General features: G+C 41.6%; 7 protein-coding genes across 13 annotated transcripts in view; 4 read left to right on the top strand and 3 right to left on the bottom strand.

Moving 5' to 3' along the window:
- Positions 1-2,673, top strand: part of tmem131 (transmembrane protein 131) — a 36,609-nt gene extending 33,936 nt beyond the window's left edge. The window contains exons 38-41 of the mRNA XM_061780120.1: positions 152-233; positions 300-403; positions 1,722-1,873; positions 1,963-2,673. Coding sequence (XP_061636104.1) covers positions 152-233; positions 300-403; positions 1,722-1,873; positions 1,963-2,220 — 596 coding nt within the window. The 3' untranslated portion in view covers positions 2,221-2,673. The remainder of the gene's footprint in view (positions 1-151; positions 234-299; positions 404-1,721; positions 1,874-1,962) is intronic.
- Positions 2,674-2,944: 271 nt separating this feature from the next.
- On the bottom strand, positions 2,945-6,057 carry si:ch211-201h21.5 (uncharacterized protein LOC555526 homolog). The gene is made up of 5 exons (XM_061780221.1): positions 5,729-6,057; positions 4,702-4,887; positions 4,520-4,631; positions 3,817-3,953; positions 2,945-3,430 (listed from the first exon to the last, which is right to left on the bottom strand). Exons 1-5 carry the CDS (start codon positions 5,909-5,911, stop codon positions 3,077-3,079), a joined length of 972 nt encoding a protein of 323 aa, XP_061636205.1. The 5' UTR covers positions 5,912-6,057; the 3' UTR covers positions 2,945-3,076.
- Positions 6,058-6,275: 218 nt separating this feature from the next.
- LOC133481146 (basic immunoglobulin-like variable motif-containing protein) lies at positions 6,276-12,800 on the top strand. Of its 4 annotated transcripts, none has more exons than XM_061780181.1 (9): positions 6,276-6,462; positions 7,162-7,610; positions 8,921-9,047; positions 9,900-9,995; positions 10,064-10,168; positions 10,820-11,047; positions 11,222-11,377; positions 11,441-11,537; positions 12,255-12,800. In XM_061780181.1, the coding sequence occupies exons 1-9, from the start codon at positions 6,311-6,313 to the stop codon at positions 12,519-12,521; spliced, it is 1,677 nt and encodes a 558-aa protein (XP_061636165.1). In that variant the 5' UTR covers positions 6,276-6,310; the 3' UTR covers positions 12,522-12,800. The 4 variants fall into 4 exon arrangements, with proteins under 4 accessions (XP_061636165.1, XP_061636162.1, XP_061636166.1 ...); XM_061780178.1 differs by having other exon boundaries at positions 10,727-11,047; XM_061780182.1 differs by having other exon boundaries at positions 6,277-6,462; positions 11,294-11,377.
- On the bottom strand, positions 12,690-15,962 carry zgc:172121 (uncharacterized protein LOC337599 homolog). Of its 2 annotated transcripts, XM_061780230.1 has the most exons (8): positions 15,909-15,962; positions 15,724-15,823; positions 14,832-14,899; positions 14,481-14,751; positions 13,950-14,111; positions 13,678-13,883; positions 13,346-13,425; positions 12,690-12,956 (listed from the first exon to the last, which is right to left on the bottom strand). In XM_061780230.1, exons 2-8 carry the CDS (start codon positions 15,796-15,798, stop codon positions 12,874-12,876), a joined length of 945 nt encoding a protein of 314 aa, XP_061636214.1. In that variant the 5' UTR covers positions 15,799-15,823; positions 15,909-15,962; the 3' UTR covers positions 12,690-12,873. The 2 variants fall into 2 exon arrangements, with proteins under 2 accessions (XP_061636214.1, XP_061636213.1); XM_061780229.1 differs by having other exon boundaries at positions 15,724-15,949.
- A 459-nt stretch (positions 15,963-16,421) lies between these two features.
- nme7 (NME/NM23 family member 7) lies at positions 16,422-33,040 on the top strand. 3 transcript variants are annotated; one of them, XR_009789467.1, is made up of 13 exons: positions 16,423-16,676; positions 18,168-18,275; positions 19,434-19,600; positions 19,855-19,965; positions 20,417-20,467; positions 21,673-21,889; positions 23,336-23,441; positions 25,827-25,891; positions 26,638-26,706; positions 26,791-26,892; positions 26,964-27,062; positions 31,354-31,461; positions 32,971-33,040. XR_009789467.1 is itself a non-coding variant. In XM_061780218.1 (12 exons), the coding sequence occupies exons 1-12, from the start codon at positions 16,674-16,676 to the stop codon at positions 33,001-33,003; spliced, it is 1,140 nt and encodes a 379-aa protein (XP_061636202.1). In that variant the 5' UTR covers positions 16,425-16,673; the 3' UTR covers positions 33,004-33,040. The 3 variants fall into 3 exon arrangements, 2 of the variants coding, with proteins under 2 accessions (XP_061636204.1, XP_061636202.1); XM_061780218.1 differs by lacking the exon at positions 26,964-27,062 and having other exon boundaries at positions 16,425-16,676; XM_061780220.1 differs by lacking the exons at positions 20,417-20,467; positions 26,964-27,062 and having other exon boundaries at positions 16,422-16,676.
- A 1,928-nt stretch (positions 33,041-34,968) lies between these two features.
- On the bottom strand, positions 34,969-54,232 carry atp1b1a (ATPase Na+/K+ transporting subunit beta 1a). Its single transcript, XM_061780231.1, has 6 exons — positions 54,098-54,232; positions 41,990-42,118; positions 40,315-40,470; positions 39,044-39,228; positions 38,631-38,714; positions 34,969-37,488 (listed from the first exon to the last, which is right to left on the bottom strand). Exons 1-6 carry the CDS (start codon positions 54,189-54,191, stop codon positions 37,231-37,233), a joined length of 906 nt encoding a protein of 301 aa, XP_061636215.1. The 5' UTR covers positions 54,192-54,232; the 3' UTR covers positions 34,969-37,230.
- dpt (dermatopontin) lies at positions 54,086-68,688 on the top strand. The gene is made up of 5 exons (XM_061780238.1): positions 54,086-54,220; positions 64,879-65,352; positions 67,697-67,822; positions 68,202-68,309; positions 68,392-68,688. Exons 2-5 carry the CDS (start codon positions 65,072-65,074, stop codon positions 68,456-68,458), a joined length of 582 nt encoding a protein of 193 aa, XP_061636222.1. The 5' UTR covers positions 54,086-54,220; positions 64,879-65,071; the 3' UTR covers positions 68,459-68,688.
- Positions 68,689-69,363: the final 675 nt, after the last annotated feature.

Below are 69,363 nucleotides of genomic sequence, written 5' to 3'. Positions count from 1 at the left end.
CCTGACTTTCACATTCACGTTGACTGCCCCCCCTCCCGACCCCCCTTTTTTTTTTTTTTTTTGCCGTTGCGGCCCACAAATGTCTGTCCCGTGGGCACCCGTGGTGTACTTTGTAATGATACGTTTGTCTCAAGGTATTTGTCACCACCAGGTGGTTCTGGACTGGGCAGGGTCGAGGGCCAATCAAGGAGTCTGGCACACAAGACGTCAGTGGAGAGTGACAGCTCAGATGGGTACTGAAGACAATAATAAGCATCCCGTCATCCAGAAATCCCAACGTGTCTTTGTTTGTGTTTCAGCTCAGGGTTTTGGAGTCCCGTCGACACAGTCGGCAGGCCAGGCTTCCACTCGGCCAACTCCTTCTCCGCTTTTGGGCCCAACAACTCCTTCAACCTGACCGGAGGTAAGCCAACAGCTTCATGTATGTGGTCCGAACACGCATAGTTTTTTTTTTTTCTTCCTAAATACAACCTTATTCTTGGAAGATTACAATTTTCTCTTGTTGACTTATTTTTCTAGAATAAAATAAAACTTACCTCAAAAAGTGGTAAGAATACAGATTTAATCCTGTAAGATTCACAATCTTTTGTTGTATATAAATACAACTTTATCCTCAAAAGAATCAAGACTTTTATTGCAAAAGAAATTTATGAGATTACAGCAATTTTTATTGGGGGAAAAAAATTGTCAGAAGAGTAACTGTTTTTTCTGGAAAAATGTACGATTGAATGATTACTATTTTATGTTTATAAAAAAAACAATAGAAAAAAACTCGACTAACTTTATTCTCCTTCAAATATTTTCTTGTAATAATATGTTTCATGTAGGATTATGACATCTCTTGAATAAAGGGACCCTCCCCACAATTCTCCAATAACCCCAAAGGTAGTCTCGTGAGGTTACAATTGTATTCTCATTTTAAAAATTTGGTGGCATCTTGGTGTCAGGAAGTGTGTTTGTGAGTTGAGGAGTTTCAATTCGACAAAGTGCCTTGTGGCCATTTTGTGGCTTCTATAGACCCTGAGAAACCTTTTGGGTGGAGGGCGGGCGTCAATTATTTGCTGACTTGCACAATACTGCAACTCAAAGCAAAAGAAAATGGAGCAAGTGATGGCGTAGCTTGATGAACTTGTCATTTGGGGCACTCTATTTTAAAAATAATGCTGTGACTAATCTGTTCTCATGTGGACAGATTTTATTTTCATTTTTCGTGTGTGTGTGTGTGTGTGTGTGTGTGTGCGTGAATGGATTTTTTTTTTAACAAGCCGGTCAGACTCTGTCCACTGTTAAAGTAGAGTTGCGAGATTTAAACGGATTGATCGACAACTCATCGATGATCAAAATCTATTTTGAATCATTTAACTTAAAATTGTCGAAATCCTTGAAATTTTCAGCCTCAACAATAAATATTCTGGTTTCTGTAGTCCTCCATGCAAACAAGATTATCATGTTTATTTATTGAAAATACATTTGCAAACATCTGCTTTTACTTTGGAAAAGAATGACTAACATTTTTACCTTTTTTTTTTTTTTTGGTGTACGGCCCAAACAGTAACTGAATTATAATCAATTCATATTTTGTATAAGGGGGTGAAATCAAATTTTTTAATGCAATTTCATCAATAAATAAATTAAAAAAAAAAAAAAGAATCGATTAATAAAATAATCATAAGTTGCAGCCCTAGTTTAAAGGTCTTTTTCCTGAAACCCTTGTTGATTAGTGTTCAGCGGAATGAGCCTCCCGAAGCCGTCGGAGCCTCAGTCGAGCTGGCCCAACTACACCGCGGTGCCGTCGTCCATCTGGGACATCCCCAGCGCGGACACCCTGCACTCCTGGCCCAGCAGCTCCAACTCGCCCACTGCGCCCACCTCAGTAAGATGCTTCCTGTCCACTGCCGCTTTGCAGTAAGTCAAGCGTTTAAAAAAAAAAAAATGTCCCTGTTTTTGCATGTTGTGTCGCAGTCACTCCTGGGGAGCAGCCACAACCCGTGGTCCACCATCGCCACTTTCGGCAACTCCATTTGGTCGGCGAGCACAGAGTCATCGCTGCGCCCCTACTCCCCCGCCGCCAATTCGTCCACGCTGACGGACCACCTGGTCTCCGCCCCCGCCCCCTCGCCCGACATGAGCCGCACGTACAACCCGTGGAGCATGTGGCGGCCCACGCTCAGCCGGCGGAGCTCGGAGCCCTGGCCCAGTTCCTCAGAGGACGCCATTTAAAACGGCACCCGTGGCACTTTGAGGCGGCGATCCGAGCCGATATTTTTCGCAAGCGTGACGCGAAGAATTTCGATCACTCGCCATCCTCTTTGTTAGTTTTTCCCCGATGCTTTTTATTCACGGGGGCCAACACTTTTATTTGTTTTAACAGAGGTGCTCGCCCTCCAAAATGAGACGTTACGGCTGGTTAGGCTGGAAGTTTGGTTCGCCACGCAGAATCTCAGTTCAGTATTAAAAAGTAAAAACGTTTTTCATAGTTTTATTGCAACGATTGGTTCATTGGACATTCAGCCAGTTGCACAGCAGCCTTTGAGTGGACAGCAACCTTGGCTGTGCTTTGCATCTAAAGAAAAGGCTCCCCGTTTTAAAAGTCCAAAAAGTACTTAAGTTTGAGGTTTGTATTGTACCGGGCCTCCATTTGTCAGCAAATTACAATAAAAGATTTCAGCACAGCTCCTCCTGGGTCTCGGTATTTACTAATTCACATTGATATCTCTTTATTATTTGCTTTCAATCTTCGTGAGCACAAATGCTGAATATGTATTTACTGTATTTTCTCAAATATTGACCACTTGAGATAAATATAAACGCCTCTCTCAAATGCATACCTCCCATCAATAGCTTTATTCTCTTAAATATGATTCCCCCCCCCCCCCCCCCCCCCAAGATTGCTACTACCAACTATTAGATTACATTTTCATGACTTTAAAAAAATGAGAATAAGCCTTTTTTACCTTCTGAGAAGGTAAACAAATTCCTTTATTTTTGTTATTGAAAAGATACTCATTTGTTCTCGAAAAATGCATTTTCTTAGAATAAAGGACTGGGTGTTTATTTTCCAGCACCGGCCGGGTTCCTAACGCCTTAGCGACTCGACCAGCAGCCGTGCCAACCTGTCCTTGTGGCATTTGGTGAACACCGTCACGCTGTGCTGCTTGTTCAGGCTGCCCACGCGGTCCAGCGCCATCATGCCGCGGCACATGGCGCCCTGCAGCTCCACGCGCACCGGACATCGCACGCTCTCGGCCACCACGCCGGCATCCACGCACGCCGCCACCGCGTACGAGTCGAACGAGACGAAGCCCGGCCCGAAGTGAACGTCGCGCTTCTTGCTTAGGGCCTCCCGGGAGTAGGCCCAGCAGCGAGATGTGATGGTCTTCATGAAACGGGACGCCACCGTGTCCTGGCTTGTCAGCTCCTCGAAGAATTCCTACACAGGAGTGAAAAGGACAGCAACGCTTGAGGGAACTGACATCCTTTGGAATACAGTGGATGATGAATTTAAATTGTTCTGTGACCCCGTTCTCAAACTGAACATTCGCAAATCAAGGTAATGCTTCCCATTGAAACTAATGGAAATTTGATTGAATCCATTCCAGCTGCATAATGACGTTATAGTTACCTTTTGATCGTTGTGTGGTTAAAGATACTGTTGAGATTAAAAGACTGTTTAAGCATGGAAAATAGAACTCCCTCTGCCCCCACAAACACAGATGAGTGCTGTTTTTAAAAAGTGCATAAACGGCGAAAAGGCGCTTCAGAGTCAACAAATAAGGGAATTTGTTTAGTAGGGTTGATTGTGTGCTGACATCTTACCCACGACAGCGCGTTTCTGCAGGCGTATTCCCACGTCGCCAAATAAGTCGGGCATAAAAACTCCTCCAGAACCACGTAAGCGGCCTCCGGATCCATAGCGAAGTTGAACTCTGAGCATGGTGTCAAGTTTCCTGCCCCTGGAATCACGCGCGCATGGGGGGAAAAAAAGAAAAACACACAAAATGCACAGATACACAGAACACCCACACAACACAAAATACAAAAAAATGCAACACAGACACACAAAAACAACCTTAAGCATGAAGACACAAGAAATAATGCGTGTGCACAAAATTACACACACAAATCATGTACGTATATTAAATATAACTATTTCCCTGAAAGTAAAATTACTTTTTTGCATAATCTATTTTATTGTACACGTACGTATATTAATTTTATACATAAACTGAGCCACTTAACAACTAGAATGGGTTAACGCCATTGCTGTCTAAGTTAAATGAATGCAGGCGTATCATATCAATATTTAGTTCCAATTTTGACGAATCTGGAGCAGTCCATTATTGCTCTCAGCGTTTTTCTTCATTTGTCAGTGTAACACTGGGCCAACGTCCCATTTCCAGTAAGCTGCTGCACCTATGAAACCAGCTTCACTTCCCGCAAAAACTTCTAGTCCATTTTTTTTTTTTTCGGTTAGTCCAAAAAAAATACAAAAAATAAACTCATTTGAGGGTTTGGTTACCTTCCATGTTGCCACCCATGATGTAAAGTTCTTTGAGGTTTCCAGGGAAGCTTGGGTCCATCTTGACGGCCAGCGCCAGGTTGGTGAGGGGCCCCAGGGCCACCAGTGTCACCTATGCCCATCAAGCCACACTTTGAATGCCACGAACGGACCGCCAAGGTGGGAGGGGCGTGCATGCTTACCTGCTTTGGGTTCTCCGCCACCAGGCGCACCATGGCGGTCACCGCGTGTTCCGCCTGGATTTTCTCCTCCCACTGGGGGTACCTTTCCTCCAAAACGTCGCCGAGGCCGTCCGTGCCAAAGTGGTCGCAGAGGATGTCGGTGGCGGTCCCGAGAAGAGGCCCTGCGGAACCTCGGAACACCGGGATCTGCCAAGGGGAAAACCGCACGTAGCGCTTGTAAGGTGTTCAAAGACATCATTCCTAAAAAAAATATATATATAAATAAAAAGTCGTTTGCCTAAAAATATGATTTTTGTTCTTGAATAAAATGTAACTTCATTTTCATAAAATGAAGCCTTAACGACCTTTTTCGGCTTGAATTAAAACATTTGCTTTATTGTAAACAAAAAAAAAAGTTTTTTGCCACCCTGCTAGAATTTTGACTTTTTCAAAAAAAATAAAAAATAATTCTCTGAATTATTTTTTCAAATCTCTAATAACGTTTAACTCACAGAAATAAGACTTTTGCCACCCGTTTCTCACAAAGAAGTATGATTTTTTTTTTTTCTGTGTGTTTTTCTCTTAAAATGACTAAAATAACACAAAAATAGACCTTTTAAAAAATGCCTTTTTGTTAAAAAAAAAAAAGGATTTCTCATAAATAATCCTCTTTTTCTCACAACACATGACTGGTTACAATTTTGTTGGAACATTTTTGTTTTCTTGGGGAAAAATGTAACTTAAAGAAATAAATGTGATTTATTGGAAAAAAAGAAATTATGCATCTTTGTGTTTTTTTGGTCTTCCTTTCTTCAAGGAATATATTTTCTTCTTTTCTAAATGACTTTTTTTTCAAAAAGATTTTTTTTTTTCCCAATTTCCCCAAAGAAAAGAAAAAGAAAAATTGACTTTCTTGCAAAGAAATTCACATTTTACCCCCCCCAAAAATGTGGATTTCTATCTTCTTTTTTTTTTTAAATCCCCTCCGGAAAAAAAACCAAATCCAAAATGACAGCGTTAGTATAGTATTTCCATATATGCAACCAACTTGTCCTCGCTCCCCCACTGCAAGCACTTTGAACACATTCTGGCACACGTTGTCCACAGAGGAGTTCCCGAACACGCAGGTGACCGCCACGACGCGGACGTTCGGCGCCGCCAGGGCCACCAGGATGGCCTGGGCGTCGTCGATGCCGCAGTCCGTGTCGATAACGAGCAGCTTCTCGGACATCTTTTCTATCCTTTCGCAGTCGGTGTGAAACAGAAGCGCCACTTTTCCAAGAGGAGAAAATGAACTTTGACTTTTCCGCAGCGTACGAGGGTACTTTGAATCTCTCTTCAGATGCGAGACGCAGAATTCTCTCGTTTGATTGGCTCCAAGGGGCGGAATCATTCCAGGAGGGGGAGAATACGGCGTAGATTTTAAATGGTTGTGATTAAAATGTCACTCAATATACTTTAATGCAAGCAACTTAATACCAATTAATAAATCGTCATATTTAGTATCCACTTGAGTAAATTTGTATTAAATTCCTTATTTGTGTAGTGAGACTTTTAAGTGACCCCTTTACTTAAGAATGGTTCAGTCTGGTCCAGCTAATCCGGAAGCGTCCGTTTCTAGCGTTGATTGATGTCCAAGCAAGCTAATGTTGCTAATGTGTTATCACTACCGCTCGAATTTAACATTTTTACACTGAATAATAATAATAATAACCTCACACGAGTCCGTTTTAGAACGAAAATAACGGAACATTCAGCCTGGAGCCATCTCCGGGACTTCAGGTAAAATATGTTTTTTTTTTTCCTCTCATTTATTGATCTATTTATTTATTAAACGATGCAATTATTTTTCATATGAATATGGCTTGGGTGAAAGCTTATATAGTAAAGTCCAGTATGTTGCTTCTATTAGCACTACGCTTATATATACAAGAAGAAGAAGAAGAAAAAACCTAGTACTTTAAATATTGATGACATTAAAATGTGTTTCATCTAAAAGTTGAATAGAAATGTTCCCTAAGTGTTTAAAAACAAACAGTTCGTTTAAGAACAAACACTTGTTTAAGATTAAGTGCCAGTGTTTTGAACTTCAAAGTTAAATACAACTGAACTGTACCTGGGCAGTAATTCTTTTGCGTCACAGTAGTACCACATTTTGAGAATCACTCCTGCGGTACAGGATCATATTAGGATTAAACACCCACCAAAGAAGACAAAAAATTGTACTGTAAGTTTGATACACCACACATGTGTTTTTAAAAAGCCTGCTAAATTTAAATGAATTAAAAAAAAATTATAATCACCACGAAAAATTAAAATTAGGCTTTGAAATCATGAAAAATAAGGGCGGGACTGTGGGCGTGTCAGCTGAAGGCGCTGCATGCATCGGTCATGGCCGATTAGTACAGTATAGCGAAAGCATGAATACGAATAATCTTTGTGTCAATAAGCAACCATTTCTGTCTTTTGACATTTTCTCAGGTTAAGTGATTCGTCCATGCTAAACACATCAGAAGGTCCCGTTGGTCCGCCGGAAGCGTCAAATATGCAAAGGCAGACCGTCGGGAGGGAGGGAGAGGACCGCCGTCTGATCGGTTCCCTGGCCCACGACGCCTCCGCCGCCGTAAGCCGGCGAGCGTCCAGCGGCGAGCTCCAGCTGCCCCGAGCCTTCCCGGTCACGCACTCCCGGGAGAAGTTCTACACCGTGTGCTCCGATTTCGCGCTGCTCAACCGGGCGGTGAGAAAGCAGGACGACGGCGACAAATCCGCCCGAGACTTCCGGCCCGGTCAGTCGGCGGGAGCCTGCGTGGTTTCCCACGGCGACTGCGATATGGACGACCTGACGGTCGGCGGGGACGGCAAGACCACCCTGGCGTGGGAGATCGACACCACCGATTTCAAGGCGGTGCTCACTCGCAAAATTAGGACGGGTAAGATTACAGAAAAAATTGCCCCAAGATTTCTGGAAAAATATGGAAGTTATTCTTCTGTAAGAATCTGATTTGTTCCATAAATCATTTGAATTTTTGCTTTTTTGAAAAATTATAACTTTATTAAAAATTCAATTACAATTTATTTTTCTTGAACATTTTTGAATTTTTACTTCAAAAGTAGGACTTTTTACACCCCCCCCCCCAAAAAAATACAAAATTTGCATGGTATTAGGACTTTTTTCTTGATAGAGTACAATTGTTTTCTTGAGTAAAATGAAACTTTTTTTTTTTTTTTCTTACTTGAAAAGCTACACATTATTTTCCCGAAAGAAAAAATCTCTATCTTGAAGATTATGACAGCTTTTTCGGTTCCTCGAAAAAGGATGACTCTTATGTAAGAAACTTCGAAAAATATTTCGACTTTACTCATTTATTCGGATGAAATTAAAACTTTCCTATTGAAAATGTATTCTCACATTGCAACTTTTTTCTTGATTGTTTTTGCCCATGAAAATCAAACTTTATTTTCTTAAGATTACAACTTTTTTTTCTCTGAAAAAAAAATAAAATTCCTATAAAGTATTCATTCTCATTACATTATGACTTTTTCTTGAAAAGCGACACATTTTCCCCTGAAATGTTCTTTTCATGAAAAATTCTGATTGTTTGTTTGTTTTGTTTTTTTCTTGAAACATTATAAATATATTTTGATGAAATTATAACTTTTTCATGAAAATTTTGACTTTCTTGAAACATTACAAATATATTTTGATGAAATTTTTACCTGAAAAAAAATCTTTTTTTCATTACAGAATATGATTTTTTTTTAAATACAGCTTTTGCATTCATATTTATAGAATTTCATAATTTGTTTATTGATAATTAAGAAATACAAAATGTTATTAAATTAAAAAAATAATCATTATAATTGCATTAATTTTAATAAGAAATTAGCATTATTTTATTGATTGAATTGATTCACGTAAAACACGAAAGTATTTTTTGCTTTTATAAAGTTTTATCATGTTAATTCATAAATAATACAATATAAAACTGAGCATGACTATTGTTATTATTCAAACAATTTAATATTTTTATTTGATCTCATTTACAACCGCCTGATCCGTTTTACCAATCAAATTGCCTGTACAGCGTAAAGGCAATTTGTTTGGTGGCAGTCGACACTTAATAAAGGTTTTACAATGCTGACAGTTTGGACCAGAAAATTGCTCTTTCCATTGTTGCCTATGGACATTTTTATGAAGAATCTGAGCTAACGGGCGAATCATTTTTTGTTCCCCCTTAAGGCAGCGTGAAGAAGTGCGGCAGCAAGAAAATGAAGCCGGACCGAGCCAGCAGGAACCTCCAGGACGTCCCGCCTCGCCCTTCGCTGGAGGACATCCAACAGAGGAAAGTTCTCGACCTCCGGCGATGGTAACTCTTCTTCTTCATGGATATACGGTGATATGAAGTATTTCTTGTACATGCATTTGAATGTACTTATTGTACAGCACATGCAGCGGTACCTTGACTTGCGAGTAACCCAACTCACCTCATTTCATAGCGAGCAGTGGTTTGGCAGACAGCGAACAATTTTTCCCAAAAGACGCTGCCAGCTGTTTTGTATTGCACACTCCCAGTTGACCATTTCCAGGAAACTAAACGTAAATCAAAGAGAGTTGCACACATATACAACCAAACACCACATGACTTTTACTGATGAAAGTCTGCTAACTTAATGGTAACTAACAATGCAGTACGCCATAGATGGGCTAACGGAGCTAGCATCAACGTTGCCGTGTTATAACCCTTTAAGCAATGGCTATTTGAACACAAACGAAGGTAACATTACGACTTCTTACTGAGAGGTTATGGCTGGCGCCATGTAAATTCGTATGTACTACACTGCCCCCGGGTGGTGAATGTGAGCACACAAGAAGGAGCAGCACAATGTCCGTTGAATTGAAGCAATAAATATGACAAAAACTGTTCTTTTACATTCTAGTTAATTGTCATTACATTGTGCAAGTTTTTATAAAGTACAATATTATAGATGGCTGTTTTTCTTAGGCTGGAACTGATTCAAATAAGTATATTAAACGTAAAAGTTAAGTACAATTGAGCTGTACTTAGGCAGTGCCAAAGATACACGTACACGTTCCCACGACACAATATTTTCTTTGTTGCCATTCTCAAATGCCTTATAGTTTAATTTGAATCCCATTGCAAAATCTCAAGTCAAATTCCGCATTTTCAACAGAAGCGATTATTGCGGTTTGTCGCCAGGTACTGCATCAGCCGGCCGCAGTACAAGACGTCGTGCGGGATCTCGTCGCTGGTGTCCTGCTGGAACTTCCTGTACAGCACGCTGGGCGCAGGAAGGTGAACGCCGTCGCCGCCGTCTTGGCGCCGTCGCGCACACATTGTTGACCTTTGCGTTTTCTCGCCAGTCTGCCGCCCGTCTCCCAGGAGGAGACGCTGCACATCCTGGGCTACCGGCCACCCTTTGACGACATCAAGTTCGGGCCCTTCACGGGCAACGCCACCCTCATGCGGTAAGACATTTTTAAAAATAAGGCTGCTCGAGGAAAAAGTTCAAGTGAACTTGACTCAATCAAGCTCCTCCCCTCAGTTCAACATCGGTTGCCACCGGATGGCGCCAAAACAATACAGCGGTGCCTTGAGATACGAGTTTAGCACACTCAGAATACTTGTATTTCAAATCAACTTTCCCCATTGAAATGCCCTTAATCTGTTTCAACCTCCCCCCTAAAAAAAAAACAACAACAATTTTGTTTTTTGAATAAGAAAAACAGTACTCTGTAACATTGTACTTTATACAATATACAATAATGACATCACTAAATAGAATGCAAAGAATTACGAGTTTTGGACACATTTTGTACTCCAATTCAATAGACATTGTGCTGCTCCCTCTGGTGTGTGATCCTTGGCAGACATACACATACATATAGGCATCATAAGTTTCTCCTCTATAATATTACGCATTCTTTGCAGAGGATAAAGAATATATGCCTGTTTGTACTATGATATTAGTACCTACATAAAGTAGTAGTACTGTACGTGCGCCTTTGTATTCTCTGCCGACAAAGAAATCGAGCTACAGCTAGGAGGTCACTAGTTCCAGTTAGTCCTGTTGCGTCTCGTTCTGGCGCTAGTCGTGGTCTTCCTCGCCCTCTCCCGAGATGGTTCCGGCAAATCAACGACCACTTCCGCGTGCGAGGCCGCTCGTACATCCTGTACAAGCCGCACGGGAAACACAAGACGGCGGGAGAGACGGCGGAGGGAGCCTTGGCCAAGCTGACGCTGGGCCTGAGGGACGAGTCCATGGCCTACGTCTACCACTGCCAGAACCACTACTGCTGCCCCCTCGGTTTCGAGGCCACGCCCCTCAAAGCGGCCAAGGCGTACAGGTAATTAAGTAACACGCTACATTTACTCGAGCCACTTTTTGGGACAAAATTGAGCTTGTAAGAGTATTTTTGTTAAGAAGGAATGCTACTTTGACTTTGCTACATTGAGCTACATTTTGCTCGCGACTTTTATTTTGATCTCCATAATTGCTCGCATGATTTCTTCCGTTTGAGACTTTCTGTCACAGGACTCTTTGACCACTCCAGCGAAAGGCAAAGTTATGGCCCTCATGATGTACTTTCCAGGGGTCCTCTGCCCACCAGCGAGATGGAACACTGGATCCTGATCGGAGAACCCAGCAGGAAGCACGCAGCCATCCACTGTAAAAAGTAAGCTTTGTGGTCCTCCTCGCTTCCGTTCAGCTCTCCTCTGAGTCGGTTGCTCTCGCACAGGTGGACGGACATCGTCGCCGACCTCAACACACAGAATCCGGAATACCTGGACATCCGCCACACAGAGAAGGGCATCCAGAGGCGCACCACTAAAAAAGTACACATTTCCCAGTTACTCGTCAAATGATTCTTTAGTCACCGTGTGAGGATAGAGTCACAGCATGGTTACATATCTGGAAAGCCCTGACCGAGACGTTTCATTTGAGGTACGATTATTAGTACTTTGTTGCAAATGGATTTATGACCCTTCAACTAGTCAAATTTGACATGGCGCTGCTTGTTTTTTTTTTTTTTTGGGGGGGGGGGGGGGGGGGGGTCATTACATCATCGTACAACGGCATATTGACAAGATCATCACATATCTGTAGTGCACTTCTCAAGACCTTTAATTTGAGGTATGACTCTCACTACTTTGTTCCAAATTGATTTATGACCCTCCGTTACCTGTCAAAACTTGGAAACAGTGATGCATATTTTTGTTATGACGTCATATGAAGGTTTAATGAGAACACATTAACATGTCTGGAAACCTCTCATCAAGACCTTTAAATTGAGGTATGACTCCTACTACTTTGTTGCAAATTGCTTTATGACCCCGCTACATTAAATTCGATACGCAGCGGCTTGTTCTTTTTGTTTTCTTTTTGTAATTAAATCATCATATTAGGGTAGATATTGACCAAAGAGTGACAAATCAGACAAGCTCACGATGAGACCATTAATTTGATATATGTCTCCACATGGGTTGTTGCAAATCGATTTATGACGCCATTGCTCGTCAAATTTGGTGAAACATTACGTCGCGGGTTCTCAGGTGGGTGGCAACCTGCACTGCATCATGGCCTTTCAGCGGGTCAACTGGCAAAAGCTGGGCCCCTGGGCCCTCAACCTGGAGAACCTGCGTCACGCCGGCTGTGAGGCGGAGGAGACCAAGCGCCTCGCCCAGCTGGAACGTTCGCACAGCACGGGCAGCCAGAAGGACGCCCCCTGGAGGCACCTGTCCAACACTGCAGACAACCGACAGAAGAGCTCGCCCGACAGTGACATCGACGACGACGACGACGACGACGACTCCGACTGAACACAACGTTACCAAACGACGTGAGAGAGAACGAACTGATCGCGGGACGACGAAATAGCGTGGGGACTGTTTCCTCTGGCGGATTAATACACATTTTGGAACTTCATAAAGCTCATCAATACATGAATTGTATACACATACACATTATTACACTTACTGCTGTTCCATGCTGATGCATTGTGATGTTTATTGTACAAAACACGGCTTTCATGTTACCTTTTTTCATCTTTTGTTTTTGTAGCTCAAAAGAGGTATTAAATTTTACAATATTTAAATCCATGTTCAGTTCTCATTTATTTTCACGATGAAAAAAAAAAAAAAAAAGATTTTGATGAAAGCTTCCTTTTTAGTGTCACGCTTCCTCCGTTGGGCGACGTCCTTGTAAGTGGCGTCTCAGCTCGCCGATTTGATGTGGAGCAACGCGGCAGCAACCCCCTGACGAGAGAAGTGAAGTGTTTCAAAGTTTTGCATTGTCAACCAGCAGATGGTGCTGTGGTGCAAAACAAAAAAACGTTTTCTTACGTAGTGATTGGATGGTGCATTTAGCGTTTAAATAAACTTAAATCCTTGTACAATGTTCTCGTTATCCAGTGTCTGACTTCATATGAGAAATGACTTGGTCCTCGCATATTTCAAAAGCCCTCATAAAGACCTTTCATTTGAGGTCTCTTAGTTACTACATTGTTGCCAAACGATTTATGACCCTTCTACCAGTCAATGATGAAATAACGACATACCTGGAAAGCCCTCATGAAGACCTTCAATCTACGCTACGACCTCATGTCATTTGTTCAGATGTAAAGATCAGCAATGTGTCATCGTACCGATTAAAGCCGCCCCTTGCTTGATCCACGTGTCACTTAGAGCTGGCATCGTCGCTGACGTTTTCCCTGATGTTTGCCACCTTCAACAAAATGTACAAACCGAAAGACTTGATTCAAATTCTAAAACATAAAAATAAAACAAAGCTACCTGAAACTATGAAGCAAGGTTGAAAAAAAAAAAACAAATTGACATTTCGACAATATTTGCGGTTAGATTTTTAGATATGATGTTTTGGGGTTATTGCAAAATAAGTAAACTTTATAACTATTAATAATTCAAAGTGACTCCTGTACAAATTACGCTGGATTGAAGAAAAGGTCTCTTGACTCACCCCCGTCGGGTGTCCCACTCCTCTCCGCTGTTGGGGTACACCACCCATCTCCTATCAGGGCTCCTCAGGGCCACGACCGACTTCAGCAGAGGCTCCACCCACTCTGGAGGACAACAGTTGATGCCCACTGCCAGGACCTGCGAGGACCTGCCCGCCGCACGGACGGCGTCTTGGAACGGCGTGCCGTCCGACAAACGCGTCCCGTCCTGACACGGTGGCAGGAAAGTAGGTTAATTCAGTTGGACGTGTCATGGTGATTGATCTGGCGTTACCTTGCAAGAGAAGGAGATCCAGGCGTCGCAGTTTGGGAATTCCCGGAGCAGCTCTGCCAATGCTCCTGCCTCCTTGACGCTCGGGATGGTCTCCAAGGCGAAGACGTCCGCTCCTGACGCTGCCAAACACTCCAGCTGAGGCCGATGCCAAGCTTTCAACTCCTTGGAACGTAGAGCTGAGGTTTAAAGGACTGATCTGTCTGTGCCTCTAACACAGAAATCCAGTGAAACTAAAAGCCAAGGTTGGCTAAATTACTAAGGTAGATTTATTCAATAGCAATCAATTGTACTTTGTAATTGTAGATTTATGACCCACATTGACAAGAAGGTTAGTTATTTGGTAAACCCCTCATAAAGACCTTTGTTTTGAGGTATGAATCAAGAGGGTTTGTTGTTACTAGTCAAATCTGTGTGATTTTCCACCTACGCATGGGTGTAATTAGACTTTAAACCGAAAATAATATAGGCCCTACAACGGAGCCTTGAGGGACACCTGCAGCTTGTTTTAGTTTTTTTTGCTTGGCATCTCACCTCTATGCTCATTTTGTCAGCATACGCGCCACTGTACTCTGAGCCGTCATGCAGAAAGGCTCCGTAGGGCCCCACGGACGCCGCCACCACCACAGGACGGGCCGCCGGCTGACGAGAACCGAACGTCGTCGCAGACTCTTGGGCCAGACGAAACCCGGACGCCAGCAATTCCCTGCTGGCGTCCGAACCGACGCCCAAGTGTTGGATGAAGCCTTGGACGGTGGCCTGGTAGGTGGCGCTGGTGATGACGTCAGCACCACTCAGAAGGAAGCTGACGACGTGTCACATAATTAGAACCAGCAGTTAAACCGACAGTAACGCGTTTTTATTTAGCGCTTGGACACACAGTACCTCTGATGAGCAGCTGTGATAGCTTGGGGGTTGGTGTGCAACAGCCTGGCGCTCCACAGTGGATCTCCCTGCGCATATATAGTAAGAAAGTGGTACCATGACTTACAAGTTGAATTTGCACAACTCAAATCACGGTGATGTTCGCCGCCGCCATCTAGTGGCAGAGTGGCTGAAGCTCATTTGAAAGTCACATTTTTGCTCACAACACAGAGCCAAAAACAAAAAAAGAAATCGACCAACCGACTGCTCGTAACTCGAAAAACTCGTATGCTGGTCAATGGTGATGGTAATGTAAAATAAACAAAATCAACTGAATTAATATATTAATATTGACAATATTATCATTTGGCATAATGGCAAAAGTCCAGTTTTAATGTTTATTGTCACAATGAGCACTTAAAATATTATACAGCCAAGGCCCAACGGTTAAGATCATCGCCTACCACTGTGGGGCACCTACGTACACGACCCCGACCGGACCATCCGCCAACATAACTCGGACTCACGGCTGTGGTGTCCTTGAGCAAGACACTGATACCCCGAACTGCTTCAGCTGCCCCCTGCTCCAGCGTGTTCCACTAACAAGTGTGTGTGTTCAATGTGATGGGTAAAATGCAGAGAACAAATTTCGTGTGCATCCATGCATGTTCATGACAAAGGTGATTCTTCTTCTTCTTATTATTTATAAATCGTCATCTAAATCAATATACTTACATAATTATCATTTTTGTATGTGATAATCCAATGTTTTAAATCAGGAAATTATATCAAATTTGGTTATTTTAAAATACATGTAAAATAATTTTGTTTAGCAAATATTTATTGATTAGTTGTAGAATGCAGTCATAAATAACGTGACATTTTACTACTACAGTATTTTGGTCTATTTTACCTGGAAATGTGCACCTTTAGCCTCCAATTCGGTTGCTAATCCGCCGTCCAAGAGCAGAGCTTCCTCATCGTCCATGACATTTCTCAGTCGAGCGCGTAAACTCATGATAAAGCAACAAGAAAGTGGACTAAAGTCAATAAAGTGACATTTATCCACTTTTTTTTTCAATAAACGTAACTATTTACCACCACGCCGCTTTGCGTCAATGTTGTGCTTCCGGGTTCGACAGCAGGTTCAAGTGTTGCCTTTAGAGTCACTCGAATCTTTAAAACCCAAGATCGTTACGACTTCCTCACGACCACAATATCTCCGTTAAATGTCATTTAAGACATTCATTTACACTGGAGTGCTTAAACACTGGTTCAGTCGTTTTGCTTTGAGTTGCAAAAAGAAGGTAATTCTTATTCTTACCCCTCTCACCGTTCCTACTCTACAAACCTGACAATAAAACTCATTCACTGACGTTTTTACTGATTTATCTATAAGATTTCATGTTTAATTATTTCATATTAATTTATTTATCAACCCATTGTGTTACAATTCTTAAATGAGCTATTCATTGTTTAAATATTGAACAAACATTGAACGCATCTCTACTTGTAGTTCAGTTACTATAGGAACAAATGCCCCATTCAAAAATCCTCGTTGATTTTAACTTCAGCTTTCATCTACGTGTCAGCCCACGAGTAATAAAGACATAAACGTCTCAAGTGGTTTCAAAAAATAATATTGTTTTTAAAAATGCAAAATATAGTTTCAATTAAGAAAGATTATGCATAAAATGCATTCAGAAACATTGTGAAGTTCACGCATTGAAAATATCAAGGGATTTGGTGACAACTCGGACTGTAAAGCTGGAACGTCAACGCACCACGAGCACAGCCGGGGCTAACTTGCTAATGCTTGCCGAGCTCAGCATTTGGGAAATGATAACTGTTAACGCGTAGAAAATGGTAAGTTGAGGAAAATGTGTCTTTTATACATAAAAGACAACGCGGACACGCTGTTAGCTTTACATTCGCCTTCGGTTAATAAAAAGAGAAGTCGTCGAAAGTTGTCAATTGTGCTTCGCGTTCGTATGCACGAGCGCGGTGAGGACTACAGATAAAGTGAATAAACGATTAATCGTACATTTTCACGTAATATGAGTAACTGGAGTAAATAAAAAATCGTCGTTATAAATGTTCGTTAGATGTCGGTCTAGCACATTAGCAAGTACATTTGAGTCGTTAATGTGTGCATTTGTGTTCATTTTCCGTTGCTATGGGGATTGTTGCTACAATAAAAACCGCAGCATCATTAGCTACACATGTACAAAATATCAATAATTTCATAAATTCATGACTTTTTGTGTGTGTCAAAGATGGCAGATAAATCTGTAACGTGTCGGTTTCGCCAATAGGGAGCGCTATAATGCTACCTTTGCGCTTTGGTGTTTAGTTTCAACAAGCGTTTTTCAACCTTTATTGAGACTCGGCACATTTTACAAAAAAGACAAAAAAAATCTCGCCGCATACAAACAAAAATGTCACAAAAGGTAGATATACTGAAATTATGATCACTTCGTCTCTATTTACTCATTTGATTTGCTCTGTGTGAAATGTTTCTCTCGTATGAATGACAACAGGTAGAGTACTTGCACCTTCTGCCATCTAGTGCAAAAGCATTTAATTGCGCTGCCTGTCACAATACGTCGTTGGCACAGATAGATGAACAAAGATGCATTCATAGTAACATTAGTTAGTGTGGAAAAATTAGCGTTGTGAAGTTTTGAGGCAGAGCTTTTCGGTCAACCCTTTTTTTTTTTTTTATTTTTTTTTATTTCATTTATTTTTTTGTAAAATTATTTGAGTTATTTGATTAGTCGTTTCAGCCCTGCATTATAATAATAGCTTGACAGCGAATGACAGAAAATTTCAGTAGAGGCTTCCAGTGTGGTACAGTAAGTGACCAACTAAAGATAAGGAGTTCAGAATAGAATCGATTTTTTAAATTTTTATTACTGTCCAGCAGGGTGGAAAATTGTTTTTGTCTCACTAAAGACAATTATATCGAGCGTGTCTATGTATCACTGACTAAGAAACGTAATGCAATTGCTAATTAGCGAAAGTAGTGCCTGGTATGTTTAAGGGTTGCGAAGCGTGTATTGTAGCTGCAGCTATCGAATCGGAATCGGATCAATATTGATTTTGCGTTGGCAGTTGATTGCAAAATCAATTTTCATCTAACGATTGCTTATTGAACGATTAAACTATACCAAATAAAAAGCAATCAAGCAATATCACAGTACGTCCTGTATATTTTTCCCGTACTTATGTTGTAAACTTTGAATAAGTAACTGTACCGCTCTCTGCTTCCTTAATTGCCCCATGGCTATAAATAGTTTTCTGAATCTGAATTAAACAGTGCTGGTGTAGCTAATATTAATGTGTTTTGTTTTCAAGGAGGAGAAGGACCGCTTTGCCTTCCTGGCCGATTGGTACGACCCGACGGCGGCTCTCCTGCGGCGCTACCAACTCTTTTACTACCCCCATGACAGCTCCGTGGAGATGGTACAATTGAATAAATTAATTGGTTATTAAATCAAAACTATTACCAACAGGGCATTAGACAAAATAATAATAAGGGAAACAATTGGACAGTAAATGAATGCATCAATGGTTAAGTAAAGGCTTGATTTAATGTATAAAAGGTTGTTAAAAAGTTATTCGAGCTAAACATTATTCGTGAAGCAATACAACAGTGAGTAAAATCAATTAATAAACAAATTTTTAAAAAAAACAAGTGGTCATGAAAAAAATTTGTCTTGAAATAAATGAGTTGGTCATTAAATAAAGAAAATTTGTTATTAGTAAAAAAAAAAAATTAATAATTAGATTTTTTTTTTTTGAAACGAAAAAAGTACATTGGACACAAAATAAAACAATTGTTAAATAAAATAATACTCAATTGAATAGAAAGGTTATCAAAAATATAAATGTGGTGATAAATAAATCAGTCATAAAACAAATCAGTCGTAAAAAAGTGAACACATTCAATAACAACATAAACAACACGTCATGAAATACAAATACATTGCCTTGAAATAAATAAATCGTGATTAAATAAATGCATCAATGAATATAAAGGTCAAATACAGAAGGGCATTAAATAGAGGAAATAAAAGCACAATAAATAAATATATAATAAAAACGGTCCTGAAATATATGTCATTGCATTAATTATGAGTTCATTAATAAGTAGAAGTCATGAAATAAATGCCTACTTTAATGTATTAAACGGTCACGAAATGAACCAACTGTTTGTGAAATGAAAAGACGAATACACAGGTTTGAGACAATTATTTCACATTGAATTGAACATTATGATTAATAGGGACTTTGAATTGAACAATTTATTTAACATTTGAATCATTTAAATTTCACTCACTTTATATATATCGTTATAATTGGCACAGAAAAAAACCTCCATACATATCGGCAAAGCATTACATCATTATAAATTCAAAGTAAATAAACACCTCGGGCCACTATTTGAGAATATGCTGCGATTTATTGTCATTTATTTATTTTTTGCTATGCTGACAGCGTGTTGTCGTGATTAGAAGTGCTGCTTTATGACAGCTTTTGATGCCTCCTTAGCAAAGCAAACGCTGTAGCTATTATCTCCGTTAATCCACGTCGATGGACCTTTTGGTGTTTTCACGGCAGTTTGACGTAAAGAACCAGCGCATCTTCCTGCGGCGGACCAAATACGGCGACCTGCGCCCGGGCGATCTGTTTGTGGGCGGCCGTGTCAACGTCTTCTCGCGGCAGCTCAACATCGTTGACTACGGCGACAAATACACGGCCACCAAGCTGGGCAGCAAAAAAGAACGGTAACGGCCTCACCTCATCTACCAAAGCTGCCTGGAGATTATTTTTAGAAGCTTCTTAAGAAGAAGGCCGGATGCGAATGCGGCGTCAGATCAGAATAATCACGCGAGACGAGGTCAGATAATGACATGAGTGATTTTTTCGAAGCAAATCTCATCCGGTTTCACGTTTAGCGCACATTTGTCAATCTTTACAAAGTCACACGAGAGCCCCGATGCTCCTAATGAGTGCAATAAAATGCTGTGATGTCATCCAGAACCCTCGCGCTGCTCAAGCCGGACGGCGTGAACAAGGTCGGCGATGTCCTGGAAATGGCCAACCAGGCCAACCTGATGGTCACCAACGCCAAGATGACGCACTTGACATGGTAATTCGCTCTTGAAATCAGTGAGTCTCAAAGTGTGCGACGAGTACCACTCGTGTGTTTTTTTTTTTATTGTTTTTTTCTTTTTTTTTTTTTTAACGATCATATAGCTAAAAAAAAGCACAGTCATGAACAATCTTGGAAATGAAATGGAATTGCTGCCAGTGATCTTCCACGCACATATGGACTGCCCCCGACATACATAAAAGAAGCATATTGTACGATTAGGAATCAGTTAGCACCAGTTAATGAGCCATGAACAGACTTTTTCAGTAGCCATTACTGAGATGTAGTTCACATTCCCCACAAAGGCTCACTTTGTTTTATTCATTCCGGTTGCTCGACTCCTCTCATTGGTTTCCCCACATAAACAACAAACGAGAGTAGAGTTCTATCGCGGCAACACAGCAGTTTGTTCATTTTATACGGGAATTACAGTGCGTTTCGTTTACAGGAGCCAAGCGGCAGACTTTTATGTGGAGCATCAGTCGAAGCCCTTCTTCAAGTGAGTGGAAATGTTGACGGCAGGTGACGCGTGTCACGATAGCGCCTCACAACGGACGTCAAATCTTAACCTGCCAGCACGGGCGGCAACGTAGCGCAATCGCGTTGCTCAGATTCCTAATAGGCCAATAAAAATAAGCAGAATGTGGTTGCTAGGCAGATTAGGTAGATCAATCACTACAATGCTATAGGCCACTGAAGAGAGAGCGGGCATTTATTGTTAGGGAGATTAAAATAGGGCAACTGCCCAGTAGACCAATGAAAAGAAAGCAGACAGCGGTTGCTAGGCTGAGTCACAACTTCCTAATAGTTCCGGTGAAAAGAGAGAATGCGGTTGCTCGGCGGAATAATATAAGGCTGAATTACAATTGGTCAATGAAAGAAAGCAGATCCTGCAGTGGTTGCTAGGCAGAATAGATAGGACTGAGTCACTACTTCTCAGTCGGCCTATAAAAATAGAGCAGGCAGTTGTTGCTCGGTGGGATAATATAAGGCTAAATTACAATTGGTCAATGAAAGCAGATCATGCGGTTGTTGCTAGGCAGAATAGATAGGACTGAGTGACTACTTCCCAGTCGGCCTATAAAAATAGAGCAGGCAGTTGTTGCTCGGTGGGATAATATAAGGCTAAATTACAATTGGTCAATGAAAGCAGATCATGCGGCTGTTGCTAGGCAGAATAGATAGGACTGAGTCACTACTTCCCAGTCGGTCTATAAAAATAGAGCAGGCAGTTGTTGCTCGGTGGGATAATATAAGGCTAAATTACAATTGGTCAATGAAAGCAGATCATGCGGCTGTTGCTAGGCAGAATAGATAGGACTGAGTCACTACTTCCCAGTCGGCCTATAAAAATAGAGCAGGCAGTTGTCGCTCGGTGGGATAATATAAGGCTAAATTACAATTGGTCAATGAAAGCAGATCATGCGGCTGTTGCTAGGCAGAATAGATAGGACTGAGTCACAACTTCCCAGCCGGCCTATAAAGCAGGCAGTTGTTGCTGGGCAGAGTAGATAGGGTTGAATCAAAACTAATAGTCCAATAGTCTAATGAAAAGAGACCAGAAAGGAAGAGGAAGTCAAACATACTAAGAAAATTACTCCAAAGTTTGAAGTCACTGCTCTCTGTATTAAATATAAATACATATTGGAAAGAATGATATAGCTACATACAGCAGATATATATATATATGACTGTTCTTGTCAGTTCCTTGGTGCAGCAGGTGTGCTCTGGTCCCGTGGTGGCCTTGGAGCTGGTGGGCGACGAGGCCGTGTCCGTCTGGAGGAACCTCCTGGGGCATTCGGACGCGGCGGCGGCGGCGGCGGCGGCGGCGGCGGCGCACAAGGAGGCGCCGCAGAGCGCCAGGGGGCAGCTGGGAAGCGACCTGGCGCACGGCTCCGACTCGCTTAGCGCCGCAGCTAGGGTAATCCGGTTCACGTTCGCTATGACCCTTCCCGTCTTTCTGTCCTTATATTGTCCTTATCGCTAATCTCAAATATCTCCCGTAGTCCGAATGTCCTCGTAGGTTTGATGTCTTGTGTACTCTTCATTCCGTCTCTGTTGTTTACATCCCTTCAGTCGTCTCTTGCACTAGCGGTCTTTGTCGTATTAGTCGTACCAGCGGCAGAGATAAAAGAAGAAATAGCACTACATGATATTAGTTGCAGTAGAACTAATTAGAGTATTAGTAGTTATAGCGGAAGAAGTAGTAGCAGTCTGTTATACTAGTAGTAGTAGTGTGCTGGTATCAGTAGTTCTACTACTAGAAGTAGTAGTAGAACAACTACTAGTTGTTATGTTACTACTACTACCAGTACTTCTGTTTCCTTTGCTACTGCTACTTCTACTATTACTAGTATGATGACTACTACTACTTCTACTACCGCTATTACTGCTATTGTTTTTTTGTTCCTTTACTTTTAGTATAACTGCTACTGCTTCTTCTCCTGCTACTACTAGTAGTTACTACTACTGCTATTTCTTCTTCTTCTACTACGATTCCTACTACTAGTTTTACTACTGCTAGAAGTAGTACTACTCCTAATAGTTATTTTCCTACTACTACTATCCCCTTTGATACTGCTGCTGCTACTACTATTAATACGACTACTTCTTGTCCTATTACTACTACGACTGCTAGGGTTTCCTCTTCTACTTGTCGTCCAGGGCTCGAGACTGCGATCAAAATGGTCGCATATGTGTGCAAGTAAAAATTTCATGTGGTCCCACTTTTCGTGAGTGCATGTTTGAATGCTTCTTTAACACAGTTTTACTATGTTAGAATATATAATAATAAGAATATATATATATACACACATACATAAATCATGCATAGTCATGTGCTGGGTGCAACCAACCTTTTCAGTTTTACAGTGTAGAGCGAAGTCCTTTTTTTTTTTTTTTTTTTTTTTTTTTAACTACTAATGTTGTGCCCAAAAAAGTTGTAATCGTGTCATGCAGTGTAAATCCAGCCTTAACGTCCTCACTCATCTTATCGTGTCAATGTGCACATTCACCTTAATGGCCTGCCAAGTCTTAACTCATTCACTGCCAGCCTTCCCGGTTAGCATGGATATTTGACTTCTAAAGCCGTCAATGGCAGTGAATGTGTTAATGTTGATGTGCCATCTGGTTTTAATGTTCTATCCGAGTCTTGAATTTCTTCTCAAGTTTTAATGTCGTCCTGACAAGTTTCCATGTCATCCATCCATCGTCTTGTCGTCCTCACATTCTGTCAAGTCTTTGTCATCCCTCATAAATGTTTCTGTTCCCACTCGTCTTTACGCCCCGTCTCGCCTGCCTTCGTTAGCGTCGGCGTCGTGGCAAGGAGGCGCCGTATTCTAACGTGCGTTGTGTTCTCGCGGCACAGGAGCTGGAGTTCTTCTTCCCGACCACAATCTGCCACGGCCCCGTCAACACGGCCCTCTATTCGCAGTGCACGTGTTGCATCATCAAACCTCACGCTGTCTCCCAAGGTAACGGCGAGCCGTGGACCTTTCTGTGGAAACTATTCCCAGTTATTTGCGGGCTTTGTGCTCTTTTGTGAAAGGCCCTAAAATGCTGCCACAGGCCTCTCTAAATTGGAAAGAAGTACACGAATTGGTTTCAAGGAAGTATGGGAGAAACCCTTTGCATGTCGAGCGGAGCTAAGTTAAGCCTAGGTTGTTGAGTGGCAGAGGTGGGGGACTCGGCTTGCGTGACTTGACAGGAGTGAGACTCGATTTGACAACATTGGTGATTACATTTGCATTTGAAAAATAGAATGGCAAGACAACGCAAGGATAAGAGAAGCGATGGCTACGACCGTCTCATGTCATCCGTCGCTATAAAACCTACAAAGACCGCTTAGCTACGTTAACTTTGCAGTTTAGCCAACTGATAGCTGGTCAAACAGGAACACAGCATATAGTCAACATGCATATGTTGTGACTGAGCAGTAGTTTATGATTTGATATTTAGTGAGGAATTGACTTGCTACAGTAACTTTGTACATGCTTGAAACTGGAAGGTTAAGACAAGTGACTTTATTGTGACTTAGCCATCCAGTATTTGACTTACGTAGCGTCATCGCTGCATGCGCATGCACACGCGCCCTGCCGGTGATTTCTTTTGTCGAAATCAAATCACCTGTAAGACATTTCTCTTGAAGGGTAATGTTGTCCGATGAGTTCGAAAGGATATTTTAGTGTTTACGATTTACAATTTTGATATTTTCGCAAGAAACATGAAGTCGACGTTCGAATCATTTGCTTTCGCGGGCCGGATAAAATGACGTGGCGGGCCAGATCTGGCCCCCGGGTCATGGGTTTGACACCTGTGATGTAGGGAATTGTAAATAAAAAATCCCCCCAAATCTTGGTGGGCGTCAATTACTCGGCCAGGGCTCCTCTCTGTCTCTTATTTGCGGGGAATTTTCGGCTTTATTGTCGTGACCCGCAGAGCACTCCTCTAAATCCTTTTACGGGGATCGGCGACTTATGAAATCTTTTCAATTTGAGATTCGAAAAGCCGTGCAATCCGAAGTGACAGCATAAATGACTGCTTGCGTTCACTCCCCTGTTAATAAATACACGTGCACCTTTGAAGACCCGCCGGGATCACGATGGCATGCGCGTTCCTCCCGCCACACCTTCCTGGAGCCACGCCAGGGTGATGACGGTTGCCGAAGGAGTTTACGTCTCCTGTCGGGACGCGTCGAGATGTTTGGTTTATACAAACCGGAGCCTCGGACCGTCACGTTCGTTTGGCTGCCGGAGACGATTGCGCGACGTCATGGAACCGATGAGTCCCTGCAACTCATCAGAACGGAATACAGATACAGTAATCCTCACGGTTCTTGCTTCGCGGTCCCGCTATATTGCAGATTTGTATTACAGTTACATTACACTCTATTTTTTTTTATACTGTTTGTTACTTGCGCTCTCTCAGTATATTATTTTCCCCAAAACTATCACGGCAAGACAATAGTATTGTTGACGTCTTTTATGCCACTGATACAATGTCACTAGAGGATAACAATGCAAGTGCATCCTTTTTCAGAACAATTCACTCGAATTCAAATACTGGGAATGAACATTGGTATCACAATGTAGAAGAATCAATCAAATATCTTGAGATGAAAAATCCAAATAAAGGAGACTCTGGCTCGTGTTGTCTTTGTTGCGACTTTATACGAATGTGACGTAGCAGCTCGTTGGTGTTAGCGGGGTGCCTGCGTTCATCTGGCTTGAAACCAAAATGTTGCCACACGGTCGCGGTGGCGTTAGAAACACGGCAAAGTCACTCGGAACGCATTTTCGATCGGCGGCTCTTGTGCCTGATTAGATTGCGCAAGTGTCCCTAATGAAATCTCCGGTGGTTACGAGCAAGATGAACACGGCGTAATAGTAACAGCGGAATGTTGCGGAAAGGCGGCGTTTGTGATCGACAAGCCCGGCGTCCATCTTGTCAGAAACGCCGCGACGGCCGCTCGGTGGCAATCCAGACGAGTCCGCGGCGTCACGGCGGTCACGCTCTCGCAAACGCCCCGTGCAGACATGACTGGAATAGAAGAAGCTCCTGTTGCCAGGCACCCACAAGTAGTAGCGGGTCGCCTAGCAACAAGAGCAGCTGTTTTTTTTATCATTTTGTTTTTCCTTAGAGGGAGAGGGGCACACGAGCCAAATTGAGCCCGAATGGCAAACGTCTTATCATCATCCCGTGTGACCTTGGCCGTTTCCGTCTTTCTCGTTCTACGTCCCGTTTTCCAATCCGCCACGAGAGCGTCTCGGTGCCGATACGGAAAACCCGAGGGAGCCAGTAAGAAGCACAGCGGTGCGTTCAGGGTCACACGGCCTGAAAAGATGTCGATTTGTCGGCAGGCCTGGCCGGGAAGATCGTCAACTCCATCGCCGCGGGCGGGTTTCACATCTCGGCGCTGCAAATGGTAAACACGCACACTGTGACAGAAGTATTGGGACGCAAGTGGGCAGCGTCGACGCTGGTGACTGCTAAGAATTCTTCTTCTACTACTAGTAGTTATTTTACTACTACTACTGCTACTAGTAGTTCTTCTACTACCACTAGTTCCTCTTCTCCGTAATCTACTACTAGTAATTCTCTAAATACTACTATTCGTTCTTCAAGCACTTCTACTACCACTACTACTACTTCTAGTTCTTCTTCTACTACTACTAGTTCTTTAACTGTTGCTACTACTACTGGTTCTTCTACAACTAATAGTACTTCAACTACTCCTACTAGTTCTTTTTTTTTATTATTATTTTTTTTTACTACCACTAGTAATTGTACTGTTATGACTACTTCTACCACCACTAGTTCTTCTTCTACTGTGACTACTCCATCTACTACTAGTTCTTCTCTGCACTAGCTTTTCTTATTCTACTATGACTTCTAAGACGACTACTGGTTCTTTTTCTACTACTACGATTACTACTAGTTCTTCTGTTACTATTACTACCTCTCCAAGTAGTAGTAGTTCTTCTACTACCACGGCAAGTTCTTCCTCTACTACGAATACTAATGATTGTCCTCTACTACTTGTACTTGTTATTTTTCTACGACTCTCTACCACAACAACTACTGTTAGAAAAATAACTAGAATGACGACTTCTTCTTCTACCACCACCGCTACTTCTTCCTTCCGCCGCCGCTGCTGCTACTTGTCCCCAGTTCAACGTGGACCGAGCCAACGCCGAGGAGTTCTACGAAGTCTACAAAGGCGTCGTGACGGAATACGCGGTGAGCGAATGTTGACATTAGCGCGCATATTGCGACCCGATTAGCAACCTTGATTTTTCCCCCCCCCCCCCCCCTTCCGCACAGGACATGGTGACGGAGCTGTCTTTGGGACCCAGCATGGTCCTGGAGCTCCACGGCGCCGACGTAGCCAAGACCTTCCGCGACTTCTGCGGGCCCGCCGATCCGGTGAGTCCGCCGTTTGGCGACATTTTCTCACAAACTCTTGGTGTGCCATCTGTTGCTTTAACCATCTGCAGTTGAGTAAATAGAGGAAGCACACGATTCCAAATGGCAGAGTTGCCGGCGGCTTCTCCCCAATGCGTGCCGGCGACGCATTCCTGCGATGATGTGACCAAGTGAGTGTGTAATCACGAATGAGCGATCATGTGTGTTTACGCACAAGACGCGCATACAATTGGGATGGTATATGTTTGTGCTCCTGACACAGCCAACACGATGTTTCAATGGAATTTGTGCGTACGTGGCTGTCAATCTCTTGCACCGTGTTAATTTGTTGTTATTTTCTTTCTTCATTCTTTATTAGATTTATTCGGGTTTTATTTTCCCTTTTATGTTTCAATGTCCCTGTTTATGTGATTTTTGCTGTCGTATTTTTGTTTTGGTTTCATTTATTTGCTATTGCATTTAGTTATCTATTGTTTATTTTATGTTTGCATTTTTATGTCCTATTTCATTCATTTGTCCCTTGTTTATTTTCATGTCATATATTATTTATTTGATTTCTTATTTTGTTGCGTATTTCTACGTTATGATTTATTTTCATCTATTATTAAATTATTTGTTCTTTGATTTTTACCACATATTTAGCATTTATTTATTTTTGTATTTATTTTGTGTTTAAAATTTTAATTTGATTCATTTCCTGTTGCTTTGCTATTGCCAATCGGTAATTTTAATTTCACTTATTTATTTATTTATTTTAGTTTTGGTTATTTACGCGTTGAGTATTTTTGTTCTCTTTATTTATTTATACTTTTATTTTACGTTAACCCCAACGCTATCGTTATTGTTGTTTATTGAATTAATCATTATTCTAATTGTGTGTGTCTGTCACAGCTATTGTTGTGCTTCTTTTCACGTCGTTGTGTGAACTCCAGGCAGGTGATGACAGACGCACACAAACACACACACGCACACACACACACCCCGAATGCGTCATCAATGAGTGTCGCGTCTGATCGATAAAAAAGATGGGCTGTCTTTTATTATGAGCACTGACAGTTGTGCAGTCATGTGTTTCGGATCCATTAGTCAATAGTCCATTCTGACCATGAGCCACAACACCGTGACCTCCGCACCGCGGTCGGAGGCTCGTTCCGATTGGTTAGCGTGGCGCCCCCCCCCCCCCCTGTCCCCCAATAGCTCATTTGAAAGACAATACATGGTTGCGGCCCGCAATCGAGCCGGCCTGATTATTTTGGCAAGCGGAGAGCGGCAGGCTGTGCGCTCCTGTGACCTGCCTGGAAATCATTCACCGATCAATTAACCTTCATTTGCTGCGAAGAAGTAAAAAAAAATAATAATAATAATAATAATAATAATCATCATCATCATTTAATCCCGAAAAAAATATTGCATTTATCTTATTATTTTTCACTAGTTCCTTATATTTATTTCATTTTGATGTATCAAGCTACTACTGTTTATTTATTTCAATTTTTGTAGTTAGTAATATTAAAGATTATTTACTAATTAGTCAGGAAAATAGTTTCTCCATTTCCAGCGTTGCGTTTTAAGAGCGTAGGAAGAAGCATGTAAAATGTCAAGCAACAATAAGAATGAGTCATGAATATTATATTATCATTTTGTGTTTGATTTAGATTTATTTACCAATTATTTTCAATTTTTTTAATGATTAATATTAGAATATTAATCAGTAATATAATTATAATTGGGAAATTAATATTAAATATTGAATGGTATTTTTAGTACACAATTGACTTTGAAAAATGACATTTGTATTTAAAAAAAAATGTGGATTATGTTTTATTTTTATATTAATCATCAATAACTGACCTTAACATGGCATGTGGTAAGAAACGCATAGGCTAGCAGTAAAGAAACAGGAAATAAACACGAATATTTTGATTTTGATTTATAATTTCTGAATTTTGATTTATAATTTCTGAATTTAAGCTTAGCAGAATGCTAAGATAAAGAAGAAAAACTTTTTTTTTTTTTTTTAAGCAAAAAATGGTGCCGAGTCACATTCCTGCTGACGAGCTTGTCGCCTCTCATCGCCATGGCAACAGCGCCTAACGTTGCAACCATTAGCTTTCACCTCACGCACCTGCAGCCCCTTAACTACACACACACACACACGGAACATAAGTTTGATTAATAGCGAAAACGGGTCCTCTTTATTTGTTCGGAGAAAGAATTTTGTCCTGGAGCAAGGGCGGGGGGGCGGGGGGGGGGGATGCATTTGGTCATTTGGGGGCAAACACAGTCGTGAGGGTCACGCCCTCCACACCCGTTTGCGTACTAATATTTATGATCTACTAAAATGTGAATTTGATCCAATTCTCATATCTTGAAATCCTTTTTAAAGATTATTATCTCACATCATCTGAACGTTTTTACTGTAAATTGAAAACATCAATCAGCAACGAATACACTTTACCATTTGGACAGTTTGAATACTCACTCATTCGTTGCGCAAAGCAGAATTCGTGTCACTCTTCCGCTGACACTGACAGCAGCGCTACTGCAACTGTTGAAAGCGTCCCGGCTCTTGCTTGTTGTCGGTCACGCATATTCGGTCTTACAGTTAATAAGGTTGAAACTAGACATGGACCCGGTATTATCCGATTCTGAAACCGCAAGCGAAAAAATATCGCTGTTTCACTGTTATTAAAAAGAAATCTTGGTTTATTGCCAGAAATGTTTACAGCGTGACTCATTTTGATGAATCCAAATTCTAATTTTTTTTTTCATTTAACTGTTAGGGTACCGAACCAACTGGCAATCCGATTTCTTTGTGCGGATTCTACAAACCGTACCCAAGCAAATGTCTAAAATAAATGATTCATCAGCTTACCCTAAATACAAAGAATACAAATAACCAGTTTTTTTTCTTTACATCACTAGTACACATCACGAGGACTTCTTAAATATATTACTCCATATATAATAGTAAGTGGTTGTGACGTCACGCTTTTGTCGGCCGGCGTAACCAATGACCTAATAGGCCCGACTGATCACATGACCTTCCGACCTTACATTAGCCGATTCCCCCCCGAGGGCGCGTCCGCTGTGGATTTTTGACCGTTAACTAGAATAACTAGATTAGACTCGCGAGCTCTGTCCGCATGCGATGGCGAAACAGCAATCAATTTCGTTTCATCGTACACTTGCATAAAAGAAACGCTACTGTTCCTCCATTGCCATTTCTCGGTCCCGTTTTACATTACACACATTCATTCATCACAAGAAAATACTTTTCAGAAAGCAAATTCCAACCACATTTCCATCTTCAAATCTTTATTTGGACTGTTTCTTATGTACCATTGCAATTGTAAAATTGTCAAATAGTTTACTCTGTTTAGTGAATCTATATGTTTTTGTATTGAACGACAGAAATACGTGAAGTTTTCTATTTGTAATTTATTGGGACGCACGTGTATTTTTTGTTCATCAGACTCGCGTCACGTGACCGCTTCTCCAATCCGACGTAAGCGACTCGTTTACGTGAAACGTGGCCGAAATCTTCTCGGGAATGGATGGAGGGACTTGCGAAAAAAAGAACAACTATGTCATACGCCGCCATTTGCGTCTGCCCCAAAAAAAAAAAACGTCAGCATTTCAGAAAATGAAAAATGACAAAAATAAATGAATCGGTCCAGTGTTATTTTGGTCTCTTTTTTGATAATATAAACATAACAGAGATTAAAAATAATGTATTTTAATAATAAAATGTAAATAAAACATGTAATGAAATATGTACTTTCACCTTTTCACGATTCCCACAGTTTGGCTTGATTTAACGCACACTGGTCAAACTAAAATTCATTTTAGTCAAATTTGGAACAGAAGGGCTAAAAGGGCTAACTTTTTAGCACCTTTACAAAACAATGACATTTTCAAATATTTTTGTTTTTGGTTTTTTTTTTGTCGTTGACTTTAGGAAAAGTCATTACATTTCACAGTGAAATAATGACATTAAGGGTATTTGTATTGCTATCAAATATCAAATTTGACCTGGACAGTGTGTGTAAGAGTGAAATAGTTCATCCATGAAAATGACACTCATCAAAGGCGCATAGGTTCGTTTTAAAGGACAATGAAGGATGTTGGGAATTGAATTCCTGTGGCGACTTCCTGCCATTTACACAGCCGACTTTCTTTGCCAGCTTCCTCCCTATACAGTTAACAATCGTCTTTTGTGTGTTTCGTTTCCTGGAGGCGAGTTTACGGTGACCTTGAAGGAAAGACACTGGCGCTCAGGATGCTGCCATGCGCTGCCATTTTGGGTCCAACACACTTTTGGAGCCATCCATTGTGTGTGTGTAACTGATTTTCCAGGTGTCCCCAATCAAGTGTCCAGCGAGTGTCATAAAAACGTGTTTCCTCCCTCAGGATGCGGCTGGCATCCTACTTCCTGAACTTTGTTTTCCCCTTTCGCAGGACATCGCTCGCCACCTCCGTCCGTCCACGCTGCGAGCCATCTACGGCAGCGACAAAGTCAAGAACGCCGTCCACTGCACAGACCTCGCGGAAGACGCCATCCTGGAGGTGATTGTTTACTTACCGCGCTGGGTAGCTTTGCAGAACGGAAGCGTCCAAACCGAGACACGAGGGACGAGTGGAGCTCACTTCTTGAAAAATATGAAACTTATGAGAAGTTTCATATTTTTCAAGAAGTCAAATATTTCCAAGAAAATGTGTATATTGGAGAGAAACAGTCATATTTTACCAAAATTCTCATTTTTTTCAGAGACAAAAAATTCAGTCAACAAGAATATTTCTTAGTGTTAAAAGAAATGTCATATTTTACCTAAACTCACATTTTTGAGAAAAAAGTCAAAATTCTCCAGAAAAACTCTAATCATATGACAATAAAGTCTTTTTGGTGGGGGGGGGGCAAAAAGTCAACATTTTAAGGCTTAAATTTTAATATGAGGGGGAAAAACTCCAGATAAGCAGAAAAAAAAATGGATGGACAGATATACTTTACCGAAATTCAAATTTGTGGAAAATGTAAAAGATTTGAGGAAAAAAAGTTGTAATCTCATGAGAATTAAGGGTCATACTTTTTTAAGGTCGTCAAATATTTGAGAAAGAAATGGGTATATTTAGGAAAAAGTTATGTATTTTAAGGGGAAAACAAGTTGGAATTTTATGAGAATTGTCTCATTCTTTCGAGAAAAATTCAAGTCAAATATTTTGAGCCAAAAAGTTGCATATTTCAGAGATAGTCATATATTTTACCAAATTGTAATTTTTGAGAAAGTCAAGTATTTAGGGGGGGAAAAAACTGTGATTTTAGGAGAATATAAATTCAAGATAGCCTTTCAAGAAAAAAGATTTGAATTTGAGAAAGGGGGGGAAAAAAGTCTTAAATGTATGACAATAATGTCTCATATTTTTTGGTGAAAGTCAAGATTTTCAAGATTTAAAGTAAAATATTTAGAGAGGAAAAAATGCATTTGAGCAGGAAAGAAAGTCGTTTTCTTAGGAAGTCTCATTTTTTGAGAGAGAAAGTCAATATTTTCAAGATAGTCAAATATTCTGGGATCATTGTAGAGAGAAGTAGTAATCATATGAAAATAGTCTTTGTTTTTGTCTGTTTTGGGTTTTTTTTTTTTAGAAAAAAAGGGCAGATTATTATTCTTTTCTTCAAGATAAAAAGTCAAACTTCTGTGTTGTGGCAGCATGAAACAAACACTGGCTTTGGAATGGATTTACAAGTTCACGGTGTGGTCCCCCCCCCCCCCCCCCCAATTCCTGCTGGTTAAATTAATACACGACAATCTTGAAAAAGTTTCAGCATGAGGGGCTATGTTAAACCCGCAACCCCCCCCTCTTTGGTCTCATGACCGCAGCGTGGGCCCCGGCCCCGGTCCCGCCTCAGATCTCTCAGTGTGACGGGAACAAAAAACGACAGTGGGATTTGAAACAAAAGCTTTTGTTTAGTGGCGGAGGACAGGGGCACGATTGGAGGGGGGGGGGGGGGTAACATAATGCCTCCCTGTTAACCATTTGCCCTTGATCCTGACCGGGCGGACATTTTGTGATCCTCAGGTGCAGTACTTCTTCAAGATCTTGGACGGATGACCGAATAAATAATAATAAATACAATTTTAAAACGAAACATTGAGACTTTGTTGTTGTTGTTGGGTTTTTTTTCTCCCTGTTTGAACCAGATTTAATAAAGTGACCAGAAGACGACTGACAAGTGCTTGGATTATTCCCTTTCTGTTAACATGTAATGGGAAACTGCATTGTTAGCTTTCTGTTGTTGTTATCAAATCAGTTTTCCTGAAATGAAACGCCATTAATCCACTCCAGATATAATAAAAGAATGTAAAGCAGTAAAGTTATGTAATGTGTGTGCATGTAGAGCTAGCGACAGCTCCTTACTGGCAAAGTTGGGAGTAGGGGTTTGGGCATGGAGAATCGATTGGAACCTGGGGCTAACATTTCAGTTCTCCCGGAATCGTTCACATTTTTTAAACTTTCGGTTCCTGGTTCCCACGTCTACAGTCCGCCGACCCGCATTGCATTGTGCAAAACGATGTCGGTTTTGGCTAAGGACCCCCGAAAATGGCTCACGGAGCACAGTTTCAACTGCAAGCTATCAGTTTCGCGGAGGAACACGGGAGTCGAGCAGCCGCGAGAGAATTCGAGATCAGCCAATCCATGCTTCGCCAAGTGGAGGAAGCAGGAAAGGATGGCAGGATTTTTTTGCTGACATCGGCACACACCGGATTTGCCCATCAGTTGGCGCTCAGCTCAGTAACATGTTTTTAGACACTCGTGGGTTACATTTATTTTTCAAAAATAAAGCTCTGGTGTCTTACACTCTTAAGGAAAAAGAAATGTAATAACACATTTCTTAGGTCGTTATTTAACGCAATAAACCAGTCCCATCAGTGTAGGTAAAGATGCAAATCTATATTTTTATAGATCCTATGTAGTTAAAAAAAAAACAAAAAAACAGGTTTTTGGGTGGCCAATGGCAGTACTGAATGATGATTGGTTGGAAACAAGGAAGTGCGAGATGAGAACAAACTTCTCTTCTCCTGCCTTGCTGCCCAGTGGAGAAAGTTAATAGTAATGTAATACAAGGTTTGATGTTTAAAGTTAGAGAGAGCAGACTGTGATGGTTTGGACACGTCCAGAGGAGAAATAGTGAGTGTACTGGTCGAAGGATGATGTGGATGGAGCTGCCAGGCAAGAGAGCGACAGGAAGACCAAAGAGAAGGTTGATGGATGTCGTGAGGGAAGACAGGAGGGCACTTGGTGTTGGAGAGGAGGATGCAGGAGATAGGCTGGAAAGGAAAAGGAGGGCACACTGTGGCGACCTTTTAACGGGACAAGCCCAAAGGAAAAGAAGCAGCGCAATGCAGGCCATATGTTCATTTTAGACCCGAAAAAATGCTTGGCCGTCCGTACTTGGGACAGCCCTCATTGAAACCATACAAACTTTTTACTCTGTCAACAAAAAGAATCTCAATCGAGAATCGTCTGGAATCGAAACAAGGGAGTGCAATCGTTCAAACTCAAACCCTACTCAAGTCAAGTTACTGCTACTGTGTGTGTGTGTGTGTGTGTGTGTGTGTGTGCGTATGAACTGAGGCATCAGTACGCTGGTGCTGAAAATGGGTTACAGTTACAGTTTGAACACAAGATTTTTTTATTTTTAATGTGTAGAAAATAAGGGTGTTGTGTTTTTAAAAAATGGAATAAGGCTAATACAAGAATGTGGGGGGGGGGGGGGGGTTGAAGCACTGTGCATCATTATGGTAGTGATGTTCAATACAATCGATTTCCTTTCCAATCCGATACTGTGCAAAATTCCAGCTGATGTTGTACGTCACCGCTCAAATGTCTGAAGTATTAAAAGTATCGATTTTGATTTGTGATTCAATTTTAGCGGTATCAAGAGATCATATTTTGCAGTTTTGAGCTACATATCACTACTCAATGGATTCTTTTTTCCTTTTTTTTATGATTCCTCAAAGATCTTGGACAGCTGATGACAAAAAAAACTACAAATAAACACACACAAATGTCACATGACTTTTTGATGTTGTTTGTTGTTTATTGTTTCAGCCAGATTAAATAAAGTGACCAGAAGACTTCTGACAAAGTGTTTTGATTATTTTTCTTATTTCATTTTTTTTTTTTTTTTTTGTCAACATGTAACGGGATACTGCATTGATACTTATTTTTTTTTTGTATGTTTTCAACCAGCGACTACTTTGGTATCGGATTCAAAACATGACACTTTTGAGAGAAACAGAGAGAGAGAAATAAAATGTACAACTGCATAAATATAAAATTCTTCCACCATGAACATGGCTAAAACATTCAACAGTATAGGAACTCTGCTAGAAACTAAAAAAAAAACAAAAAACTATAAACGACAGAAGGGGGGAATGAAAAGCGTACAAATGATGGATCCTTTCTTGATGTTGTCCAGTACCGCGCTAGTATTTCAATTAGTCGCACGCACACACACACACACACACAAACGCACACGCAGGCACACGCACACAGAAGCGGACGAGACGAGATTTTACGACACAAACACGTCAGTAGTAGTAAGTAGTAGTAATAGTAGTGGAGTTGCCGATTTTTTTCTTCTTTTTTTTCATAGTATGGACGCGTCTCTACGGCTCCAGGAGGAGTTAATATTCATCGTCGTCGTCATCATGTACAGCAGAATAAATATGATTTGATTTGCTTTGCTATTGCTACGCCACGTCCTAAAACCCTGGACAGACACAAGAGAAGCCCGAGTGGGAATGAAGCGCGCACATTTTTAGGAAGTGGAATAAGGTTCTGATTCTCAAATGGTGTGGCAGCACCTCAAAGTGGGGAAGGCAGCGGAGACAAGGTGAAAAATGACAGGCGTGGCATCAGTTTACGACGGTAACCCACATATGGCACTGTAGGACAAAAGAAGCAATCTTACCAGAATAAAGATGTATTTTTTCTTATGCATGTACTTTTTTTTTTTTTTTTTTTTTTTACACAAAATTCTGCGAGAAAGTCCTTATGAGAATCAAGTCTCATATTTTCGAGAAAAAAAAAGGTCAATATTTCTTCCTACTTTAGTCCAGATTTGAGGGGGAAAAAAGATTTTATTCTATGACAACAGTCGCATAATTTATTTTTTTTTAGAAAAAAAAGTGATTTTTTTTTTTTTTAAAGGGGTTTGTTTGGCTTTGAGGGAAACAAAAGTATGAGAATGAAATCTCATATTTTGAAGAAAAACAAAGTCCAGATTTGAGGGGGGAAAAAATAAGACTCGTCATATGGTGAAAAATGTTAAAGCCGATTTTTGAGAAAAAATGTGTATATTTTTTTTCGAGAAAAGTCAAGATTTGAGAAAAAATCATTTAGAGAATATCATATTTTCTGGAAAAAAAAAAGCAAGCCTCATATTTTCAAGGGGGGAAAAAAAGAGAATCAAACCCATTTTAACAAAAAAGTCAAGATTTTTAAGAAAAAAATATATATATATATCTTATAGAAAAAAAGTCGTAATCCTCAGAATAGTGTCATATTTTCATTTTAATTCAACGTGCAATTATGCCTTTTCCCTTAAAGAAATACAACTTTATTCTGATAATTATCTTTTTTTAATTCAGGGGGTCCTGGGTTTACTAAGGTACCAACATGAGAATAAACTATTATTTTTAAGAAAAAAAAAGACCACAGATAGAGAAAACCGTCATAATCTTATGAGAATACATTTTCAAGAAAAGGTTGTAGACGATAAAATCATTTGAAGAAATAAAGTCATGACTATCAAGAAGAAAAACTTATGACGATCTCATATTTTCCAGAAAAATTTACTATTTAACATATATCCCAGGTCAAACTATCTATGCCAGCAACATATAGTGACAGGCAGAACAAAAAAATGCTTTTGCAACTTTTTGTGACATTTTTTTTACGTTGTGCGCCAAGAGATGTTTTTTTTTTTTTTTTTTTTTTTTTGTAAAATATCGTCAGCCTAATAGCACAAATGCCCAAGTGTTGTCTTCCGAAAACTTTCAAATATGACTTGGTTAATCATGCTATTTGGCTAACGATATGTGCCTCGGCTCAATAAAGTTTTGGGAAACACCGGACTCGAATGCTCAAAGACGAACGACTATAGTGGTGGGGTTTTTTTTTCTTCCTTATTTTTCTTTTATCATCTCAATTGGCTCTGTGTTTTTGGGAGAGTTGCTTGTCAAAAGAAAAGAAAAAAAGGGGGGCGGGGGTGGGGGAGGGGGGCGTGACGAGTGCGCGCCGACTGACCGACCGACTGACCTACGGAGGAGGTCACGAGTTGATGTTGAACTTGACCTCAAATCGTCCCATATAGCGATCCTTCACGCTGTACTTGATGTTGGCACCGTAAACCTTGCACTCGATGCGCACCTCCTGGCCCAGCGTTACGTTGGTGAACTGGATGGCCACCAGGGGCTGAAGGTAGTTGGGGTGCAGCAGCCGGCCGTAGTACGGGTAGTACTGCAGCGGGAAGCTTCCGTCGAAGCCGAAGTACTTGATCTCGCCGAGCTTGTCCGCGTCCTCGTCGCGCTGACAAACACACAAGAGAGCGGAGGTGATTCGGAAGTCCTAATGTCCGCTTGCGCGTCTTCGGTTTACGTCCGCGTTGTGCCGCAACACGCCAGGCAGCGCAGTGCAAACACTGAAAATCTTGCCGAGAATATTTGTCTACTTATTTCGAGTCAAAATTAGCTTGAAACAAAGAGAAACTTGTCAAAAAACAAATTAGGTGAAGAGTTATTTTGAGTGCAATCAGATTATAGTTTTGATTTTGCTAGCTGAATAAACTTTTGAGTTTTTACAGTGCACTGAGCTCTACCAGATGCAGATGCCGTGTAATTATTAAAGAATATATGCACGAGTATTGTTTTATGTTCTGTTTGTTTGTGTTGCTGCTGTGTGTGTGTTTGTCAAGTAGCAGTTTTTTGAAGGTTAATAATTACCTTAACAGCTATGCTAATTTTCATTAGCTCATCTATGATGTTTTGCATTATATGTTACCATTAAGCTAGCAGGCTTTTGTTAAGTCTAAATTATATGATTTTGGTTGACATTTTCATTTAGAATATACATGAGTTAATTGCCTTGTGTCAGTTTTACAGGAAATTTCAACTTTGAGTGACAAATTTGGACAACTGTTTTGGTTTCCGAAAAGTCATGTTGTACAATAGTCTGCCGACAGGCGCTAAGGAATACTTTACAAAGTATGTTTACATTTTTAAAGCGCATGGGAGGGCTACAACTATTTTAACAATTTAAGAGTGATTCTCAAAGTGTGGTACGAGTACCACTAGTGGTACGCAGGCTCCCTCTAGTGGTATGCAAAAGACTCCCTGAATTAAATGTTTAAACTGCATATAATGTTTTTTCCCCCCCAAATTTAAGCGCAGTGTCAATCGTCAAACTGTTCATAATGTTACAGTAACTCACAATAATACAAATTATGCTATTTAGGAATAAAGCCTGTGCCTCCTTTTTATTAAACTCTTGGGCCTACTGTATTTGAATGTTGGTCCAATATGATGGTACTTGGCTAGCCAAGGATTTTTTTGAAGTGCTATTTTTTATTTTTTATTTTTTTTGGTCTATCTATATAGTGCAGATTTTCCACGAGACGGGGTGAGTGTGGAACCCGCGCGGTAAGCGGGCTGGACTGTAAGCGTTCGACTCACCTTGTTCTTACAGAAAATGGGCAGGGAGTTGGGCTTTACTCGGCCGACAAGATCCGCAGGCAACACGTCATCGCTGGCGGGAGCCTGGAATCGGACAAAACAAAATGGCAGACAGCGAGGTGGTGTTCCGTACTCGCTGATACAAACAAAATGGTTGACAGCAGAACGCGCATAATGTTACAGTAGCTTACGCTACTAATGTTCAAAGTCTTGTTTTTGACTAAGCTACTGCATTGAAATGTTGGCCATGTTGGTGGTGATTGAAGACTTGTGTTTTTTTTGGGTTTTTTTTGTGTGGCACTTTTGAGAACCACTGTTTTAGAAAAAAGAAGAGTGGTAAGAAGTTTCCATACAATAGTTTCCACTTTCCATATGTGTCGGTGCAAAAATGGCGTTTTTCTTTTCTCACCCACCCTGGGCCTGAAGTTGACGATCCTGTTGAGTTTGACGATGATGCACGGCGCTCCGTCCCGGAAGCCGTAGGTGCCGTCGGGTAGGCCTGAGCAGCTTTGCAGCCAGGACCTTCTGAACCTGCAGGCCTTGCGCTGGCCCAGGTCGCTCTCCAGGCTGCCGCGCTCGCGGTACGGCTCGGGTTCATCTGCGTGGCGACAGGCTAACGCATTAATAAAGCTTTCGTTCCATAACGTAACATAACCGCTGTGTTTAATACATTCGTGCGCGAGGGACTAGGGTTGGTTAACCGGTTTCAAAGTGTACCGCAGTTTTTAAAAAATATCTATAATGTCTATAATTGGTGAAAGAAATACTATAGACTTCCTAGCGAGGCAGATAACTAGCTAACTAGCGGGACTAACTAACACTTTGACGTTACTTTGCAAAGCGCATTAGAGCAGAAAATGAGCTACCCATCTTCTGAGAAATAAATCCGTTTAATGTTATACCACATTTCCTTTTCATTTAGTTGGTTTTTGTTTACTAATGTAACAAATATTCTCTATGTTGTTTAAAAGTAAAATACATTGTGTGCGATGGAAAAAAGGTATTGACACCAACATTTCAAAATACAGAAGTACATTTTAGAGCTGTAACTGCGATACAATATTTTTGCTCAGTCAGAATTCAAGAGTTCAAGTGCACAACATAATCATTACGCTATCATCGTAATCGCTAATAGATTATGGCTAGGTATGGGAATCGCAGAGAAACTCGCTACGTGATTGTATGATCATTTTACTTGTGCCAATATCACTCACCATTTTCTGCTACTATTTTGGTTTATTAAAACAAAGTTACAATGATCTGCTCCATTCTTGACTGTGTTGTGACTGGAGCTGAGAATCGCGGAGTTACTTGCGATGCAATTTCATTGCGGTATTCTGCTAACAATAACATCACCATAGAACGACTCCGCGCGAATACTTAAGGTTAATTAAAACAAAGTAACGAGAAACGGCTTCCATTCTTGACAGTGTCGTAACTTGGGGCGGGAATTGCAGTTACTTGCGATATTATGGCCATGTTTTGCCAACGACAAAATCTTGATTCCACAGTTACATGATATTAAAAAAAAAACATTATATTAACAAAAAAAAATTGAGAACACTTTATTAAATGCGTAACAACAATTGGCGGTGATGGTTTTGTGACTACTAGGAGTGTATTTCGCATGTTGGTGTTTCGATACTGTACTTTTTTTTGTGTGAGTTGACTGCTTGAAACTTGCCTCCGCAGTTTTCGTATTTTATCAGGTCGGTTTGGCGGTCGTCATCGTAGAGCATGAGGAACTTGTTAATGCTCGCCACGTACAGCTCATACGACGTCGGGTTGCTGATGCTGAATGATATCTCGGACTTAAAAGAGCGTGGCATATGTGACAGACCTGCAAAAGAAAAAGAAAGAGCATTAAAGGGGATATATTACCGAATATTGACTTTTTAATCGGTTGTATACGAATAACTGGTGCTCTGGAGAGCCATAAATGAAAATCAATTTACATAATCCCACACCCCACATTGAGTTTCTCCGACCATGTCTTGGCAGCTAAACTGGGCCAAGAGCCGCAATTTTCAAGCGACGGATAGACTACTGTGTCAAAGCCAAAAAGCGAAGCAGAGCTGCAGTGTTGTTGGATGCACAGATTAGCTATATTCCCAGTAAAATGGCGCGTCAAGAGGCAAAAGGGTCATTACATGATGACACAATTAAGTGTCACGCTCACACAGATGATGCGGGTTCCACCATTAACATATTTGCACAATTAAGCGGGTGGGAACAGTGACCCTTGGGTTTCATGTTTAGCCAGCCGATGCGGGTTCGCCCCATTAACATAAATGACACAATTGGAGAGCAACACACAACAACACACTGAGTCTTGGTATTAAACTTCACACTGTGGTCACAACTGCCAGTGTTCTGCCGCCGATACTGCTAAATTCCCAGGTCAACTTTAACCGCACCATCCTGCATCCGAGCCGGTAAAAAAGCTGGGAAAATACTAAATGGCCAAACGTCTGAGAACCACACTCGGGGTTTGCTGAAGGACAAGTCGGCACCCACATAACAGACTCGCCCCCCCCTCAATGCTGGGATTTAGAGGGGGCTGTTTAGAGAAGATGAAAAGTGTGCCATAATTCTTGATCCTGGGCTATTTTGAGCCAAGCATGTCACAAATATTTTAGTGAGACACCTGGGAACTGTTTTAAATTGTGACAAAACAAAAATTAAAAAAAGCCTAACGTGTGTCTTTTAAGTGTTCTCCGCCGGTACTTTCACTTCCTGCCATCGTTGTTATCAAACAGAAACACGCGTAGTAGAGCTGTGCAGATTTTACACACTTGTGTGCCTTGTGAGCGTCGTCGTCCCCGACTCCCCAACCCCACCAACCACCTCCGCCCCCGCCCGCCCCTTTCACCCGTGACGCCTTCCTTCACAGTGGAAACTTTTTAGCGGCAGCGTGAAAAAAGAAAAAAAACCTCCCTTCTGCTTCCTATAACAGTCACACTGCTGGAAAGCAAAGTCGGCAGCTCGACAGTCACGCCAGGCTTGACGGGCGGGAAACTAAAACCGCGAGGAGCTTCACAATGGCCTCTAAAAATACCGCCCAAACATGTGCTGCTGCTGCTGTTTCTAAATGAAAGCTTACGCATTACAGAGAGCATTTTGTCCCGCTAATCAACAAGCTTAGAGAGGCCTCGCGCCGCGGTGCCACAACAGCAAGCCTCATCATGCCTCCCCCGGTGCGCATATGTGAGCCGCAGAGCTGCCTGTCGCCTGAGGGGGAGCCGGCATCGACAGGTTTCCACGAGAGCGAAGGACAAAATGGCTGAAGCTATCTAAGATCGGACAGTTGCTGCGTCAAGGCACGGGAGTCCCTCGCAACCATTTTGAGTTGTTCATACCTGGGGGGGCCACCCGGTCCTGGTAGGTGGGCTTGTAGTTGCTCAAGGTGAGCATCATCACCTGAATGGTCCCGGCGAAGAAGGCCGCCAAGCAGCCGTAGAAGATGACGTAGAACAAAAGGATTTTGACTGTGGACAAAAGAAGGCAGAACGTCAAGGTCAATTTGTTTGTTTGTCATGTCACACATTAAACATGTCTCACATTTTGTGACTGTATGACCACAAAATGGTGGTGAAAAACACAACGCCCAGAAACATTACATCAAGCTTTAGAAACAAAGCAATGGCAATCATGTCTTGATTGTCTTTGTTGATCTTCGAAGTCAAGTTTATTTGTATAATCTCAAAGGGCTCCACAGGCCCACAGCTGGCAAAAGATTGACCACATCCCCTAATCGAAACCCCCAAATTCAAAACAAATTGTGAAATGTTTGGTGACCAAAGGAGAACGTAACAATCAATAACATTCATCATCCAAATTTGGTGTTTCAAAACTAATGACCTTTCATTAGTTCTTATTTTGATTTTGACTGTTTGGAAAACCAAAATAAATTATGATAATTATAAGTAAAATCTATAGAAATACACTTGCAGAACAATTTGTCTGAATTTATATATTTTTTAAATTACCGTAATTTCTCGTGTATAATGCGCACCCATGTATAATACGCACCCCTAAAGTTGACCTCAAAATTGTGGAAAACCCTTCTACCCATGTATAATGCATTTTTACAATGCATGATTTTGCTTCTACCCATATGATCAATACATGAAGTATCTGTATTTCGTTACTTTTTTCAAAGAATTATTCTTACACTTTATTTGAACACGTAATTACTAAACAACATTTAATTTTATTTTAGTGGGACTCAAATTAAACTAAGCATTTCAGAAAAGCATTATCATGAAAAAATAAGAAGAAGAAATTAATGATAGTTGTTGTTCAGTCATCAGTCGTAAAAAAAAAAAAGTTTCACAAATTCTTAAAACATGTTTTTTCTCTTTCTCATGCACTCTAGAGCAGAAAGTAGCCCCTAAAATATAATGCCAACCGCTGAATGCAGAAGTGAAGTGGCGTTGCTCGTGTTGTGGAGATTTAAAAAAAAAATTAAATAAAAAGAGCTTTGGAGACATTTGTGGACATGATGAAAGAGCTAGAAGATGCTAGGTGCGTTATACTGTTGGTCTGCTGTATCGGATCACTTTGCATTATGATCACTCTGATATTAAAAAAAAAAATCATTGACAAAAATGCGTTCCACTATTAGTAAATACAGCACAAATTGTGAATACCTACGTGTGAATGCAATTTTGATACTACTGAACGTGTTTATTGAAGTGTCACCATCAAAATGTCATCTGCTGTGTCGGCTCTGTGATAAAGCTGCTCTGTGTTTTTAAAATTGAGACCACAGTATATGAAACATAACCTTTAGTCTAATGACATCTGTCAATTGTCCAGAGGGCTTCTAAATGAATTAACAAACCCGACTGAGTGATTTAATTAAAGTAGAGGACACAGGAGGAATTCAGATTTTGTACACATTACTTTTTTTTAACTTTTTTTTTTGAAGGATGGCAACATTTTCATGTCATGTATTATGCCAATTATGAATCTCTTTCATTCTCCATTAACCTATTAGGTACACATGTAATTATATTTGACAGTCTTGGCTTTTGCTTAATTGTGTTCTCTCAAGAACCGTAAGAGTTACAAGGCTGTCATCACAAAGTACACAGCATAGCTTGTTAAATTGAGTTTGAAATACAAGTTTAAATCCATTCAGTGCGATAAATTCAAAATTCATAATTTCAGTTGTTTATAAGGAGAGAGTACAAGAGATGTTTTTGGTCACCAATGCAGATACTAATACCTTGAATCTAAAACATGACTCATAAATTTGGGAATTTGGTGTATTAAAACAAAAAGTAACTGTGGTCGGTTCTAACATGGGAAGCTTGCATTTGTCAACACTTAGTTCATTAAAACAAAATGAAAGTTTTCAGCTGGTGTCTTGATCGTCTTCAAGACAAAGGGCCTGATTGACAAAAGTTTTGCGGGTGCAATTGATTCCTCACGCATATCGTTTTGGAAACGACTAACCGGGGGCACCGAGGATTGCGTGTGCCAAACACAAAAAAATACCACGTAGTTCATTTTACGCATTCTGGGAGGAGTACAACATACAAACTGGTTAATTTAGCACACGTAACATGATTCATCAAACCTGAGACAAATTGCGATGGCTGACTTTGCATCTTTAAAGGGGCTCTAAGCAGATATTCGTGTTTTGTTTCTAAATACATTAAATATGTTTTAAGTGCTGAAAACATAACATAGTGATGAATTGTTGAGATATAGCTTAACACATTCACTGCCATTGACGGCTTTAGAAGTCAAATATCCGTGTTAACTGGTAAGGCTACCAGTGAATAAGTTTTAAGCATCTTTTTTATCGTTTGAATTTTCCTGATTTTGTAATGTCATATACTTTCTAGTGCGATTTCCCTCCCCTACTATGTAAGGACAAAGTGACGTCATTTCGTTTGGCTGCTCAGTTGTGAGTTAGTTGTGCTTAGTGTCCATAACAAGACCCATTTATCACATCGGCTTGCAGTTAGCAAACTAATGATGGCTACGCCCCAAAAATGCATCTTCGCTGGATGCCTCAATTTACAGAACAGCTCATTGATGTTTTTTTTAAGTTCCCAAAAAATGAAGAAATAACAAAGCGACGGATTGACTTTTTGAAAACTACACGCAGATAGCAAGCTGAACATCTCCACCAGCTGACTCTGCAGTGCGCATTTTACGACGGACAGTTTTGTAAACTTTCACCAGGGACAACCTGGCTTCGTGGGTAACTTGATACTAGTGAACGGAGCAGTGCCGACTGTCTACCTGGGCTTCCTCCTATCGTCCCGCTGTCATCAGGTGCTGTGTTGGGCTGTGACATTATGTCACCAACAACGAGGATAAGTTGACGTGGGCTTATTTTTTTGATTATAGTCCACAATAACCATTACATTTTGAAGTTGAGCCTGATAATGTGATTTTACATCGTATAAGCCATCACCCCCTCAGTATGTTTGATTACTTTTGGCGCATCCATTCGACACGCCCAGAGTGTCTGAGAGCTGAGAGGTGGTCCTTATTATTCAAGTTTTGAGACCGGATTTTATTAACTTAATGCCTTGTTTCATTCAAATTTGACAGGCTTGGTAACATTACTCTTTTCTGTGGTGTGTCAAATTTACATGCCATTTTTAGGCCTGCTTAGTGCCACTTTAAATAGAACATCAAAAAGGCAGGTGCAAAGCAGTACCAGCATAGCGCAGGCAAAATATGATGCGGCGGGAAGAAACCTTTCTGCTTGTGTAAACATTTCTAAAATGCAAGAAACTTTATGGCGATATATCGTCGACTCAGAAATGCAATTTTGTAGCTACCGAACGATCTAATGGCTGAGAGGCACAAGAAGGGGTTACGCCACACATGTCAAGCTCCCGGGTCGCGGCCCACCACCGACCCGCGCAGCAATTTCGTCCGCCGTCTGCGGGATCAATTTGAAGTCAGCATGACATTGGCCCGCACAGCGGCATCAGCCAAACAGTAGCATGTAATTCCATGAGCAACGCCCTCTTATTTGTATGAACTATACTGTACTCATAGTTGTGGGTGTGGGGATAAGACAGTCGGCCAATCAGGTATCAGTTTCAAAGGAGCCACATGGCTACTTATGTATCGGTTCGTGCATTGTAAGTACTAGTAACTGTTCCTACTTTTTGAAGCTCCGTTTGTTGTCGATTGAATGAAGATGCATCGCTGAAGAACTCATGGTTGTGTCAGCACAAATCTGACTGCAAATAGTTAAAGTGAGTGGAGAACCACAATGATGAAAAGAACGCAGACAGACCTCTCTTATCGGAGGCAATAAGGCCTGCAGGAATACTTTTCAGATTCTAATGAGGTGAGTTTTCATTAACATCAACATCGTTATTGTTTTGACGAAGATGAAAATGTTCCTTGTGGTTGTTACAGCGCAAATCTGACTGCAAAAAGTGTTTTCCGCGTCAAAGATCACACGTTTAGATAACTATATGGACATGATTCATCATTCATTCATTCAGGGTTGCGGGCGTGCTGGAGCCTATCCCAGCTATCTATGGGCGAGAGGCGGGGTCCACCCTAAAATGGTCGCCAGCCAATCGCTGGGCACATATAAACACACAACCAATCGCACTCACATTCACACTTACGGGCAATTTAGAGTTTTCAATTAACCTACCACGCATGTTTTTGGGATGCGGGAGGAAACCCGAAGAAAACCAGGCACAGGGAGAACATGCAAACTCCACGCAGGCGAGGCCGGATTTGGACCCGGGTCCTCAGAACTGTGAGGCAGACATGCTAACCAGTCGGGTTAACACGCAATTCAGCACCTACTATATAAGAAAGTCCTCATCCTTCATTCTCCTCTAAGGCACTAAGTGAATAGGGGTGGTGTGATCGAAAGAGCAAATACACGTTTGGTGACCAATGGGAAAAACAACGTTCTAAAACATTGCATTCATCATCAACAGTATTCACCACTTGTGTTGTTAAAACAAAGTAACGACCGGTTACTGATCGTCTTCATTAAAAAGCGAGGAGCTGTGTGCTGACCAATGGAGATGCTTGTTAAAAACATGACCTTCTACAATATTATGTTCACAATCCAACATTGTTGGCAGGGCACTTGGTTTATTAAAACAAAGCAACTGCGAATGCTATTTGTCTTGGTTGGTTCTTGCCCTCAAAACAAAGTGGGAGTGGTTTTTGTAAGCATTTGGCAGCCTTTAAGGAACACGATGATCGTTACGTTCGGAATACCACATTATCATGACCTGGGTTATTGAAACAAAGTTACGGCAATCTGTTAAATGTCTTAATCATCTTTGTTTGTCTTTGCACCAAAGTGAATAAGGAAGGCGTCTTAAAAGAATGTGTTTGAAGTCTTGTTAAAAATCAAATGTTTTTGTTTTTTTGCATTTAGTTTACAATAGAAATTGAACGGTGATTGTCTAAGTTCCGAGGTGTTCTATAAACGAGGTTGACAACTATGGAAAGTGGTTAAAAAACGATGAAGCAGGTGTTTGACGACCAGTAGAGATGGTGGTAAAAACATGACGCTCTAAACATAATCCAAGGTTGTCAGCACTGCCGTTATTATTAAATTGCAGCAATCGGTTCGCGTCTTGATCGTCTTCAAAACAAAGTGGGGAGGTATGGCTTGAAGATGATGCACGTTTGGCGGCCAATGATACCCAGTAAACACACAAAACACTGTTTATAATCCAAATTTTGGGGGGACAGCCATTGTTCTTGTCTTGGATTGTTTTATGAGTCTTTGCTTGTCTTCAAAACACAGTATGGAGGTGTGACCTAACGAGGAAGTTTGGCGACTACGTAAAGAACAGTCCCCAAAGGAACAACCGTTTAATTCAAAGACACAATGTGAACACGAGAGGAGCATGGTCGAAGGGGGCGTCCAGTCATTGCATGCAATAGTCAGCCTCATGATGAAGTACAACCACAAAGGATCCCTTTCTCGTCTCATGGCGGAAACTTTGTGAGGGAACCATTGTGAGAGCGACGCCTCTTCCACTATTCTCTGGTGACGAGAGATGGGGGGCATTTAGGGAAGTACTGTACAGGATAAATCACCAGTCATTCCAGATAGAACCCCCCCCCCCCCCCCCCCACCGTAACAGGTTTGGTAGAGAAACAACTCAACTGCCCGCAACACCAGTTTCATGCGTCGACACAAAATTGGGTTGCACGTCTATCATAAAAGGGTCCAAGGACCCATGCCTGAAATTAAAAATGTCATCCATTTTGGTTCGAAGCGGTAATTTCGGGTGAGTTCAGGGATTAACGAAATCTGACTCAGGATTTTTTGTCTAAATGGGCCCTTTTTGGAAGCAGGTATCCTAGAAAGATGGGTGACGTGTAATTGTGAAGGATTGTTTGGATTCTGTGATTCAATTTGAAAAAGGGATGAGTATGAGCAGCCTTCCTGGGGGTCTCAACATGTCTAGTTTGTGTATCATGGTTAAAATGCATTTATTGTAGGGGTCACAAACCCCCCCGAGCCCCCACCCCCAAAATTAAACTCAACCAAGCGCCACTTTCACCATTCGACACAAAATGAAGCGGAAATCTCAATCCGAACCTAAAAAAAATCTCAACGACCCATACCCAAATTTTAACAGGAGCAGCAAGCGATTTTGGTTTGAAGCGGCCATTCTAGCCAAACTGGTACAAGACAATTCGAGCCCCAATTGGAAGCAGGTATCCTAAACAGATGGGCAACAGTGTTTTGCATGCACAATCTAATGTGTGCAGAACATAGCGTTCAATTTTGATGATCATTTCAAGGATTCGCCATAAATTAGGGAAAACGACTGAATCACCTTTTTGGGAGTCTCAATTAAGCCTGTCTTGATAATTACTGTATTGACTTATCGTTCGATAACTAAAATGGACATGGTAGTTTTTTCCGGACTCGATAGATTCTCGGTTGTGGTGGCCTGGCAACAGAGACATTTGAGGGAAAGTTAACCGTTTATTACATTAGCTAGCCAGTGAGCGAGGGCGCTAACTAGGGAGGAGCTAAACAGCTTGGTCGACTGCAGCGACGTGGCTGGGCTTTTATCAAAAATCAACTTAAACTAGCAATGTGACAAGTGGCCGCCATCTTTATGGAATTTTCTAAAAAAATATGGGAATAAGCACTTAGTCAAACACCACTAAAATCCTCTCTTAACACATTAATTCACAATAAAACAATTGATTACTAAAGAAAGTGACCTATTATCAAAAATCAACTTAAACTAGCAATGTGACAAGTGGCCGCCATCTTTATGGAATTTTCTAAAAAAATATGGGAATAAGCACTTAGTCAAACACCACTAAAATCCTCTCTTAACACATTAATTCACAATAAAACAATTGATTACTAAAGAAAGTGACCTATTCTAGTGCCCACACTGCTCTTCTCACCAATATTGTTCCATTTGCGCTACTTAAGTCAAGTTTATAGGGCCAGTGACGCCATTTAAAGAGTCACGGTAATTTTGACGCATCTACTTGGGAAACCACTTGGAATTTCAGCCCTTCCAAGCTTATTGCTGGATATTAACTGAAACTTGTCAGTCAGTCGAAGATGGGTTTCCCTGAGTAGCCGACAAAACAAAAGTGATGCGGACATATGCGGAGAAATCATTGTTATTCTTTTTTACTCTTAATTTGAAGGTGTTTTTTGACCATATTTTCTAAAAATGTTCCCCAAAAGGCTTTTTTTTAACAAAACAAAAAAACTCAGTTTGTCTGGAATCCATCATCCAATTTTAATGATGTGTTGTACTCAGGTTGAGGTTCACTACAAACTCATTTAAATATTGACTGTATATTGTAACCAGTTGTCCTCCTCGGGTGGTTGAAGGTGTGGTTTGTCTAAAATAAACAGCAAACAGGTTCTCAGGGTCGAACAGATAAGTAAAGACAGATAGACACTTTATTTATCCACATGGGAAATAATTGAAATCTGACTTCCTAATTGTGCCCAAAGTTCATTTTCTGTTCTTGCGACCTTGTTCAATAACTCACTGGCTATCGGAAACGGCATCCATCACGTTCAACGCCAAACAAGAGCATTGACACGTGTTTTGGACACGCTGATCTATCCTCGCTTAGGTTGCCCGTTGTCATGGCAGCATTCCCGAGGTGTGTCTCTGTTGCCAGTTACTAAGTGAGACCCCGGGGAACCAGTCTGACGGACTGAGAGTAGCTTCAACCGACAGCCCCGAAGCCACGTCAGCCCCCGAGTGCCCTCTCCTCTACTCGGCCACGTCCTACCCACCCCAGTAGGCCTAATGTTGACTGAGAAGTTTCAAGTAATGGTAGCGTGTTGGTGCGACGATTCGGAAGCGACTTTGACAGGTGTTTTGCCTTCCGAGAGCAGCATCCATTTTAGGTTATGCCCACATGCACCGCTGGAAACTACAGCCAATGTATACTTTCTTGTTTTCACAACACCTCCTATCAGATCAACTGTAGGCCTTTCTTTTTGTTATTAGCCATAGCAAGAATCTCAGCACCTGTTTGTATGCACGTTTATACGAGTGAGTGCCTGGTCATTTGTGAGGCAAATGAGAGTTTTCCTCACAGCCACAGGTGCAACTGAGGTGTGCTCCGAATAGCAACGACAAGTCCTTTGTTCATGTCCGCGAGGTCAGAGCCAAAAGTAGCGCTTGAAATTTGCGATTGCAGTCCGGCGATTGACAGTCAGGGGTTGTATTGGCCATTGGTCTGTAGTTTAGGGCTGAAACAATTGAATAACTCAAATATAAAAAAGTTAAGGCAAAATATCTCCCTTCGCATTGATTTCTCCACGTTTTCCATCAAATAGTGTTACTGCAGTTGCGTGCACCACTCAGTGTAGAAATAAGTTGCCGTGATGGCAGCGAGCCAGAAGGAACGCGTGCGTAAAAGACAATTTCCAAAGTTTGTGATTATTTAATACTTAAAAACAACGGTGGCCCTTGAGTGTGAATGTCTGCGCGAATGGTTGTTTGTTTATATGTGCCCTGCAATTGGCTGGCGAGCAGTTCAGGGTGTAGCCCGCCTCTCGCCCAAAGATAGCTGGGAAAGGCTCCAGCACGCCCGCGATCCTTGTGAGGATAAGCGGTACAGACAATGGATGGATGGATGGATAGAAAAACAAGGTAACAAAATGCAATCTGCAATGTGCCTACTGCAAAGCAGCTCTAACCTACCACAACACCACAGCTACGATCGCCAACACAAGATATTGATGTTAGCTGGTTTAATATAGCCTAACCGCTCGTTAGAAAATATTGAAATGCAAGTGGTTAAGAATAGACATAGCTGCTAGTGCACTTTCAATTGGTTTATTGAGAAATTGGTGACAAAATAAACATGTACTAAGCAAATTCACACTGGAGCTGCCACGGCCACGACAGACGTTTGCCATTTAACATGGCAGAGTGTTTAACGGTGAGCCAGTTAACAACCGGCCACTAACCTGAGCTCACAACAACCAACACCTTCAGGATCATTCTACTCCCACATAACTCACCAGACCAGGCCCCACCTTTTATAGCCACACACACTCAGTCAAAGATATTAATAGTGTGGAACGTATAGCAACCCCAAGCGGAAAACAATTATATCAGCACCTCAATGCATATTTTGTTGTTGAATGATGCGAAATCAACTTATTCAATTGCTTGATTAATCAATTGGATAATCGGTTGAATAAGTCATTCTAAAAAATATTCAATAGCTGCAGCTCTAGTGTAGTTGTATTAACTCAATCTATGTAAGAAGTTTAGATTCGATTAAAAAACTCAAGTTATTAAAAAGGTATTAATTAAATGGTATTATATTTGAGTTAAGGATCCATCCATCCATCCATCCATCTTCCGTACCGCTTCTCCTCATTAGGGTCACGGGCGTGCTGAAGCCTATCCCAGCTATCTTCGGGTGAGAGGCGGGGTACACCCTGAACTGGTCGCCAGCCAATCGCAGGGCTGAGTTAAGGATCTCGGTTGATGCCCTGGTTTATGCAACAAAAACCTAGCAAAATTGTTGTTTCTTAGCATTTTTGAAAGGTTGTACGAAACAAGACGGCGATCAGCGTTAACATATTGGGAGTGCTGCAAAGCCAGTACGGCGTGGATTTATACCACCAAGTCTACTGTCCTCGATTTTCTTTTTTTTTTTTTAAATAGTATACGCCCACGTGTATACGATTTTATCAAGTTGACATATGGGAGTAATGTGACCCGTGTATGACACACTGGTGGTGTAGTAAGCGTACACTTTCGTTGTATTATAAACACAAAGATTACAATAGCAACGTGTCCGTGCACAGCGCCGGCCATTCTTGTTTAGACTCGTTACATGACCTCCATTTTTACACACTAGTCACGCTACCAATTTCAAAGACTGATTTTACTGACATTTGTGATTTTAGGCTCCAAAATGCTGTTGGTTTTGTAAACACAATGACGTTTTTATTTTTTCGTAAACTGTCTTGTATGACCTACTCCTTCATTTACATTGGACCATTGTCAAATAAGAATGTGTAGTTTTTTTTGGAGAGCACAAACGCAAACTTTTGAAAAATCTGTCTCGAGGCCAGTGCGAGCATCCCATTCAAAACACCGCAAGACGCATCTTTTCTAAAATGGAGCACGTGCCCATGCAAATTATCAATGGCACACGGTGGCTGTTGCACAGTGTGCAGTTCAAGATAATGAGTCTGATAAGACTCCTTGCTGGGACTGCCGCAGACACTCCCACAACTCACGTTATCAACACAGATATTCTCCTGAGTTTAAAAATATGCCTTTGATAAATTTGTGTGCAAATAATAGGGTCGGTAGCGCTTCGTTTGCTTCGGTGGTGGGGAGGTCTTGAAATCACTTTCATCGGTACGACATGGAACTTATCAAAATCGCAACCGAAAACTTGATTTTTACACGTGCAACACCACAGGAGAAGCGTACACATGCACACTAGAAGGAAGGCTGGGAAGGATCAGTGTTTACCTAGCAGTACAAGAACAGGCACAACAACCTGGGACAAGTCAATGGAAAGAGCCCCATCCCCCAACACTGCAGCAGGAGCTTGTGGTGAACAAACCATTGCCACATTCACACTGGTGCTGGCACCACCCCCCCCAATCCCCCCTTTTCATAGCATTGCCTTCTCTGTGGTGCGTTCATTGACACTGTAGCCCCTTTGGAGCTTTGAAGTTAGCTTCAATCTCTTACGTCGTCACAATACAACCGCATCCAACTGGATTTTGGTGTTAATTCGTATAGCCCCACTGGTTCGGTTGAGCACTGTCCGTGTTGCGTTCATGGACAAACCTGTTGCTTGTGAACATTTTGGCGACAAAGTGACGTCTTTTGGTGACAGCCGCACACAGTGGTGTTATTTATAAGCTGGTCGTGTACGGTGGAAGGGAACTTGAGTTCATTTTTTTGCAGATGAATAAACGACAAGTCAAGTTTCCTCTTTTTGGAAAATAGAAGCATATGTGTTCGACAGCGGAGGAGGGCGGTGGGGGGTGTTGTGGGGGGGGGGGGGGGGGGGGGGGGGGGGGGGGGGGGCTGAGACATGTGAGTCGTGATCAGTTCGACCGTACCGGAATCGACGCACTCAAGATGTGATTAACATGCAATTCGTGGTGGGTGGGAGGTGGGGCTCCACATCACGTGTTATTAGTCAACCACGTCAAGCTTGATGAGGCAAACACTAACTGGAATGTTAGCTATTCAGGGTGGGAAAAGTTTTTTTTGTTTTTTTTTTCATTGATTAACATTTTTTTCATTTTTTCATTTTTTTTTTCTTTAAGTAGACACTTAAACTAAACCACCAAATCACTGGACTAGTTTGTCGTTGCTGGAGAAGTGATTGTGGGCGAGCCCACGGAACACAACTTTCACCACCGGCTCGAGTGAAAAGTCTTGCCCCCCCTGCCCCCCACACAAGGTGTCCTTCAGGGGTGACCTTTTTTTTTTTTTAAATGAACCCCCTCACCACAAGCACCACCGACTACGCCTTAATCTCTCGTCATCCCTCCGTTAATAACTGTCATCCATTTGCAGTAACTATCGGCCGTTAAAATGAATGGATTTGAGCTCAAATTGTCGATTCTGGTCGTTTAATTTAATTGTACATTTATTTTATTTTATTTTTTTTGCTTTAAAGTTGGCTCCGACGTTTTGTTATCTTTTTCTCGTCTTCGTCGATTTCCCAAAATCAAAATGACGACGCAACTTCCAAGTAGTGGAAGGAGGCGGCGGCGGCGGCGGCAGTGGGGGGGGGGAGAAGAACCCCTCCGACAAGTCACGACGCAGCCTTGTCAACGGCGGAGAACTCGAACAGGTGCTGCCCGCCTCGCTCACCAACCATGCCGCCTTCTTGTCGCCAGAAAAAAAAAAAGGGAGGAAGGTGGCGAGAAAAGCCGCTCAACGTGACATTCAACAGTCACTCGGGGGAAAAAAACAAAACAAAAATGGAAGACTTACACCAACTGCCGCCGGTTCTCCCCAGAAACTCCTTCCTCTCGGAATTCCACAGAAAGCCCCTCCAGCCGCCGTCGGTGTCCTTATTCCCCGACATGTTATAGAAGTCCCGCCACGAGCACGCCGGTAAGCTCCAACTTTTTTTCTTCTTATTTCTTTTTTTTTGGGGGGGGGGGGGAGCAACCCACGACCACTTGAGAATGTTTTGCGGAGGAGACTAACTGCTGCTCCTCACCGGAAACACGAAAAGGACACTTTGTAAGCCCGCACCGTTGCTTGAAGCGCGCTCCCCTCACTCTCACTCTCTCTCTTCTTCTTTTTTTTGCCTTCTCTCTTTCTCTTTCTCTCTTCCACAGCGTGCGACTCCGCCCGCAAACTTCCACAGCAAGTGGGAGGAGGGTGGTAAGAAAGGCCGAACGAATGAGCCAATCTGAATGTCGCATTGCTTTATGACATCACACTAAAGGGCGGGGCCCAAGGGAGGGAGGGGCTGCAAATGGGAGGGGTGTGGGGGGGGGATGTCGCACAGTTGCCAAGAGCGGGAGACAAAATGGGCCAGGTGCCATAGCAACCGTGACCCCCAGGCCCCACCCCCCTCCCCTTCGAACGTAGTGGCGGTTGTTGACGTCACTACCTTGATTGAGCTAAAACGTGGGTGCCTGTTTGACGACAAATGGAGTGACTCTATATGACTGCAACAGTAGTGGAAGTCTGTTGGGGTACATGAAGACAAAATGGTGGCTCACTAATCCCGTACAGTAAGGGTGTCAAACTCATTTTAGTTACGGGTACGCTCAGGGGGCCGTTATGGCTGTGAAACCATATGTTTAACTCATTCACTGCCAGCCTTCCTAGTTACCATGGATGTTTGACTTCTAAAGCCGTCAATGGCAATGAGTGTTTTAATTGCCTCATTATATTACTACGTGTACACAACAAATTGATGGATAACTAGTTTTAAAATCATAAGTCAAGGATAATGGTTTGTTAGGTTACTGTAAAAAAAAAAAGTGCTTGTATTTTAACATGATATTTTTTACAAATGACAATTTGAAATTTTGGTACATATTTTAGCAAGAATAATGGAACCTGATGCACATGATTTGACAAAATTATGTGGCGGGCTGATTCTGACCCCAGGGTCTTAAGTTTGACACCTGTGCCTTACAGTGATTCTCTGTCTCTTCGGAAAGTCCAATGTCCTAAAACCCTGCAAAGTGAATTCAGAGATTTGTTTCTACAAACATTATAGACCGACACGGTCAAAGATATTTTTTGAAAACCTGCAAATGCCTCCTCAATGAAAAGCAGACTGATTATCTTTGTGTTTAATCAAAATCAGACATTTCCAGACATCTGCTTTTCCTTTGGAAAACAATGAACAATATTTTTGACATGGTACGACCCAACCCCAACCAGTTCAGGGTGTACCCCGCCTCCTGCCCGATGACAGCTGGGATAGGCTCCAGCACCCCCGCGACCCTAGTGAGGAGAAGCGGCTCAGAAAATGGATGGATGGACGACCCAACCCAGGAACTGAATCCTGATCAAGATATGGGAAAAAAAATAATAGGAATATTACATACTGGTACATCTCAATAAATTTGAATATATTTATTTTATTATAATTGTGGGGGGAAAAACATGACGAAAAGACGAGAACCACTCATGTCACTTTACTCTCTACACACTGTTTTGACACCAGCCAACCACTCCCTTTGGAGCCAACAACCCCCTTTAACCCTTTCATATTCTGCCCCTCCCTTGGAGAATGTCTCCCTCTTGAGGGTCACCACACAGGCAATCTATAGTCATCTGCAGGCTTCTGTTGTACAATACATTTAGGTATGCCATCTCAGTAAACTGGAATAATTCTATTCTTTTTTTTAATTTTTATTTTTTTAGATGTACCGGTAAATAATTATTTGCAGCTGTATTATGAATTACCTGCAATTGACGTGTAGTTGAACCTGAAGTGGTCTCGTTGTCAGTCGTTAGTGTACGCTGGTCATGCAGAAAGACAGAAGAGCAAAAAGGTTTCTTTTTTTTTTTTTTTTATGTCAAACTTGACAGTCAGCATGTTGACCTGAGCGTCGGGCTGACAAAGCCGCTATAGAGCGCCTCATTGTCAGCTGTGAGAGTGCGCAGGTCACGCAGAGAAGGACGGAAGAGCGAGGAGGGGGGAATAAAAACATCCATCCATCCATTTTCTGAGCCGCTTCTCCTCACTAGGGTCGCGGGCATGCTGGAGCCTATCCCAGCTGTCATCGGGCAGGAGGCGGGGTACACCCTGAACTGGTTGCCAGCCAATCGCAGGGCACATACAAACAAACAACCATTCGCACTCACATTCACACCTACGGGCAATTTAGAGTCTCCAATGAATGCATGTTTTTGGGATGTGGGAGGAAACCGGAGTGCCCGGAGAAAACCCACGCAGGCACGGGGAGAACATGCAAACTCCACACAGGCGGGGCCAGGGATTGAACCCGGGTCCTCAGAACCGTGAGGCTGACGCTCTAACCAGTCGGCCACCGTGCCGCCGGAATAAAAACAATTTTACATTTTTTTTTTTAAAATTTTAAGCCAGACTTGACCGCCAGCGTGTGGACAGGGGCCTTGCGCCGGTGTGGCTAATTTAGAGTGCCTCGTTGTTCCGTGGCGGAAAACTAGATGCTCACCTTGTAATGCTCATTACCACCACCCGCAGGCCTGGGGTGGAAAAGCATCATTGTATAGATCTTTTAAAACTTTTACTTAACAACAGCATAAAATGTTTGGAAATGGCTTGTTCATTTTCCTGTGGTTGTTTTTCTGCTCTGCTTTTCTTATGCACCAGATTTGTGTGTTTACCTCATTGTGTGCCAGATTATATTAAAACTATTTAACCTAGTTCCACAAACTTTGTAGCGGGATCTGGCATAGGCCAAAAAAAACACAACTATTTGGCTTTGTTGTTACAGATCTGAATAAAGGTGTGTGTCTGGGAATTTATTTTCACTTTTGTTTGACCTCTCTGAGTGAGTCTTTATGGTGGAATTAGCATAGTCTTTTTCATTTTAACAGTTAAACCTCTGGCTCGCGACAAATTCCGTTCACACACAGCCTTTGTGCCTGCGAGGCAGTAAGTTTCCACCTCATGTGTGTGTGTGTGTGTGTGTGTGTGTGTGTATTATTGAGCCAGGATTTGGCTACCGAACAATTGCAACTCACACTCCAAGCTCTTCAAATCAGATTTATATTGAGCACAGAGACGGCGGGAGCAAAGTGGGGGTCTGATTTATGGCATGATTAGCTTGACTGCCTTAGCTGCTCCGACATGTAGCTGCCATGTAGACTGTATCTGCATTGGTATAATGATGATGGTGCATAGTTACATTTTGCACTACAGGTTTGATTTCGGAGAGCAATGTAGTCACTTTTTTGGCTGTTTCACACAGAGACCTAGCAAAATTGACGGGCTAGAGTGGTATTGATCTGCCTTTGCTTTTCCTAAAGTAGCCAATTTGTCCCATTTCATGCTTGTGACCACCGTGATATGAGGAAAAAAGGTGGAGGAATGGCTGCAACGGCAGCAACATGAAAAGATGGTGGAATAACGGCAGCTTATACAAACAGCTCAAAAGTGGTTTCTCGTACTAGCTCCTATGGTGGAAAAATGTGTCATCAATACCGTAGATACAGAACAACAACAGGGAAAAAGCAAAATAATGCCGGCTCTTACAAAAGGGGCTTCTGATATGTGTTGGAGAAGCAAGACTATATATGAGATTCATTTGTTCCTTGACCAAGGTTGTAATTCAAAGCACTTGGACCTCAAATCATCTTTCCCGATTGAAATGAATAGAGAACGCCCCCCCACGCCCCACCCCCAAAAAATGAATTAAATAAAAAAATTCCAATGTGTTTGTAATAACATAATTAAATAGAATGTAAAGAGTTAAGGAGTTCATGCATCATGATTAATTCATTGCGTCCCATTCTGGTGTGCGTGACTTGGCCATCTGGGTGCAGTATAATTCTGTCATGCAGACACAAACGAAGAAGGCTTCAGTAATATTAGTCGTTCTTTGCAGAGGATAAAGAATATGCGCCTGTGAGTATTGTTATATTGTCTTTTTGCATGTGTTGCTGCCGTTGTGTTCTCGTTGTGGAAACATCAGGAAGTGGCATTAAACAGCTTGAAGCCTTTTTGTTTTTGAAGAAGAAGAAGAAGAAGTAGAAGAATTGTTCTCTATCTGCCCAAACTGCTGCTTGTTGTGAAGGGAGTTGAGGTCATACAGCGCTCGTATCCCAAATATTTGCTCGTATCTCACAAGGCATCACTGTATTACACTACACAGCGATTCACTTATTTTCACACTTTTTTAGTACAGTAAAGATGATTAAAATACCCGAACCCGAGTAGCAAGCAGCATCTGTTTTCACTCCGTCCAAAAAGTAAGCAATATAATGCACTCCGCCGGCGACGCTATTGATTCTTATGCGGCGATAGCAGAGCAGGCCCGCCGTGTTTGCACAGATCAAGGCTTAGCCAAGATTACCAGAAGGTGCAGGATTCTGAGATGGCCTGTGGACAGAATCTGGTATGCGGAGAGCCCGCCCGACTCGAACCCGTCAACAATAGTGTGTCTATGCAGGCAGCCCCGGGAGTTGGGGGGAGGGTCCAAATATGGACAACGGACCGACTCCTTCACAAACTTCAAATTTTCCACTTAAAAAGATGAGAGAGGCCTGTCATTTTCATGATAGGTATACCTCACCAAAAATCAAAATGAGAAAAACTAAATCCAGACAATCACATTGTTTGATTTTTAGATCATTTAATAAGTATTTGGTCATCTACAAACGAGCATAATTTCTGGCTCTCGCAGTCCTGTAACTTCTTCTTTAAGGCTGGCTTTGAATAAAGGCGGTGGAACAATGCATGGAGACAGACAATATAGCAATACTCACAGGCATATTTTCTTTATCCTCTGCGAAAAAACAACAACTAATAATAATAATAATGGTGGCTTACTGAGTCAATTTAAGTAGTTTTGAAAATCTTGGTTTGTATCTTAATAACTATAATACCGCCCCCTGGTGACCATGTCACACATACCAGAAGGAGCCACAATGAATTAACCATTATGCACAAACGGTTTAATTCTTTACGTAATATTTAGTTATGATTATATGTTTTTGTAAAGAGCAATTTCTAAGAGTGCTATTACTCTTATTAAAAAGCACATTGCAAAAAAATTAGGTTTTTTGGGGGGCAGGGTGCAACGGATTAGTGGCATTCCCATTCATTACAATGGGGAAATATGATTTGAGATACAAGCGTGGTCACAGAACAAATTAAACTCTGATCACAAGGCACCACTGTAAAGTAAAACTCCCGGTACTCACTTTTTGAAGTTAACCGACTGACACGTAATTGAGTTACGTAGTTCAAAATAAAACTTAAGGTAAACCACTAACCCTGTATGTCAAATTCTGTCATGCACAGTACAGCAGTTTGTTTTTTGTTTTGTTTTTTCCAGGAGATTGCTTATGTAGGTGGAAGTCACGCAAATCATCTCTACGCAATTACCGCTACGGGCATTTTAGTTGTAAAACCTGTTAAGTCAATTTACGTAGCCATCCACTTGGTAAACACTGAGGACACCTGAGGCAAGTCGAAGCTATTCGTCAAAGAAGGCTGTGCTACGTTCAAATTGTAAACTGTAGCTTCTGCTCTGACCTTGCACAGTGTGCGTCCTTGCTTATTAGTCACCTCTTTCACGACACAGTCTGAATCTTGATGAAGCCTGTGGAGTTCCTTCCACTGGAACTAAGGGGCCCAAACTTAGGACAATTCCATAGCTCCCAAATTTGTGGGAACAGTTCAGGGGTGGACCCTTCATGTTCTAACTTGTCTGTGTACCATTGCACAAAGTCAATTTTAAAAAGGCGTGGATGAGAGAGTTAGGTGTGGCCAAACTTGAATTGCCGGCACAGAGTCCTGATCTCAACCCAATAGCGCACCTTTGCGACGAATTAGAGCAGAGACAAAGAGTCAGACCTTCCCGACCAATATGTGACCTCACTACCGCGCTCCTGGAAGAACAAAAACAAGAATGACTATAAACACACTAGTACATAACCTCGTGGAAAGCCTTCCACGAAGATATGTCTCTCTAGCTACAGTATAAAGCGTTTTCCTCGCACGATTGTTCCACTGGCTGAATAACAATCTAAGTCAGGGGTTGTCTTCAGGAACTGTCTGAAATCAGACATGTCCCTGCACGACTGAGCAATCACCAAATGACCATCCATCGACAGACGTTGCCTTCAGGGACAGTCCAAAATCATAGCTTTCCTCACACAACTGCTAAACAATGTGACGCTTCTTTTTTCCAGTGTGGCCTTTTTGTCTTATATGAGACGCGCATCTTCCTTCCAAGCAACCACTGACATTATTATTTCTTTTTTCCACCCCAATGGCTGCCTGGCACACCGTGATTTGTCGAGGTTATTGTGTTGGCCTTTTGGTCAGGCTCGTAATTTAATCAGTGAAGCCCAATTAAGCATCAAAGGTCTGTTGGGGGGTGGGGGTGGGGGGGGGGGAATAGAACCACGCTGGGGGACCTTTTGACACCGCATACCGCAGATTGTCTTAGTTTTTAGCGTTGAACTATGTCGGCATTCATAATTATATCAGCGAATGTCAGCCTTTGAGTGTGTCAATGAAAGCTGCGCATGAATTGAAGATTGGCAACTGTACATGCATAAATAAACGGCACGTATGATATGCAGATGTACTATAAACTGTATGGAGATGTGAATGTGAACAAAAGACAACAAGCATAGTCAGCAGCGTTGCATGTTGCAAAAGTGTACGTGGATCAATAAATAGTAAATAAGTTGGGAATGAAACAAACACTGCAAGGCTAAATAATATGGAGATGGGAATGTAAACAAAAGGCAACAAATATAGTCGGCATCATTAGTGTTGCCTTCATGGACATTCTGAAATCATAACATTCCTCACACAAGCGGTCCATCGTTCTACAAACACTAGTTTAGGGATAATAATAAGCGTTTGTTTGAGTGTTGCATTCTATTTAATTCATAAATTTAGCCCTTGGAGTACTTTATGGCCACTGATAGGAAAAAGTGACTAATGAGGTACGGCAGCCATTGTGATCCTGTGTGGCAGGGGTGTAGTTATGACTTCCCTCGGAGGGCTGCTACAACTGTGAACCCGTATAAATGAAAGATTACCTCATATACTGTAATTACATACAGTATACGCAACACATTGATGAATAACCAGTTTTGAAATCAGAAGCCTATAAAAACATGTTTTTTGACTATTACATTTTTTTCAAAGTGGGATTGCGAACAAAATAATGCTTGCAAATATCTCAATGGTATTACGCCAGAACACAATGAGCAATTTTGATTTGCTTTCGTGGGCCACATAACATGAGTGGCGGGCCAGATCTGGCCCCCCGGGCCACCAGTTTGACACCCGTGCTGTATGGCGTGCTCCTTCTTTGTGGAAAATGTCCTTTGCGTAGTTCCGATGCAAACCAGATCCATGTCATGTAAACAGTTGTCATATTTCATTATGGAGCTGGCAGCCAGGCACGCTGTTAGAACCTGACAAAATATACTTTCCCTTTTCCTCTGAAACATGGTTGAAAGATTAGTCATCCGTGTATTAATGTCACAGGCTTTTAATACATTTGGAAAAGATCTGTCGTACATCATTTGATATTGACAATTATTACGAGGATATTCGTTGCCCAGGTTATACTACTGGTATATGTGCATGGAAAATGAACAGTTTACTGTATAAAGGTTAAACAGGATGTTTTCCCACAATGCACCGGGGCTGCGGGGCCCTAAAATGTGATTACGTTTATGGCTGTGTTTTATTGTCAAAACAAGTCACGCTTATCACTGTAATTGTCGCAGTTTAAAGTCTTATAAAGAATTACAGTAGCTAAACATTACACCTAACAACGTCTAGACAATTTAATTTGCGACAACAATGGATAGTAAAAGCCAAAATGGAGGGTTATGAATAAAATACATTTCATAGCTACATTTGCAAAGCCAGGTTGCCTTCAAGGACCGTCTGAAATCAGTTTGTCTTTCTGTCCGTCCAAAATTATATCATCTTGTAACTGGAGTGAATGGTTTTGTATGGAAATCGTATTGAATCATATTGTATTGTAATGAGTGAATCGTTTTGTAACGGCAGCAAATGTTATTATATCATAAATAGAGTGAATTGAATCACTTCATGAATCAATTGTATTGTATCAAAACTGCAGTGCATCATAATCGGAGAGAATCGTATTAACTAGAGTGAATCATGAATCAATTGTATTGTATCAAAACCGCCGTGCATCATAATCGGAGAGAATCGTATTAACTAGAGTGAATCATGTTGTATCATACCTACAGAGAATTGTAAAATAATTGAAGTGAATCGTATAAGCAGTACGGAAAATGGATGGAGGAATCGTACTGTAAGTGGAGTGAGTCAAACCGTGACTTTGCCTCTGGGTCCCTTTAAACTCTGTTTTACAACATTTGTCATCATTATTTGTATCCCTTTGGATTCTTTGTCTGCAATTGAACATTAGATTTTTTTTTTTTATTCTTGGTAATTGTGATACTGTATATAGCATATGAGGTTTACTGATATGCATTGGTTTTGTGGAGTCATTGACATGGATTAGTACAAACTCAGGAGCCCAGATTCGAACCCCCAATCTCAGAACTGTGAAGCAGATGTGCTAACCGCTTCTCATTGATTCAGATTCCCTTTTGTTATGTTTTATTGTGTTCTGACACTCGTCGAGGCCCCACTGTAGGTGAATGAAGTCGTACATTCAACAAGCCCCGCTCCCAATAGACGGCCCTAAAATAGACGGCGCCGTCTATAAATATCCGCCGGTTGTGCTCCCGTTCAGGACTCTTATTTTGGAACATGAACCAGTGTTTTATTTTGGGATGCTTTGAAGATAATCACAGGGAGGGTGGGGGGTATGGAATAGCGAGACCCTCAAAGAACAAATGGATGCCTTCCCCTCACTAATCAGGGTGACAAGAGATGCTCGGCAGGTTGCCGCGGAGACCGGAGGACGCTTGGAAACAATGTGTCATTGGCTGACAGTCACAAGTAGGGCTGCAACTAATGATTATCGTGATCGTAATTTTTCAATTAATCGATGAAGGGGGGGGGGAAAAAACCCCACTTTATTTCCTTTATTCAAAAACAGGACATGATTTCTTCTCACAAAACTACCACTATTTTGGGGGTCTTTTCAATGAAAGTCCTAATACTAAAATAGCGCATCGCTTTAAATATCCTCCACTTAAAAACACTTAAAACATGTCGTAAAACAGACTCGGCCTAATGTTATGTGTCGATTATATAAGCGTGAGTACAGGCAACGTGGGGGGAGAATGATTGGCAATGCGACACCTCGTGAATAAAATCCTTTGCTAATTCACCTTTTTTTTTTTTTTCTTTCCACGGAAAACAGACCACACCGATGCTCAGTGACAGGGCACTTAGTGGCTTGTGTGTGTGTAAAATGGAGGATTCCAGTGAATGCCCTTTTTAGGCAATTAGCTTAATGAAGAGTGAGGCACTGTCGGGTTACAGTCCACTAATGGCTCTCCAAGGGATGGTGGTACGTAACGTTCAAGTGTGCTGTATTTCATGTTTGATAAGTTTTTAGTGTATATCATAATGTTTATTTGCTAGTTGCGCCAAAAGTAGGTATATGTGTATTAGATAAATACATAAGAAACAAACAAAACATAAGGTTGGGACTGTTTTTTTTTTTTATTATTATAACAAAATGACCCAAAAAAAAAAATCAACAAAAACATGGCTGAAAGGTTTTGAAAATGAAATATTTTGCCTTAATTTGCCTAGAAAATTAAAGTATATTATTGTCCCTTAATTCTTCAATTTAAAAAAATCATCATAAAATCATTTTAATCTACCAACCTACTAACTTCACAACCTACATACCTACCGACCAAGCTACTTAACTACCTGTAAGACTATTTACCTAGATCCCTACCAACCTACCTAGCAACCAACCAAAACAACTTACCCACCTACCTACCTACTAACTCAGCTACCTACTACATTACTCATCTATACCTATCAACCTATTTACCTAGGTCCCTGCCAATGTAGCAACCAACCAGCCAACCAACCTACATACAGTCCCAACAAACCAAACGATGACCTACCTACCAGGGGCCAACCTGTGTCAGTAATAAATCAGGAAAATATTTTCCAGTCCAAGTTCTATCAGCATCCAATCACGGCAAAACGTTCAATCAGGATTTATGTGATTCTGAAAATGTAGTCTTCTCGTCAATTAACCTACCCATGCAAGTTTTGAGAATGTGGGAGGAAAACCGAGTACCTGAAGAAAACCCACGCAGGCACAGGGAGAACATCCAAACGCCACACAGGAGTGTGGCCGGAGACCGGATTTGAACCCAGGACCTCTTAACTGTGCTAATCAGTGCTACATTGAAATGTCATGTTAAATGGTTGCAAGGTCCAGTTGTCCTGGATCATTCCTTTCACGTGTGCTCCTTCCCAAAAACACTCTTTCTTGGTGTTTATATTGAAGTGGAACACATGGCTACGATTGCTAACACGTGAGTGAGTGCACGCTAGAGGCTAACAAAGATGACGTCAGTATTTGAATTGCGTGTAATAAATGAAAAATCCCGTCTTTTAAGGTGCACTCTTCCCGTCTTTTAAGGTGCACTCTAACAAGCTGAGAGGAATTCCTGCAATCTTTTCTCTGAGTCCACCTTAAAAGGGTCAACGAAGTCCGATGACTTTTGGATCGTAGCTCCCAGCGGCTCATTTACATCGACGCCGGATGCCAAACATCTGGAGGTTTATAAGCAGGCCTTTGCCAGCGAGAGCAGCACAAGTCCTCAGCCCTCGACATGAATCCAGTTCTGGTGACGCTGGCCTGGTCCCTGGTGGTCTCGGTGCGGGGCCAGTCGCCGTCGCACGACCACGGGGACATGGGCTGGGTGAACGGCTTTCGCCAAGGTTTCAGCTTCCAGTGCCCCCACGGCGAGGCCCTGGTGGCCATCAGGAGCTACTTCAGCGCCGCCGACGGTTCCGACCGCCTCTGGTCCTTCGAGTGCCAGCCCACGCCTGAGGGGCTGGGACCCCCCACCGACTGCTGGTGGGACGACATCAACCGTGCCGGCTTGGAGTGGTAGGTGATATTCACGGTGGTCTGTTATTTCTGTGTTGTTTTTCTGACTGTTAATGCAAAATTGTGACTATTCTTGTTCAAAGCAAAGCAAAGCAAATGTATTTGTATAGCGCATTTCGTACACAACGTAACTCAATGTGCTTTACATGATGAAAAGCAGTTAAAAACAAAGAAATAAACAGCTTATAAACATTTAAAACAAAGAAAAAAAATACAAGTACAATTAAAACAGCGTACAGTGCAAGAAATATCATTTAAAAGTGGAAAAAAGCATGAGGAAAAAAAGAAGACTTTTTAAACTGGAATTAAAAACATGCACACTTGGGGATGATGTCACTTCTGTTGGCAACTTATTCCATTGGTGTGCAGCATAATCGCTAAATGCTGCTCCACCATGTTTGCTCTGGACCTGAGTCTGTCCATCTCAGAGCCCTACTGGGTTTATATTCCATTCGCATTGCTTTCATGTAGTCAGGACCTAAACCATTTAGTGATTTATAGACCAGTAGCAGAACTTTAAAATCTATTCTAAAGCTGACTGGGAGCCAGTGTAAAGACGTTAGAATTTAGAGTAATATGCACTGACCTCTTTGTTCTGGTCAGAAGCCGAGCTGCGGCATTCTGAATGAGCTGCAGCTGTTTAATGCCCTTTTTGGGGGGTCCAGTCAGAAGACCATTACAATAGTCAAGTCTGCTTGAGATACAAGCATGGATGAGCTTCTCCCGGTCTCCTTAGCACATGCAAGCGTTCACTCTGGTTATGTACAGAAAAAAAGAAATTCTCTTTGTTCTTACAATTTTATTGTCTTAAAATGTTCACCATCTTAATTGCTGCAATGTTAAATTTTGATCTTATTTTTGGGTTGTTCTTACATTATTCTTGTTATTCTTATTACATAATTACATCATATTAAATGTTTTACATATTTTCCCTCTCTGTTTTCTCGTGAAATTGCGACTTCTCACAAAGTAACCTTTTCCTCGTAAAATTAAAATCATTTTTCTGTCATCGCTATCACTTAAGTTACAGGTTTTTGCTGTCGCTGATATAACTTTATTCTTCTGAAGTTAGAAACTTTGAGTTTGAAACTTCACTCCTGTAAAGTTACACGTCTTTTATTTGTGGGAAAGCATGAAGCTCGTTTTGACGGCCCCCCGGAGGCTGCATTTTTTAAAAATTGTATTTGCCACATGCCACATCGTAGAGTGTGAAAACATTTACTGAACCAAGGCACATATTTGACATTCGAAAAATCCCACCGCACACAGTTTTTTCCGCCTAAAAGATCCCAAGATGTCAATGAAGATCTCAACCAGGGTTGACTTTACCTCTCTTCTATTTCCGTCTTTTTTTTACGTCATGTCATCATCCGCAGAGGTTGAAAAAAACCTTTTGACAAAGTAAGGAGTAGAAAGTACAAATATCTGTTTTCAAATGTAGAGAGTAAAACTAAAAAGTCATCAGAAAAATAAACACTCAAGTAGAGTACAGATACCTGAGAAATGACTTAAGTACAGTAAAAATTATTCGTACTTCACTTTGCACTATTGGGAATTACTGGTTTATGGTGATGGAAGTTACAGTTACAACAAAAAGATTTTTAAAAAGTCATCTTTTAACTTATGTGAAATGTCAGCAGTTGCGCAACAATCCGTGGATGAACCTCGAGCGAAACCGCTTTTCAGGGCCACAGAAGAAGGTTTTTTTTTTTGTGTCGTAAAGTTGAACTTCACATTTACTGCCTCCCAGTTGATTTGATTCAAAGGCAAAACACTCCATGAAGCGGCACATTTACTGAACACTAACATAATCCAAGTCTGCTGTTCGAATTAACGCTGTGGGGGGGGGGAACGTTTAGTAGAACGTGTTGCCATGACAAATGTCTAAGCATGCCCAAACCCCCCCCCCCACCAGCCCCTTGGACCTCAACGTTCCCTACATGTGTTACACTGAAAAATACAGAAATAAAAAAACAGTACAAAAGTAGAACAATTTGAAATTTAGGCCCCTGAAAGAAAACAAAAATACTGGTAGTTCAAACCATCATCTCACGATACTTCAGCATGCTGAGCGTCCAAATTATGAACTCCATTAGTGTGTAAGTGTGTGGACCTTCACTTCAGATTTTTTTTTCTGTGTCACCACTCAAAGAGTAAACAATGCGACTGACAGGAAAACCAGGGAAGGAGAACATTTTCTTTCTAATCATTGAACCAAAATGAAATCAATATTGATATGAAAACATATTCATTAACAAGACAAATCTAATGAATGACAATATTTGGAGGTAATACCATGAGTGTGGTCTGGAACAATGAATTGTTCCCACCTTTGTCTTTGCAGGACTTCTAAGTGCACCCGTAACGGCCTGGTGGCGGGCGTACAGAGCAAGTACTTTGAGAGCGTCCTGGACCGGGAATGGCAGTTCTACTGCTGCTACTATAAACGCCGATGTCCATACTCCTGCATGTATGTATGCAGATATTCGGGGGAATATTTGTATGTGCTTTTTGTGGAAAAACTTGAGGTCGAGTACCTTAAGTGTTTTGAATTTTTCTGACGGCAATAGAGTTTATTTGCTATAAATGACATCAAAATCTAGAAAATGGTAGATTAAATATGCTTCAGGATTCAATTGCGTTCAATTTCCGAGGGTTCACTGTTGTTGTTGTTGTATCTCTTTAGTTTGTGAACCAAAATATTATCGCTATGCTACTAAGGCCTTGTAACTTTCCGTGGTGCTAGCACGTTTAGCCAACGAAGCTAATGGGGCTAGCTACATGCTGTGGTCAATTACCGAACGCCTTAATTATGGATACTCAAGTAACGTGTGTCGTTTTCATTACAGGAAGACCAATGACATTCCGGAACAACACCAAGAAGAGGGCGAGCTGGTTGTTCCCAGCTACGGCTACTTCATCCGAGGAGCTCAGACCACCTTTAGCGGAGTGCTGAGGTCTGTCTCCAGCGGCCCTCTGAACTTCTTGGTTGTGTCTTTGCCAAACTCACAGTGTTGTCTTGTTGTTATTTGCCCGCAGGGATCGCCAGTGGAAGTACATCCTGTGCAGGATGACCGACTTCGACTGTGAATTTGAGAATTTATAGACACGTCCAAGAAACACGTCATATGTACCTGTTAGATAATGACAACCATGTGGTTCCTGCAGTTACTTTTTATGGGCCAACCACAGGCCCGTATAATCCACATTTACTTGCATGCACATAAAAATCGAAAAACGTTCAAACAGCAATTGTCATTAAGTTGTGGTCAGTTACAGGAAGTCCCATTCATGTATGTGTGACAACTATACATATATTGTTCTTTAACCATTCAATTGTGTAGGCTTCTTTGTCCAGTGTTAGGTGGATTTACTTTCTCCCACCAAATCATACAAATAGTCCAAGCATTTAAAACTCAAGGAGGGTTTCAAATTGCCCCCTTTAGTGTTTCTCGTTCAAGCGTAAACTCCAAAAATCGAACTAAATCGGACCAAATCAAATGGTTACGATTTTAAAGGATTCTATCCCAAATTCTCCTCCTATTGGGAAGCATCTGAGATTGCTTCCTCGAAACCACTTTGACCGACTTCTAACAGCTCAACTCTCGAGTCCCTCCCGAATGGCCGAGGTACTCACCCAATCATTTTAGATGATCCCAAATGTCCTGCGAAGGACCCAGGCTTTGGCACATAACTTCAACAGATGGACTGGACTGGTGGTTTGGACTCGTGGCGGGGACATCTCTGTCCTTCCGACATTTAGGCCATTCCCATGCCAGCTGGGAACCATAGACCCCCAGTGTGTCCAAGGTACAGGAGTTAAGGGCCACACCAATGAAGGAAGGAATCTGGGACGCATTAAAACCCAATTTAGCGTCCCAAACCTGAGTTTGTCTTGCTCACAGGGGTAGCAGTCTGAGCAGGGTAGCCCTGACTTCTCACTCCGATAACTTCCAGTTCCACTGGGAGAAAACCCACGAGGTGACTCTCATGCCAGCTGTAAGACATGGA

The sequence above is a fragment of the Phyllopteryx taeniolatus genome, chromosome 7 (assembly GCF_024500385.1).
Source record: "Phyllopteryx taeniolatus isolate TA_2022b chromosome 7, UOR_Ptae_1.2, whole genome shotgun sequence".
Lineage (NCBI taxonomy): Eukaryota > Metazoa > Chordata > Actinopteri > Syngnathiformes > Syngnathidae > Phyllopteryx > Phyllopteryx taeniolatus.
This window is presented reverse-complemented; position numbering and strand designations above follow the sequence as displayed.

What these genes read in the sequence shown, in the direction of transcription:
- dpt (XM_061780238.1), top strand. Translation starts at nt 65,072, where the DNA reads ATGAATCCAGTTCTGGTGACGCTGGCCTGGTCCCTGGTGGTCTCGGTG. An exon ending in AACCGTGCCGGCTTGGAGTG is followed by an intron (nt 65,353 to 67,696) that starts GTAGGTGATATT and finishes TTGTCTTTGCAG; the next exon opens with GACTTCTAAGTGCACCCGTA. An exon ending in CGATGTCCATACTCCTGCAT is followed by an intron (nt 67,823 to 68,201) that starts GTATGTATGCAG and finishes TTTTCATTACAG; the next exon opens with GAAGACCAATGACATTCCGG.
- LOC133481146 (XM_061780178.1), top strand. Translation starts at nt 6,311, where the DNA reads ATGTCCAAGCAAGCTAATGTTGCTAATGTGTTATCACTACCGCTCGAA. An exon ending in GTTCTCGACCTCCGGCGATG is followed by an intron (nt 9,048 to 9,899) that starts GTAACTCTTCTT and finishes GTTTGTCGCCAG; the next exon opens with GTACTGCATCAGCCGGCCGC. An exon ending in AGAGGCGCACCACTAAAAAA is followed by an intron (nt 11,538 to 12,254) that starts GTACACATTTCC and finishes GCGGGTTCTCAG; the next exon opens with GTGGGTGGCAACCTGCACTG.
- atp1b1a (XM_061780231.1), bottom strand. Translation starts at nt 54,191, where the DNA reads ATGTCGGGGAATAAGGACACCGACGGCGGCTGGAGGGGCTTTCTGTGG. An exon ending in GAGAACCGGCGGCAGTTGGT is followed by an intron (nt 42,119 to 54,097) that starts GTAAGTCTTCCA and finishes TTTTGTCCACAG; the next exon opens with TCAAAATCCTTTTGTTCTAC. An exon ending in TCGTCAACTTCAGGCCCAGG is followed by an intron (nt 38,715 to 39,043) that starts GTGGGTGAGAAA and finishes GTCCGATTCCAG; the next exon opens with GCTCCCGCCAGCGATGACGT.
- si:ch211-201h21.5 (XM_061780221.1), bottom strand. Translation starts at nt 5,911, where the DNA reads ATGTCCGAGAAGCTGCTCGTTATCGACACGGACTGCGGCATCGACGAC. An exon ending in TGGCGGAGAACCCAAAGCAG is followed by an intron (nt 4,632 to 4,701) that starts GTAAGCATGCAC and finishes TGATGGGCATAG; the next exon opens with GTGACACTGGTGGCCCTGGG. An exon ending in CATGGGTGGCAACATGGAAG is followed by an intron (nt 3,954 to 4,519) that starts GTAACCAAACCC and finishes GCGTGATTCCAG; the next exon opens with GGGCAGGAAACTTGACACCA.
- zgc:172121 (XM_061780229.1), bottom strand. Translation starts at nt 15,828, where the DNA reads ATGAGTTTACGCGCTCGACTGAGAAATGTCATGGACGATGAGGAAGCT. An exon ending in GAGTGGGACACCCGACGGGG is followed by an intron (nt 13,426 to 13,677) that starts GTGAGTCAAGAG and finishes ATTTTGTTGAAG; the next exon opens with GTGGCAAACATCAGGGAAAA. An exon ending in GCAAGGGGCGGCTTTAATCG is followed by an intron (nt 12,957 to 13,345) that starts GTACGATGACAC and finishes TTCTCTCGTCAG; the next exon opens with GGGGTTGCTGCCGCGTTGCT.
- nme7 (XM_061780218.1), top strand. An exon ending in AAGATGACGCACTTGACATG is followed by an intron (nt 19,966 to 20,416) that starts GTAATTCGCTCT and finishes TTTCGTTTACAG; the next exon opens with GAGCCAAGCGGCAGACTTTT. An exon ending in CGGAAGACGCCATCCTGGAG is followed by an intron (nt 31,462 to 32,970) that starts GTGATTGTTTAC and finishes TGTGATCCTCAG; the next exon opens with GTGCAGTACTTCTTCAAGAT.